Source organism: Carassius carassius, chromosome 20, assembly GCF_963082965.1.
Source record: "Carassius carassius chromosome 20, fCarCar2.1, whole genome shotgun sequence".
NCBI classification, from domain to species: Eukaryota; Metazoa; Chordata; class Actinopteri; order Cypriniformes; family Cyprinidae; genus Carassius; species Carassius carassius.
The window spans coordinates 27806561-27878649 of NC_081774.1; the positions used below are offsets into that span (position 1 = coordinate 27806561).

At 37.9% G+C, this 72089-nt stretch overlaps 1 protein-coding gene across 1 annotated transcript; it reads right to left on the reverse strand.

The window, feature by feature from the left end:
- Positions 1–11565: 11565 nt before the first annotated feature.
- On the reverse strand, positions 11566–44047 carry brinp3b (bone morphogenetic protein/retinoic acid inducible neural-specific 3b). The gene is made up of 8 exons (XM_059502377.1): positions 43626–44047; positions 43266–43542; positions 38034–38224; positions 35912–36105; positions 19389–19494; positions 18852–19088; positions 14380–14602; positions 11566–13348 (listed from the first exon to the last, which is right to left on the reverse strand). Exons 2-8 carry the CDS (start codon positions 43496–43498, stop codon positions 12232–12234), a joined length of 2301 nt encoding a protein of 766 aa, XP_059358360.1. The 5' UTR covers positions 43499–43542; positions 43626–44047; the 3' UTR covers positions 11566–12231.
- Between the last annotated feature and the right edge of the window lie 28042 nt (positions 44048–72089).

Consider the following 72089-nt stretch of genomic DNA (forward strand, 5'->3'; position numbering starts at 1 on the left):
AGTGGTGTTGAATTTGGTTCCGCTAATTTGTTACTTTCTGTAGATCGGAGGCAGTTGGCTGCCGAGCAAAAACAAGATCAGTCGCTCGAATTTTGCTGAGATTCTGCTGTAAATGCAAGCGAAATTGTGAATAAGTCAACTGGTTATTACTTTAAGGATGAAGTATTAATGCGGAAATGGACAGCTTCAGTGTCGGATAATTCAGGTTGGGACACATTGTACCAGATAGTCGTTCCCAAATGTTTTCGAGAACAGGTGTTAAGTGTGGCGCATGATAATGTGGCTGGCCATTTAGGTGTGGCTAAAATGTTTTATCAAGTTTTGCGTCATTTCTTTTGGCCTAGAATTAAGTACGATGTTATAAAATATTGCAGGTCATGTCATGCTTGTCAAACGGTTGGAAAGCATAACCAGGTTATTCCCCCAGCACCTCTAAAGCCGATTCCTGCTATCGGAGAACCATTTGAGCATATAATATTAGATTGTGTCGGGCCTTTACCGAAAACGCAGGTCATACGTACTTGCTTACGCTCATGTGCACAGCAACTCGTTATCCTGAGGCGATACCACTTCGTTCTTTGAGAGCTAAAGCCATTGTGAAAGCTCTAACGGTGTTCTTTTCTACTTTTGGGCTTCCGAGAATTGTTCAGACTGACCAGGGAACAAATTTCATGTCCCGTCTGTTTAACCAAATTTTGTCTCAGTTGCACATTAAACATATCGTTTCCAGTGCCTATCACCCGGAGTCTCAAGGGGCATTGGAACGATTCCATCAAACATTGAAAACCATATTACGCACCTATTGTGTTGATCCAGAAAAGGAATGGGATGAAGGATTACCACTGTTGTTGTTTTCTGTACGTGAGACTGTACAGGAGTCTCTGGGGCTTAGTCCCGCAGAGTTAGTTTTTGGTCATACGGTTCGGGGGCCACTTAAGCTGCTTAAAGAGAATTGGTTGTCTGAAACAAAGCCATCGTGCAATCTGTTAGATTATGTTAGCTTGTTTCGAGAACGTCTGCATAAGCTCGAGATCTGGCTAGGTCAGCTTTATCAAATGCTCAAATAAAGATGAAGGTTTGTTTTGATAAAAAGGCAGTCAGCTGTTCTTTTGTGAAGGGAGACAAAGTTATTGTTTTGTTACCACTGCCTGGCTCTTCATTGCAAGCAAAGTTTTCTGGACTTTATGTCGTGGAGTGAAAACTCAGTGATACTGACGATATTATCTGTACCCACGATCGACAGAGAAAAACCCGCGTGTGCCACATTAATATGTTGAAGCGTTACGTTGTTCGTGATGAACAAATGGAGTTGACCAGCTCTATGAAGATGTTTTAAAGTTACGCAGTATGCCAGTGTCTGATGTCAGATTGAATTTTTCTGAAACTTTGTCAGATCTCAATTCTCACTTATGTCATTTATCGGCGACTCAACGAGATGACATTGTGAGTTTGATTCAGTCTTTTTTAGGACTGTTTTCGGATGTGCCCATTCAGACAAATACACTGTGTATTTTATTTTTACACTTTACATATTTTATTTTATTTTTATTTTATACTTTTGAAGACTATGCAGTGCTATTTTACATTTGATTATTCGGTTTCTGTACCTGGACACCTAAAACCTTTAAAAAACTTAAACATTGTGTAATTAGCACAAATAAATAAATAGAACGAACATGCAAATTAAATTAAACAACTTAAAACAGGGCCCACTGGTATAACCTGCACCGGGGCCCCGCAATCCCCAGCTACGGCCCGGGATGTAATTGCTGCCAGAGGTTATTCAACTAAGTACTGAGTAAAGGGTCTGAATACTTATGTAAATGTGATATTTCAGTTTTTTTCTTTTTAATACATTTACAGACGTTTCTAAAATTGTTTTCACTTTGTCATTATGAGGTACGGATTGAAGTATTTAAACAATTGTAGTATCAGGCTGCGGCATAACAAAATAAAAATAAAAACTGAATGGGGTCTGAACACATTCAATTTCACACTGAATTTACTGTGCGGGTGTGTGTGTGTCTTTGTGTGTGTATATATAAACAGGACATATTAAAAAAATTAAAATGCAGTAGTTTATAGGTTACAATTAACAGTTGGCTTGGTGTTTGAAATAATCATTATTTTGTATCATATATTGTAAATACTATCATCAATTAATAATTATTTAAATACTTTTTATTTAATTACACACACACACACAGACACATACAATAATATAAATTATTTAAAAATTGATTTAATTGTTGGTCATTTTAAGGCATTATTAAAATGAATATACAAAAACTGATGCTCATGCTTTCTATTAGTGTTACAACTCAAACCACCTACTGTTACAACCCACCTAGTAAAGCGACTGTAATAGCAGCACTTTGTATTTGACATTAATTTCCACCATTTATGGATCTAGAGATTACGTTTTTTAATTACTTTAATTTGTAGATAATATGGAAACAACACATACAAGAAAGCTATGGCAAGTCTTACAGATGTAAAAAAAAAAAAAAAAAAAATGTTGTTTCCAATGCGATCAGCAATGGAGCAGTAAATTGTGTGATTATTTATCACCAGGTTTTGAAAGCTATGACTTCTAACGTCTCGGTGGACTGCCCTAATGCTGACGTGGACACTTTTTTACATGTCCCTTAATTGCAAAGCTGTCCCCTTTTGTTTCCTTTAGGTGCAGTTGTGTGGATATCTGATTTATGTAGTGGTGTTTGTGTGTTGTTATTTTTTAATGAGTTTTTCATAAACTAAAATTCCCCGAGGTTACCGCTGGTGAGCATTTGAATCCCCTACAGTTTTACTTTACACTGATAACAGATAACACGCTGCTTCTGTTTTACAATCAAAGATTCCAGTCAAATTATCTTTAATAAGATTATTAAATATTCTCTTCTTGGCTTGCACAGTGCTCAAAAGCAAAGCTCATTTTTTATTCCATTGTAAGTTTGACTTTTATCTTTTGTTGTAGCCAGTGTTATTGTTGAATATAATAAGTGCTCTAGTCAGAGGAAGCTGCATAATTCCTCCAGTGGAGGTTCTAATGGTATGCTGTTTGATGGGGCGTGAGCGTGCATTTGCATAATGCTCTGTTGGTGTGAGTAATGTGTAAATAACATCCTTTTGCTTGGTTTTCGTCATTAATTTCAGTATTGTATCAGTCTGAAGAAGAAAGAAAAGAGACGAGAAAGAATGAAAATCCTGATATTTCATGCTGGGATGAATTCTCTTGAGGGTTTTTCTACAATTGTTCTGAATTCACATGCATGATGGTAAAGCAGCAAAAAGATTTTCAAATAGCAACGACTACCAGTCAATAGCTTGGACAATTTATGAACTCAAAAACCGATAAAAAAACGTGTAATGCCCAGATCAGCTGGAACCTAAACAAGATTTAACTAAGAAAGGCATTGAATTGTGTTTATTGCCTTTGATAAGCAAGTCATCTTCTACTGGCTAAACAACAGCAACTCTTACTTGCACACTTAATGTTGGTGACTAATCCTGATCTTCAAGCATAATATGACCTGCCCAACTCAATCCGAGCAGCGGTGTCTTTAGCCATCTTCAAGAAATGACTAGAAACACATCTCTTCCGTCTTTATTTGACCCTCTAACTCTAGCACTTTCTATTGTATTTTAATTCTACTTTTATCTATTTATCTTCCTTTTTATAAAAAAACAAACAAACAATAAAAACAAACAAAAAACACCAGCTTTCTATTTTTTCTATTCTATCTACTTGTTTTTCTTTGTGTGTGTGTGTGTGTGTGTGTGTGTGTGTGTGTATATATATATATATATATATATATATATATATACCTTGCTATGTGTACTGCTTTAGGCTAACCAAGACTTGTTTTTGCATTTGCACTTACATATTGTTGCTCTTTTGTTACCTTTTTTATTGCTTTCTATTGCCCTCATTTGTAAGTCACTTTGGATAAAAGCATCTGCTAAATTACTAAATGTATGAGTAAATGTGAAAGATTGACATAAATTTTTATTGAATAACATTAGCTCACAAATCTGACTTGTAATGCACACTGTGTTTGTTCAATTAGACCAGTGGAGAACTGGTCCCCCAACCAAGGCCGTCGCTAGTGGGGTGAAATGTGGTGACGATTATAGGGGCCCATTGCTGTGGGGGCCCCCCGGGGATTTCAACCAACTGCCAGAGGCCAGCATGAAAGACACTCAGAACAGTTGACAGGCCACTGCTGCTTATCATTTGCATGAGTTTTTTAACCTTGCCAAAACTCCCAAGAGATTTTAAAGCATTCAAGCACAAGATGTGAAAGAATGAGTGCCGCGTCTCAGAGTGCAAACACCAAATTGTTGCTCTTTTGCATTTTCTTATGATTGCACAAACAAATACACCTCATCAATTTAAACATTCAAGCACAAAAATGTCATGTTAGGATGGCTATTCGTGTGAGTTTCGTGTTAGAAAAGGCCAGGTGAGACAAACTTCAAGACATGCAACTTTATTGCCTAAACTCCCCACTCCCCCACTCTGGGCAGCAGTTAACCATATCACCACATCCCCCTTTCTGAGATCAATTCAATTAATCCACTTTGGCCATTCCTCTGGTTTTGAGAAGTCAAACTTTTGAAATGGATCCATTTTCTCTTGTTACGCAGGTCTCTTCTCGCACGTGATGAACGATCTCTCATCTCTGAATTTTCACATTAAATAGCATGAATAGTATGTACCACTCATGACAAAAAGGCTTTCTATGTCCTACATGCCTATACATGCTTGAGCTTCCGTGACCAAATTTGAATGTTCAGTACGTATGGTTTAATTCTTTGATCTCTTTACGAATGTTTTGGTTGAACATATTTTCAGTGGATTTGATTAAAAAAAATCTTAATTTGTGCTCTGAAGATGAACATTTCATGATTTTAATTTTAGGTTGCACTTACCATTTGACTTTAGAAATTGAATTGTATGCATCTGATATCACTCTAATTAAGTGCAAAAGAAATAAGAAAGACCAATAATGTGATTTTGCAAGTGTGATATTGCTTTAAGAAACTGTTAAACAAGAAAAAAGGTTGTCATATTACCATTTCTTGTCGAAAATTTTGTGGATGAAATCTACATATTTTTTTATAGGAATGCTAAAAGAGGAAGATTGGTCCTCCTTGCAAGAGCACCATCATGTTTGCCTGTCCTTGCCATCAAACAGAACCTGCATTCGACTTGATGATGTATAAAGTAGTTATGATTTATTTTTGATCACTCATTTCGCTTCCATTTGAATTATTCCTTAGTTTTGATGACTAGTATGTGAAATGTTATAATAAAGAGTCAATGAGGTGTCCTGACTTTTGTCTGGCAGAGACATTAAGTCAGTGTTTTTACAGAGGTGTTCTTTAAGAAGTTCCTGCTAATGTGTTTAGTCAAAATCATTCGTGTTTTCCCACTTCAAGGTTGCTGCAGATGAGACCTCTTTTTTTCAGCATCTAAAGTGGGAGCACCTCGTCTGAACGACTGCTTCACTTGCATACAATGCCAGAGGAATGTTCTTTCAAACCTAACAATAGTCCTCGTCTATTTCATTTCAAGGACTCCAAGTCTTTGTCATGATTTTTTGTATTGTGGCCTATTAATGTGGCAGAACTCATTGAATGTGTAGTTCACAGCAAGGGAGCTACTAAAAGACACCAGGTATCACTGCCCGTCTGCTGCATACAGTACGTGTGTGTGTGTGTGTGTGTCTGCTGATTATTATACTTTCTCTCCCCTGTTTGTGTGACAATTGCAGGACATTACTGACATTCCGTTAAGCAATGGTATTATTCAAGGATATGGCAGAATGACTTGAAACCCAGTGGTGAAAATCCAGGCAAGAATTCCTTCCTGTTTTTGCAAAATGTTTTTTTTTATTTATTTATTTAATATATTGATAATTTAGGCTTTTAGCGCTTTTACAGCTCAACTGTTCATTAACACCAGCACAGTTAAAACTGAAATGATTTATACATTTGTATTGCATTGTAGTAGTTATTGTACTTCCATTAATTTATGTGTAACGATATCAACCTTCATATTCATCCGGAAGAAGGAGGCGGGAACCGGCGGACAATCAAAAACATTTTAATAACAAAATAAACACAAAACAGCGCACCAGCCCCTCACGGACGACTGGTGCGCATAAAATAAAAACCAAAACACAACTAAAAGCCCAGGCCTGGTCCTCTCTCGTCCTTCACTGTCGTCGCTCCAGTTTTATATCCTTCCATCTCCTCCATGGGCCTCGAGACCGGTGGGACGAACAGGTGTAGTTCATCTCCAATCACTCCCCCGGCCTCGCTCCCATGTCCCTCGGCCCCGCCCCACTCGTCACATACCCCCATCGCCCCTCGCAGGCCGGGGGGTACTCCCGAGACTGCGCTCTACTCCCCCCCCCCCCCCCTCCCTCCGGGGGGGCCGCTCCCGGGGACCTGCGGGAACCTGGGGGTAGGACAGGCGAGGCGAGAGAAAAGGAGATGGAAGGAGGAGCGACAGAGACGAGAGAGGGGAGAGAGGAGAAAAAAAAAAAAAAAAAAAAAATTCCGGTTCCCAGACGCACCGCTGCTCGGCCCTCCACCAGCTGGGTGATCTCCTCCGCGGTGCCTGGCGGTGGCACTGGACGGCCCTCGGCGGACGGCACGACACTCCTCCGCCGCCCGGTGGACGGCGACGGCTCCTCCGGTTTTGGGCAGCCGGCAGGAGTCCCCCGTTCCCTGCTCCTCCCCGTTCCGGCGGAGGCAGCAGGCTCCGGCCACCTGGCGAACGGCGCCGACTCCTCCGCTCCCTCACGGACGGCAGCCGTCTCTCCACATCGTGGGCGGCCGGTAGCGAGCTCGCCCGTCCCCGGCAACTCGCTCCAGTCCACCGCCTCGAGCGTCCATGGCGGCACACTCCTCGCCAGCTCGATGGCACCGCGGATTCACCACAGCGGCGAGGGATCTTCAGCAGCGCGTCCCTCCTTCTCCCGGGTTTCGGCACCACTGTAACGATATCAACCTTCATATTCATCCGGAAGAAGGAGGCGGGAACCGGCGGACAATCAAAAACATTTTAATAACAAAATAAACACAAAACAGCGCACCAGCCCCTCACGGACGACTGGTGCGCATAAAATAAAAACCAAAACACAACTAAAAGCCCAGGCCTGGTCCTCTCTCGTCCTTCACTGTCGTCGCTCCAGTTTTATATCCTTCCATCTCCTCCATGGGCCTCGAGACCGGTGGGACGAACAGGTGTAGTTCATCTCCAATCACTCCCCCGGCCTCGCTCCCATGTCCCTCGGCCCCGCCCCACTCGTCACATTATGCTTTTAATTTTAATAAAAAAAAAAAATAATAATAATATGAACTTTAATTATAAACACTCATCCAACACAGTTTCTAAGTTTAACGCACACTTGAATGAATCAAGAGTTGTGCCATTTGTCATGAATATGAGTATCTGTGAGCCCTGTTTGTCAGTCTGCAAATGTCGTCAGAGGTTTTCTCTCTGATTGCTATGCATATTTAATTACGTTGTGATATTAGCATAATGTTAGGACTGTTTTGAAGTCTTTCATCTTTATAACTAATTGGTGCTTGCTTGTTATTTTCTCGGTACATTTTCAGAACAGTCCCCATAGTCTCCATCATATTATTCTGTGGGTTTTGTTGGTGTTGTTATTCAGCAGAACCTGTGTCCGTCTGTACTGTACTGTCAATGTGGATTTGAGAAAATGAGAAGAACAGATGTCAGTAAAGGTCTGCATGTTTATATTTAGATATATATAGGCCTAATATTTCAAACAGGTTTTTTCTCAATATTCTATAATGCCAAATTTCCATTGAGCGTTTGGTCAGTGGTTCTGAAAGGAGCAGCTGCATCACTTGGAGTTGGAACTCTGCCCACAAGAATATGGCTGCATGCAAATATTTATACTTACATAGTTGTTGATAAACTGTATGTCTGAATTTATAGTATTCACAAAACAGTAGGGAAAAAAGTACTCAATCTACAATGTCCGGTATGAGGCCACGGGAGGGGATTTGTGAATGCCAGTGAAGCTGATGTTGGTAGATCACGACAATTCATACTATAGCATACACATACACGCTTTTTAAAGGTTGCAAAGTACCTACTCTGAGAGTATGCAGAATTTAGATGGAGCCAGTGATGGTTTATGGTTTTGAAAAACTATTTATCTGGTGTAATCATATGATTTTTATTTACAACAAGGAATAATAAATACTGTAGCAAATGTCTTGCTCATTGTTAGTTAGTGTTGATTAATACATTAAATATTGTCACTGTTTTAAAGTATACTGTTTTAAGGAAGCCATGCCACCTGTACTAACCTTGATTTTTCATAAATAAGTTAATTTAACTTAAGTTAGGATGAAACACAAGTAGTGACAGATCTTTTTTTTTAATGTACATCCAAGTATTTTTCATGGCAAGGTTCAGTAATGGCATTTTGATGACAAGGTCGAAAAACAAAGAAATGAACCATATGCATGGATGAATGGTTCTCAATGAGATCTATTGCATGCATTTAGAAAATAGATACATTTTCATTCCATGCTGTCTTTCAGAGATGAATTGACCTTGATGCACACTGAACTTGACTTTTTGAAATTTGGTGACTTTCAAATATTAATAAGCAGTGATGAAGTTTTATTAAAAATATTTGTTTCTAGAAAATAATAAAAGCTCGTGCTTAACTCCATCAAAGAATTTCATCCTTTTAATTAGACTTTTGTCTTCATTGAGTTCAAGTTTATTATATTGCCCTAAAAAGAAATATTTTTTAATTGGATTTTAAATTAAAAACATGTCCATTCTATATTCAAGTCAAATCATTGCATGAATTGAATTTTAATGCATTTTTTAATAGATTGTTCATTGAGTGTCACATTGTTGACCCTTATGTTATGCAAAAATACTATGGTAACACTGTATTTAAAGTCTTTATATAAAAGTAGTTTTAATGCATTAATTATGCCTTGAAATGCACCTTATAATACATCTCATGAATAAGAGTAACCACAGTTATAATACATTATACACTTAGCTATGCAACCTGTCCTCCAACCAATACGCTCGTATAGGTCGTTTGTCCAAATCCCTGAATTACGACCCATCAGAGCGTATACTACAATTGCGCCCCTATCGGAAAAAGGTCGTTTTCATATTAATGTTTTGTACTCTTTTATTTGCCCTCTGATTTGCGTTTCGTGTAGCTCAGTTGGTAGATTATTGCGCTATACATTGATAGGTAATCATGCTATCATGGGTTCGGTCCCAGGGAACGGACATGCATGAAAATGTATATGCTCAATAAATCATAATTTAGCATGATTTCTGTGAGGGTTAGGCTTAGGGGTGGGGTTAGGTGTAGTCATTCGAACGAATAAGCCACCTAGTAAAATATGTAGGAAATACTGTGAGATCGGTGTAAAAAGCCCAAACATTGAATTTAAATAAACGTGCGTCTTGATTGGTAATGACGTTATACCTCATTTCATGACGACAGACGCAACGCGATACTGTCATTATTTTTACGCCCTCTAGAGGGTGCTTAACTTTAAAACGTAAGTATAGGTCGTAATATGGTCCTATATGGTCGTTTTTTGTTGGAGGACAAGCTCATTTTAACGTTAGTTACAATTATTTATGAAAAGATATTATGCATTACAGCATACATTTTGAATACCTTTATAATAAAGGCTTTAATAGTGTTACCAATAATAATAATAAGCCTCCCAAAACATAATGTAGCAAAAGCTATGTTTATCCTTGTAGCAAGTGGAGTCTTCTTTAATATATTCAGGCTTATAATTGTCTTTTACCTTATGTTGTGGGGCAATGTACACAAGACTGTTATCAACTAAAAACTAAAAACTTTTTTATGTATTTTGGCCTTTTGTATATATGCTAACAGCATTTTTGGGGCCTGAAGATGCAAGCTTCTGAAAATGTTTTTTATAGTGTTGTCATGTAAACGTGGTTTTTAATAATGAGGACATCACACCAGCCATCCATGCTGACATCAGCCTAATTTGACTATAGCTTCTACCTAATGATAGATGAATGTGTGGCAAAATACCATGGAGCTTGATTGGGTGCATAGCCTTTGACATCAACAAGGAGATATTTAGCATTTTATTATTTGTAGTCGGTTTTCTTTCCCCACTGTCCGTGATCCTCTCCAATCAGACTTGTGGCCCACCATCTCAGACCACTGCACTTTCATGTTTTCTTCCAGCATTTTAGCATGCCATCACTTTTCTGCTTGTACCACAGTGAACTGCACTGACACACTGGAAATCTGGTCACCTTATGTGGCAACACCTCGTGAGTCACGCTTGTCTGCGAGATAGAAACATGAGGAAATTTTACTTCACAATGCTGCTGTCAATCACGACGCAGCAGTCTGGAGCAGCAGATGGTTTTGCAGATCCAAAAACAAATTCATCTGAACCCAAGCAACCGAGGTAAATAGCTCACGCGCTTGGAACAGACTCTTGCCGCCATAGAGAAGGATCTCAGATAATGGGCTCTGTCCAGGGTGCCAGCCTTTCGAGCGCCGCACGTCTCCATCTCCTCAGTGCTCATCCATCACACCGGGAGCGATGACGGAGCTGAGGACTGAGGGAGGTCACTCTCCTCATCGTTATTCGCCTGCCGATAAGTGCCAGCACTCGTCTCTTGAGGACCGTGCATTTAGGGCACTAAATCTGCCACAAAGAAACTAGGAGGAAACCATATGCCGTCCATCTTTAGGGGTTGAGGTGCGATGGAATGTTGAAGGATGAGATGGAGATATATGACATGTGAATCAGGCAGGAAATAATTTTTATTAATGACCATGTGATTGATGCTTCAGAATCAAGTCTGTTTTTGGCATGAAATTTAAAAGGCGTCTTTGAATGTTGCTAAAGACCCATCCTCTCCATTGACAGATCAATATATATTTATGTATTTTAGCAAATTCATTTGAACATCCTGTGTACACCTAATGCTATTTGTAGTTTGTCTGTTTCACATGATGTCTTTATGCGATCCAACCTGATTTCAATTGGGATGACACATTTGAAGAGATAGCAGCACATCTGCTGTCAGTGCCAATGGAAATGTTCAGTGTGGTACTTAAGTATTCTCTTTAAAAATGTCTAGCCATGGATTTAACATGTATTTCCTGCACTCACATATACTATTTTAAAGTAAAAAAAGATTTTGTTTTGGTGTCACTGAAACCAATTAAAAAGGAATGTACATGCATGATGTGAGTGGTAAGGGTGACCAAAACATGTTCAGGCCACATTTCATCCTCAATTAATATCCTATATATATATATATATATATATATATATATATTACTTTAATAAAAAACAGAAACAAAATTATACACAGAACAAATTGGCTCTTATGCAAATCCCCACTGAGAGTAATAATAATAGCTCTTTATATATATATATATATATATATATATATATATATATATATATATATAGTGAAATATTATTACAATCTAAAACAACTCTTTACTATTTGAATATTTTTTTAATCAAATTTACAAATTGTGATGCACAGCTAAATTTACATTCTTTATTGTCACATGATCCTTCAGAAATCATTCTAACAGCATTTTTTTTATATATATAGAAATCGTTTGTGACATTATAAATATCTTTACTGACCAATTTATTTCATCCTTGCTGAATAAAAGACATTCCACCAATTTTTAAATGGTAGTATATAAATATGCATGTATGTACTGTATGTATGTGTGGATGGATGGATTACTTTTATTTTGGGGTGAAATATGACTTTTCTTGAGGAGTTACTTTGGATTCACTTTTTCTAAATAATCAGCTAATGGAAAGTTTTCTGCTTTTTGTAAAACGCATACTTCAAATGTTCCATTGCATGGTTGAGATCCAGCCAACTGCAATCAGTATGCTACAAAAACATAACAAAAAATATTTTTTGCCTATTTTATTTAATTCAAACATGGCAGAATTGATAAAATTGTGCAAAACGTTGTTTCATCTGAACTACCATTTGGACCAAAGACATCAAATATGTAACAGTAATGACTTCATATCAAACAGCAACAACAGTGACCCCCCCCCCCCCCCCCCCCCATAAAATAATTTTCAGTTAAATGAACTTCTCAGCGAGTAAAGCAAAACATCAGTGGCAAAAATAAATTGGTTTGCTTTCTAACTACAAAGTTTTGCAGCTTCGTACTCTTTGTAGAACGGCTGTTTGGCACTAAAAGTTTGCAGTGTGGTGAGTATTCTCTGTACCTCGGAGCTGGAGAGTTTGAGCCTATGTCGAAGTAGGCAGGAGAACAGATCTAATGGCAGTGGTCCAGGAGGAGACAGTCTATTGACCCGATATCGGATCTCCATCAGCTGCAGCAGAGCAGAGTCCTGAGATCCCTGAGTGTACGGATAGTCCAACTGTAGGATCAGATCCTGGATAGCTTCGGGGTCAAAGTGCATGCTGTAACCGAACAGTTGCATGCTGTTGATCTTCATGTATCCAAAGTTTTGAGAGGCATCCGCAGCTTCCAGCGGCTCGAAGTAGACTGTTTCGTTCCCCTGAGAGGACTCGGTCCGAATGCGGCTCCGCAGGTAGAAGTGAACAGTCTCAAAAAAGCTCTTCCACCGGTTGCCCAAAGTCAAGGTCCAGTTGAAGCAATCCAAAGGAATGTCCAGCTTGGTCTTTTCCCAGTCCGGGAAGCCATTCTGATTGATGGGCATTGTCCAGCTTTCCGAATGGCTGCCGCCAAAAGGGTTGACGTAGACAGACAGCGCAGGATCCAGGGTGGAGTTCTTGGTCATGCAGATCTGCAGCGAAATGCCCAGGAGCATATGGACACGGCTGGATTTGAACTTGTTGCTCTTCAGCGTAAGCAGCATCCTCTTTCTCCAAGATGGGTCGAACCAGACATTGAGGCGAACGTCGTTGCTGACAAAGATGGCGTGCGTCGTGATGCGGCTGTCCCGGTGTTGCAGTAGGTAGCGTAGCTCCAGGTCTTGTAGGTCAGTCTCAAAGCCAAGGTAGTGGTCTGTAGGGTTGGGTACAGCATTTTTGCAAACTCCATGACTGAGAACATAACCTGGGTTGCAGCTGGAGCAGCGGGTGCGGTTGTCCACCGAGCACGAGGCACAACGGTGACTGTCACCCACCTCGCACGGGACAACACCCTGGCATGAGGGGCTCTCGTAAGGACAGGCGCAAGTCCGTATTTCCTCTGCATAAAATCCCAGTTGGTTATTCTCACTGCAGTACAGGATGGACAGGGTGAACTGTAGCCAGTGGCTCAGTGGCCTGTGAAAACCAACAATAAAAGATTGAGGAAACATGACAAAATGGGATTTTATAGCTTGTAATGTATGCAAATAATTGCGGAGATTATAAGGCAATGATTCGCAACAAACGGTGACTGTCAATAAACAGCTTTGTTTAAGCAACAGAACTAATTGGTTTCTAACCTTGAGCTCTGCTAATATCTGCCTTGAAACCACAGCTAGGGCAAAAGTAATCCATTAGTGCAGCAATAGCCTCAGAGGCTGTAGTGGGTGGTTAAACAATAGATTAGTCATTAGTCTTTTTTACTCGCCTGGAAATCAGGCTTGGCTAAACAATAGCGCTTTCAAATCAAAACCCAGTAGTTTAATAATCATCGAAGTTTTTCACAATCCCAGAGGACAACTGCATTGCTCAGAGGTAACTTTTTCAAAGCTCAAAAGACTTAATAGAGATTTTAGTTCTATTTAATTTATGTATCATTAACATATTAAATAATAATAGGCACAATTTTTGTTTTTAAAAATTGCCAAGAACAATTTACATTTCTAAAATGTAAAAACAGCTATTTATCTTCATGTATAAAGAAAAAATAAACAATAACGCAATATAAGCCAAATATTGTTTTCAAAGTTAAATAAATGATTTATTTTATTACCATTGTTCTAAAGCCGAAATAAATTATAAAAATAAAGTGACCTTTTAATTTAATCTGGGACAAAAAAAAAAGTCTCAAAATATCACAGAAGAAAATAAGCCATGCAGGTTCATCAGTCATCATTCTCATATTGCTGTGCTTTTAATTTCATCACCATCTAAAAAAAATAACTGAGATATTAAAGGAATCTTATTTGTTACATATCTGTCCTAAGAGATTGAATGGAAACACATACAATTTAAACTCAAATCCCACGAATCTCAAACTTTAATGCACAAGCATTTTTAATTCCTTATAGACTAAAACTTTGCAGATTAATTTGCATAACTTGCATAATTATACAACACCAAATTTGGATTCACTGGGTTTAATGTGTGCCAATAAATATGTTTACCTCTCCCTTAGAGACACTATTTTGGGCTGTGTGTGGCATCTCTTGCTGAGGCTGAAGAGCTTGTTAGCAGTTCGTCGGGTCTTGGAGAGCAGGAGGCTCACGCGACTCTCCAACTGCCGGTAACGTTGCTGTAGAGCACTGTCTGTCCTCCACAATTGCTGGATTCTTGATGAATTTAGAGCGCTCTGTGTTGGTAGTTTACCCATGAAGCTCTGGAACTCATCTGATGAAAAAACTGATCTGATTATCACAGCATTTTTGCAAAGATTTTCAAAAGGTATAGTTGTCAGTAAAATGGAATGGTATGGTATAGTATGGAATACTAGAATTAGGATTAGCATTCATCAAACACAAATGGTTTCAAGGTAGACAAATACTAACTGTTCATGTTAAATAAAGAAAAGAAATACTGTTTTTATGTCCTAACATGGTCTGGACAGGGTGCTTCTTTCAAACATTCTGAAAAAAATACTGTAATAAAGTGATGACACATTATAATAATATAATAAAACATAATATAATATAATATAATATAATATAATATAATATAATATAATATAATATAATATAATATAATATAATATAATATAATATAATTACACTTATGAAAAGCACATACTTTGTGCTCCAAATGAGTAAAGATAATTTCTAAGCACAAACAAATCAAATAAAAAAAAATAAAAAAATAAAAATAATAAAAAAACGCTGAAGCTTGAAGTTGTAATATTCTATACCCAGTACAGTATATTCACAGTTTGTGAAAATGAGAGTATTAATATTACTATTTTTAATTTATCTAACTTTCAATTGTTACTTAAAAAAAATACTTGTGTTGCTATTAACTAAACATTTAGGTCAACTGAGCAATAAATAATATTTTTAATTTAGATATTGCCATTTTTAAGTTACCATTTTTTCAGTGTTTGTTATCATACTGGTTTGCCTTTTGTCTGTGTCTCGTTCTTGTACTATTATATTGTTAGTTTGTACTCTTCAATCGTTGGTATTTTCCCTGCTTTATCTCAACTGTAAAGTGTCCTTGAGCTGTGCGAAGACACCATCTAAATGAAATATTATTATTATTAATATTATCTGTTTTCTATTGGTATTAGTTACTATGAACGATTTTTCACATACTACAAGACAGCAACAAAAAGCAGATCCTAGCCATTGAAGATAACGCAACAAGCCTTAGACTCAGTCCACAAAAATATTTAAAAAAAAAAACGTATGGGTGTCCTCTGTGTTTTGGTCTTGCATTCATATGTTAATGTTATTCCAAAGTGAAGAATTATAAAAAATAAATAAAATCATAATGCATGTGGATATTTGCCAAACTGTACTATTATGAACACAATATTGCACATGGCAACAATTATTTTTAAATACAAAGTGTCTATTTGTACTCAGGTGCAAATAGCATCTCCCACACGGTGCAGCTATTAGCACCCACAGTAATGTGAAACCACAGATATTTAGGACAAAATATCACTTATGCTACACTCCCCACATCTCATTTAACTCTTTTCCTGACTCTTTTCTGTTCCAAATCAATTACAAGCTTGTCCTCCATGTTGTTTGTTGAAATCCTGTATTTGTGAGTTTGTGTGAGAATGTAATTTTGGGATGATAGCTATACGTAATTGCCACACGTAATCTGCAATTAACTGAGGACTATCAAAGTGCACAAGATAATGAGTTTCTGTCTTGTAATGTGTGCTTGGATAATTTGTACATTATTATAGTTTATTACGTGGCTTTCTGGAATACTTGACTTCAGAAGGCTACTACAATATATTGCTTGTCTCGTTGCTACCCTGTAAAAAAATACTTTTCAAAGTTGAAAATCCAACTACAAACCCGATTCCAAAAAAGTTGGAACACTGTACAGATTGTGAATAAAAATCTCATAAACTTTTATTTTATTCACAATAGAATATAGATAACATATCAAATGTTGAAAGTGAGACATTTTGAAATGTCATTCCAAATATTGGGTCATTTTGGATTTTATGAGAGCTACACATTCTAAAAAAGTTGGGACGGGTAGCAATAAGAGGCCGAAAAAATGAAATGTACATATAAGGAACAGCTGGAGGACCAATTTGCAATTTATTAGGTCAATTGGGAACATGATTGGGTATAAAAAGAGCCTCTCAGAATGACAGTGTCTCTCAGAAGTCAAGATGGGCAGAGGATCACCAATTCCCCCAATTCTGCGGTGAAAAATAGTGGAGCAATATCAGAAAGGAGTTTCTCAGAGAAAAATTGCAAAGAGTTTGAAGTTATCAAACATTTGATATGTCATCTATGTTGTATTCTGAATAAAATATTGAAATTTGAAATTTCCACATCATTGCATTCTGTTTTGTACAGTGTCCCAACTTTTTTGGAATCGCGTTTGTATTACTGGAGTAGGTTTTACAAGAAAAAAATTATTAAAATTTTTCACTTATAGATTTCACGTTTAATTAAATGTGTTACTTGCTGTTTTTTGTAATTGTTTGTGAAATTACTGGCAATAACTGAGTAAATTGTTTCTACAATTGTTTATATGTTTATTTATTTTAGTGTAGGCCGATTGTACATTGTAACAAATTAAGTTTTTCCTAGCGAACCTAGAGATAACACAGGCGAAATTTTAAAAACATATATGTATAATTGACAAATAATTCATATAATTATTTACATTTCTAAATAATTCAACTTCAGTAAAAAACAGTACTATTTTAGTATGATTTATATACTATTATTTACCATTAAGTTTCATTTTTAGTCATTTTGTTTTGTGCTGTTGTAATTCTTAACCTGTTTATATTTAGCTTTTCAATTCATTTCACTATATTAATGATTAATTTGTAATTAATTTTCAGTAACTTTTAATCAGCTGCCAAAGCAACATTTCTACTCTTCGTTGAAATTTTTTCCCTCTAATATTTTTGTTATTCTATTATTAAAAATGAAAGATTTTATAATATTTTAGTAGTTAACAATAACAACACTTTTATATGTGTAATAAGCAGAATAATGTACAGTCAGCTAGTCAATGATGCAAAATAAAGCTGAAAACGGGTGAAAAATATCCAACTGTGTCGGATACGGGTGCGGGTCGGGTCGGACACAGGGGAAACACGGGTCTAAACACGGGTTCAAAACAGTCACGTGCAAAGTAAAAATAGGCCTATGTTCCAATTTAAAAAAAATCACAACCGCTCGAACGGCTGCATGAGTCATTAGTTAACAGACGTAAAAGATCAGCCAGCTGTTTCTTTTTCATTGTTTTTTTCCGTATATATATATATATATATATATATATACACAGAATCTGAATTAAAATGTGTTTGATTTAAGCCTATTTCAAAATTTGTGTCATAAAATTATATCGCGCATACAGCTCAACTAACGTGATCGTTATAAAGGTGTTTATATGGGCCTAATCTAGGCTATCCAAGGTTGTTGTTTGTTTTTTTAATTGCATCTGAAAATGACTTTGTGCAGCTCATTCACATGTGCGCTCTGGCGAAGATCCGCCTCTCGCGATGCTCTGCTGTGAACGATTTAAAAATGGCTACTTTCGACTTGAAGCACAACCTCAGACGGTGGTATATGATTCGCGCTTTTTTTTTTGTTCTGTTTTCTTTCAGGACCAAAAATACAACAAATGAAACCGTTTATCTGTATTTACGACTGATGAGAACTATGCATATACATTCATAAATCAGTCAATTTTGTATTTTATTATGAGAAATTTGATTCTAATGTGATCAGTGACTCAAGCACTGATGGACCAAAGAGCACGTATTTCGACATTTGCAGTAAAAACGTGAAATATAAATTCTCAGAAAATGCATTTAATACCAATATATTGAAACGTCTGTTTTTATAGCTACTGCATTAATAAAGGAGTCCAGACATTGGAAAAATATCAGTCCACATGCGTTTTATATTTAATATGAGGGAAATAGACATGCATGCATGCGTGACACAAAAAATATTTAACTTTTAGGTAGCAAAATATTTTTTAGTAATTCTCTCAATTACACTAAGGTTATTACATTGTCTGCTATATATTTGCTTCTTATTTATTAAATACGGGCAATTGATTGATAAAACATTAATCAAAATTAAGATAAAATGTATAAAAAACGAATATCTTTTAAAAAGAGTTTTCCATAAATAAGTTCTGTATGACCTGGCAATAAAATTCGAAAAAAGTGTGTCTAATGTGATTGGCTTAACTGATTTGATTTCGGATGTGGGTCGGGTGTCGGTTCTATTTTAAGCGGGTCGGGTCGGGTGCGGATTTTAATTAGTGCTGATGTCGGAAAACGGGTCGGATGCGGTTTTAAGCACTGCGGGTACGGGCGGGTGCGGATTTACAAAATCGGACCCGTGCAGCTCTCTGCTAGCAGCTACCTAATGTGGATGTTAATGTCCCACGAGAAAAAGAGAAATGCAAGAAGTTTTGGCACCTGAGTCTTGAAATTCCTGGTTCTCCTGCCTCCAGGCCTCCTTCATACGCTCCAGGTAGTTTTCCTGGGAACGGATATCAGCCTCAGGGCAGTTACACTGGGGAAACTCATGAATGCATTGGCACCAGCAGTCATTGTCTTTGCACATAAATTGGCCTTCAGCATTGCAGCCTATGTAGCCTAAGGCAGCCTGAACAAAGTTGCTCCTTAAATAACTAGGCAGAATAGCCTGAAGTCCTGGAAGGAGAAAGACGGAAGTGTGAGGTAGACCACACATGCCTCAATTTTTCCAGTACGGCCTTATTCTTGTCAGTTGCTAAATCTTTTAATCTCATTAGGCAAGCACAGTCAACTATCAACATTCAAGATTTGTGTATAATTAGCAGGCTAATTAGACAACAGAGGCATCAAGGCTTTGATCGTGTAGCTATACCACGGCTCATCACACAAGCACGACCTCTGGAAAACACTTTTGAATCAGCGTCGGGACGAGAGGAAGTGTTTTGAGAGGAAGTGTGGGATTGTGTACTTTTTTACCTTGCAACTGAACTCTGTTCTCGTGGCTGTGAACCAGAACGGAGCTGACAGAGTCGAGGTTGTCATAGTTACTGCAGCCCAAAGGGCCGGTCCTGGTCTCTGTTACCTGGAGAGAGAGACAAAAGCAATTATTGTCTTTCTCTAATAAGTTAATTGAAGTGACTGGTAAATATCAAACACATCTGATCAGTGGGTGATTGCTTTCAATGTAGCCATCTAAATGATCAGCACCAGGGATCCTACACCTTTTGACCAATGAATATCCACAACTTTTTGAAATATAATTTTCTCATAACAAGCTATTTTAATTTGGCGTAGAAACCATTTTCACTCAGAAATTGCTGGTTAACTTTGCAAACAACAAAAGAGCAAATAACACGCTGACTTTTGAAATTAAATTTTCAAGCAGAAAATCATTTAACACTGAAGAAAGGAGTAATGCTGAAAATACTGCTTTGCATGACAGGATTTTTAATATATATATATATATATATATATATATTTATGTTATTATTTTTTTACTTTCTTTTTTTACTTTTTCAGCACTGGAAACTGAATTTTCCCAAATATTTCTTATTTTTTTATATTTCCTTAATAATCTTGCTACACTTGCCTATTTTTAAACATGATCTAAATCACTTTATTTTTAAAAGTTTAGAAAAGAGAAAAATCTATAAACACAAAATCAGCACTTTTTTTTTTACCTTCGCAACAGCAACCACAACTATGCAGGCCTACTTCTGTTTGTGTAATGATGCAAGAGTTGGTTGCATCTGGTCCTAATTTATCATGAAACTAATTAGGTTAACATCACTGTATTTAATTAACATTTTTATTATCTTTACATCTTTGTGCAGCCCAGCGAGCACTGTTCATCTCTGTATTCTGCTGTGGCATAACACTATGGATTTTATACAGCAAAAAATAAATAAATAAATAAACCTTGGTAGTTCATCATTTATGAAAAAAAGCTATAAAAAATATTGAGATGGCATGAAGTCAAGGGCAAGAATCAGCAGAGTGTGAGAGAGACAGAGAGAAAAAATCACAACTTCATTACACCCGCAGCAGGCTCTTACGCTTCTGTTAATGCTGGAAGGAGATTCATTAAATCCTAAATATTGTCTCTGAGGTCTGAGCCAGCTCATTGTCCCTGCAAAGGCCAGAAACACAATCGGCCAGTTGTAGCACTCCACCTCTTATTGTACAACAAGGAACTAATTGAGAAATACAGAATTTTATTCAGGACCTAGTAAACGACAAACATAAGGTTTGTTGTGAACCGTGAATATGGAGGAGGGGGTGATTTTCTCATACAAAGCTTATTGTGTGGCTTCAGAAAACAGTGCAAAAGCTGTACTTTCATCCTTTAAAGGCTTCATATGCTTTTTAATATACACACACACACACACACTGTGTATTTGTATTATGTATATATAAATACAAACCCATGCATGTATATATTTAAGAAAAAAATATTATTTTTTATATATTAAATATATTTCTATATAATATAAAATATAAGATTATAAATATACAAATGTATATACATGTAAATATTTTCTAAATATATACTGTATGCGTGTGTGTTTATATATACATAATAAATATACACAGTACACTTACATATATTATGTAAACAAAAACTTTTATTTTGGAGGTGATTAATCATTTGACAGCACTACTTTTAATATATTACTTTTATATAATATAAATATATTTTATATAATATATTTCATATAAAATTAATATTTCATATGTGAGCATGAATTATTTTTGCTCAGTTTACTTTCTGTTTAAAAACATTATCTAAATCATTATTTTTTTTTTATAAAAATAAACTTCATAAATAAAATAAATTGCTTGCAGTTGTAAATGTTATTAAATTCTGTAAGATACAGGGTCAAATATATCATATATGCAAATTTGTGTGAACTGATCCTTTAAAAGCACTAGATGACAACATATGGCCAGACGCTGGCAAAACAACACCAAAACAAATCTTCCCCGGTGAACTTAGAAACACTTTAGTAGTGAAAACTGATTTCCGCTATCTAAATGATGGCATCCTGTGGTCAAATTTAATTTAGGTGCCAGAAAGAATCATTGTGAGTTCATGTGAAGGCTAATGTACTTTGGCCTTCTCTCTTCTGTTTTACTGAAGAGTAAAAAACTGTGAATAATGCAACTGTGCTTAATGTCTCTCTCCAAACACTCTGGATTTACTGCTTTGATTAATACAAATGCAGAGCGAGTATTTCACCCCCACTTTTACAGTTTGTGTTAAAATGAAAAGCCAATTCAAACAGCATGAAATCTCCACCTGATAAAAGAATCAATGCTCTTAATGAATAGCAAATAACATTATAAAACTATTGTTGCACACAGACAAATCATTATTCTTCTAAACACATTTAAGGCCCTTAATTAGTGTAGAGACAGATAATTGTTCAAAGCACAGATGAAGTCGGTTACTGATGCCATCTGCGACTCTACCGAAGACCCAGCTAAACTAATGAGGCCGAGAGATTCGGCAGCAGTGCATCATAATCAAACCTATAATTTATGCTCTCAAACACCCTTCGAATAGCATCCCCCTTCACCTGCATTGAAGAATCATCCAACTAGCTCCATTTAACACCTCGGCTAACCTTACAATGCATCTTCCATACATCTGTTTTCTTGCCTCAGAGCTCACTTCATGCTAGATGCAACTAATGAGTTGAATTAGTCAATGTAGAAAGGAATGTAAATGGAAGAGCCAGGCTGATCTATCACCGTGATGCATGTTGCGACTAACACCGACAGGCGCTTTGTCCTCATTAATAGCAACTTAGCCCGGCATCCTCTTAGCAAACGGGCTCAGACCCCAAAACGGTTTGCCTGAGTGAGATTGCGAATGACTGAATGTGGCAGGGCTGAGTTCGGATGGAAAACTGCAGCCTGGGATTAAGTCGCTGCTTTTTCAAAGGAAACCTTAGGTCATTCATATCTGAAGCACTTGAGTGGTTTAAGCATGGATTTATTTTTAAAAGGCTGTGCTTGGCACTGGCGCTTTAAACAAAGCCTGAGCAAATGAGATCAGCGTGGAGTCTATCATGAACGCCGCAGGCGTGAGGTTATGCTGCTGATAACTGCGCATTGAATAATGAACTCACCTCTGAGGCGGTAATAATTGTATTCAAGAGGAAGGCTGAACCTAACATAAATTCACATTGAATAGCAATCCTGTTTTTTTTCTGTCTTAAGTTTCAAAAATGGTGATTTGAGACTTGTCTTGGATTCAAGTTTAGAGACTTTCACAGGATTTAAAGAGAAACATTTTCTCTGAATTGCGACACAGTTATGAAGAAACAAGGAAGTATATAAGTATATATACTATAAGTATATAAGTAATAAGTCCAGTTCTGGTTCTTTTATTATTCTTTTGATAAGGATTAATTGATCAATTCAAATGTCAATATGTGACCTTAAATATGTATTAAATAACAATCATAAACAACCAAAATTTGATTCAATTGTAATTTGTTTACTATTGACAAAATCATATTTTGTCATAATAATAATAACATGCCATATGCATAACCAGTCAATAACTTTTTTTTTTTACTATCATTGTAATATTTTGAATAAGAACATTTATTTTTTGTACATATACTTTCTTTTACACTTTATACTTTATACTTAAAAAAAAAAAAACATCCTGTGAAACCTGTCAAAATAAAAGTTTGGTTTCACTTGAAGAAACCGTGACAGAAATATCACTTAATGTAATGATAGTAGTACTACTAATAAAGTTATGAAACTATTATTTGTAAAGCAATATTTACCACAAAAATATTTTTATTTGAGTTTATTTAGCAGAAATATTACACAACACAGTATTTAAAAAAGGAAGAAAGAAAATAATATATATTTAAATAAAATCAATTAATATAAATGTTAAAATGGAATCCAGAAAATTAATGGAAAACAGAATTAGGTAAAAAATACAACTGAATTTGAGAGAGAAAAAAATCATGGGGCTTTACACATTTATTTTTTGTTAAACTTTTAATTAATTTCAATTAATTAGAAATGCATTTTTTGACTAATAAAATGTAATACAACCATTAAAACAGAGTCTAAATAAATGTTATAATATAATCCAGAATAATTAAAAAGGAAAAATAAAATAATTTGGGCCCTATTTTGTGCTTAACAGAAGAAAGAAACTACAGCTTTGGAGCATTTTAAGGGTGAGTAAATCATGACAGAATTTTTGGGTGAACTAACCCTTCATCTTAGCTGTATGTCTTTGATTCACTACAAAAGAACCGACTCATTCTCGTTCGAGGATGTGTGAATTACACTGGATGTGCTGTGTATTTGATTTACTTAAAAGAACCAATTCATAAAAGTCATTTGATCAGGAATCATTGGTTGCACTGTACAGTATGTTTTTGATTTCCCCACAAGAACTGAATCATAGGAGTCCTTCATTTGGAAAACTGACTACAATGTTGGGCTGTGTTTTTGATTCATTTCAAAGAACCAAATTATTAAAATCATTCTTTTGGGAAACAGACATGGTTGCCCTCTTTGCTTTTGATTTACTTCAAAGAACCAACGTTTCCGTTAATCAATCAGGAAAGAGACTAGAATGGCATTTAAATTAAATGAAAATGATTCATAAAAAGACAACACTGTTGGTACTCCATCAGGCTCCTGTTGGCATACCAATGGAACATTCACCATATAAAACGTGCTTGAACTACAGAATCATTCATAATGTTAAATGTAGCTGTAGATATATACTGGTTAAGCATGAGGGAAAACAAATCCCTGTTATCACAGTTATCCATTCATTCACTACAGGGAAAACAAGAAAGATGAGTGGGCATATAGGGAAAGAAAAGCTGTGTCTGAACATTGTTCAGTAGCTTTCATTTTTAATTGCTCCCTAGGATAATGGGTAATGAATAAACTATCCATTTTAAAGTACACAGTATTACGATAAAATGGTCTGTTGATTAAAGTATAACCTCCCAGACTTATGTTATAATAAGAATGATAAGGAAAATTCTGTGAAATAATGTTACCTACACCACAGAGACAGCTATTACTTCAGGATTTGAGTTCTAGTGTGGCCTTTCAACATGGAATTGAACAAGACTTGCGAACATGTCTGGTACCAAATCTCCTTTGCATTCATACAATAATGGGCATTAAATAATGACCCAGATACGTACCAGTAAACTGAATAGCACAAACCTTAGTAAATTACGTTGATTTATTTAAGTGAAGTGAAGTGACATTCAGCCAAGTATGGTGACCCATACTCAGAATTTGTGCTCTGCATTTAACCCATCCGAAATGCACACACACAGAGCAGTGAACACACACACACACTGTGAGCACACACCCGGAGCAGTGGGCAGCCATTTATGCTGCGGCGCCCGGGGAGCAGTTGGGGGTTCGATGCCTTGCTCAAGGGCACCTTAGTCATGGTATTGAAGGTGGAGAGAGAACTGTACATGCACTCCCCCCACCCACAATTCCTGCCGGCCCGGGACTCGAACTCACAACCTTTCGATTGGGAGTCCGACTCTCTAACCATTAGGCCACGACTTCCCACAACTTTAAATACTCTCCTCAGTCTGAAAAGGAAACTCCTACTAATGCAAATGCTATAAAGTCCATGCATTTTCATCACTAATTCCTGACAGTAGTTTTGCCAAAAGTGGGTTTACACTGGTGCAAGCTGTTAGTAAATCTGGCTCATATTTACCTACATCTAAATGCATGATTAGGTTTAATCAAAGCTGCCAAAAAGGCAAGTCCAACACTGATTTGATGTCAAATTAGTCAATCAGTAGCACTAATTAAAATGAAGCTAAATCAGACCCTGTTCCTTTTATATATTTTATAAGATTCATATGATTATGAAAAGATAATTTACTATTAATGTAATGTACTAATGGGGGATTTAAACCCAGGATGATAACCAAATATTTCTCATGTTTCACAAGAGCATGGAAAAATAACTTGTTTGTATTCTTCCAAATTGTATTATTTAATATTATCTGATTAGGATTGTGTGTAATTGATATGCTACTAGGACTGAGCAATATAAGAGATATATCAAATGAAGTATATATATATATATATATATATATATATATATATATATATATATATATATATATATATATATATATATATATATATATATATATATTTTTTTTTTTTTTTTTTTTTTAATTCTACAGGAAGTTGTGGTTGCCAAAGCAAGCACTTTGAAGTACAAAGAAACAAGTGAAGAACAAAGAAATACATATTAAAGAACAAGTATGGTGGCCAAGAAAGCTCAGTGTGCTGTGACTGAAAAAATAAATAAATAATGCAAAAAACTCCCACAAGAAAACACTAGTAATTTAAGAAAACATCTTCATCAATTTGATAGCACATGTGCTGGAAATACTAACAATGCAACCAAAAACAGAAACACACTGAAAACACTTAATGCAACCAAATACAAAAACGTGCTGCAAATACTCATAACACACACACATGAAAACAAAAAGAAAAATGAAAACGAAAAAAAGAAATGCGTTCAAAAACTCAAAATGCAACCACATACAGAAACAAGCTACAAATAATCACAGCGCAACCACATACAAAAACATGCTACATGATGTGTGTTGGTCTTAATGATCATTCGTTCATTCATTTTGTGTTTCTTTAGTTATTTGCAGTGCGTTAACGCCATCTACCGAACACTTGTGGTAACGGCAGGTTTGGTGTACAGTTTCTATTTCCTGTTGTATTCTCGTTTGTATTCTCGTTTGGAACGAGATTAGTGTTCAGTTAGTACACGACTTTTCCAGAGCGAGTTGTGCTCCGTGTTGTGTAAATTCTGCTGTCAAGTTTCTTTAAACCCTGCTCAGTTGTGTTTCCCTCGGGGGCAATGCCAGTGAGTAACACTGTGTGTAATATAAGGCGTTTTATATTAGTCGTTTTCTTAAGATGTGTAAGAAGAAAATTAACGTGTTGCCACGAAGTGTAGATTCCTCTGTTTCCCGTGTAATGGTGGCTCATGCTTAGTAGAAAAAGATGTATGTGTTGCGTTTGGTTTTGGAAATGATTGAAGAAGGCAATTTGAGTTAATAGGTACTTTTATTTGTGTTTACAGTTTTACAGATTGTTTTTGTGTAAAATAAAGGAGAGGAGAAAAATGACCTTGGGACAAAGCATAATCTCTTTTCTTTGTTCACCTCACCTGGCTGTTTATATGCGATGGATAGCTAAATACGCATACGTTTAGTGAGGCCAGTACAGTAAAACGGCAAACCCTCGCCTGTCGAGAAGAAGACAGAACTTCAACTGCTAGAAAAAAAAAAAAACATTGTTGCCCGTCGAGACGACGCCATTAACCTGCTCTCACCAAGCCTGCATGTGACTTGCCCAGATTCCCCTGCTCCATAAGACATGGATTCTCCGACCGAAATGAACTACCCACTGGTGTGACTGATGCAGAAGCTGGTGACTGGGAGGTGAGATCAGAGCTATTTGCATCAAGCTCTGTTTGTGCACCATCTCAACACGGATCAACATGCAGCTCACGAAGGAGCACTGCGCTAGCAACCGCTAAAGCCAGAGCTCAAGTAGCAAGAACCAAAGCAGCCTATTCTGAAAAGGAAAAGGCACTGAAACTTCAGAAAGCTGAAGCAGAACTACGAACTGCCAAAGCAGAGGCTGAATTGGAGGCATTGCGGTGTAGAAAAGAAATGGAGGCTGCAATAGCTGAAGCAGAAGTTCTTCAAGCAGAATTAGATGATGACAACAGCCTCGGGGAACCGGAGTCAGAACTGAACCAAAGGTATTTCACTGCAAACAGCGTGCCACCGCAGAGAGAAATAAAACAAGAATGCTATAATACTCTGCCCAGCCTGCATAGCCACCCGCTTCCACCTGCACGTCCTCCAACGCAGCCAGCCATAAGACCTCCAGTACAGCATCCAGCAACATCGCCTGCAGAGCTACCGACACACCCACCATCAGAGTCCCTGAGACCGACACCAGCCCCAAGACGGCTGCCACCGCTGTCACAGGTACCACTACAGCCACAGCAGCCATCCATGTTACCTGCTAGTCCGTATTACAGCCCACACCAAGCCAGCAACCAAGCAGAGAGGAAAAGACCATGGGCTACCCAGTCCTGCTCCACCCTCCGCCCTACCTCGCCTCGTCACACGTCTGCTCAAGATGGACACAGCTCCACGACTGCTGACCTGGTGAAGTTCAGAAAAGAAACCAGATTGTCTCCACAGGGCTGATGAAGTTCGACGATAAGGCAGAGAATTACTGGGCGTGGAAAGCTTCATTCTGCAATGTCATAGACAATATAGGCTTGTCAGTAGCAGAAGAGACTGACCTTCTGATTAAATGGCTCGGCAAAGAGTCGTCCGAACAAGCACGCAGGCACAGAGCAGCCTACATCAGAGACCCCCAGGGTGGCCTCCGAGCTATCTGGCAGCGCATTGAAGAGTGCTATGGCACCCCCGAAGCTATTGAAGGGGGCGCTATTTGCCAGACTGGAAAGCTTCCCGAGAATCTCCAACAAAGAGCCAGCCAAGCTACGTGACCCAGCCGACCTGCTACAGGAACTGTACGCAGCAAAGCAGGATGGATTCCTTCCAGGACTAACTTACCTTGACACTGCTAGTGGAATAGCCCCAATCATAGAGAAGCTCCCATATAATCTACAGGAGAAGTGGATGTCCTACGGCTCTCAGATAAAGCAACAGCATCAGATTTCCTTTCCCCCATTCGGCGTGTTCGTCGACTTCATCCAGAACCAAGCCAAAGCAAGAAACGATCCCAATTTCAGAGTCACCATGCCACATCTGCCTGCCACAAATAGAGACAAACCCAAAAGCATTCAGAGTAGAGTCAACCAGTCTGTTGCAGTCCACAAGACTCAAGTCGCTGAGTCCAGCCAGAAAGGTGAGCCTGAAGCTGACTCTCTAGATCTCACCAAGCAATGCCCAATCCACAAAAAGCCCCATTCATTAAGAGCATGTAGGGGCTTTAGAGACAAACTGCTAGCTGACCGTAAACAAAATCTCAAAGACAATTCCATCTGCTACCGCAGTTGTGCTTCAACCACACATATTGCAAAGAACTGTGACAAAACCATAACATGTGCAGAATGTCAGAGCATCAAACACTTCTAAGCCCTCCATCCAGGTCCATCACCATGGAAAGCAACGCCACCCCCATCTACGTCAGAGAACGGCAGGGGGGGGCAGTGAGAACCAGCAGCCTCCAGAGACGGTCTCCTCCAAGTGCACTGAGGTATGCGGTGAGGGTATGAGTGCTAAAGGTTGCTCCAAAATATGCTTAGTGTCTACCCACAAGGCCAGAGAGAAGCAACAACTAGAGTGAATGCTATCATTGATGAGCAAAGTAATAAATCCCTTGCGCTTACAGAATTGTTTGAGATATTCAGCGACAATAGCACTCCATCTTCGTACACGCTCAAGACGTGTGCTGGCAGTATAGAAACTTCTTGAAGGAGAGCTTGTGGCTACATGCTGGAGTCACTGGACAAAAAGACCTGTGTCCCTCTTCCCGTCCTTATTGAATGCAATGAACTCCCGAACCTGTAGTCCTCCGTCTTCCACTGCACCGGCAAAGATCACCAACCTGCTCCGTCCATCGATCATCTCAACTTCCTGAGGATCATGGATACTGAGGTTGGTCAAGATAGCACTCAAAACTGGGTCGCACCCCTACCTTTTCGGACCCCAAGAGAACGTCTGCCAAACAACAGAGACTATGCCATGAAAAGACTCAAGTCAGTCTGCGGCACACTAGAGAAGAAACCTGCCATGAAAGAACATTACATGCTGTTCATGCAAAAGATGATTGACAGTCAACATGCAGAGATTGCCCCCGTCCTCCAAGAAGGACAAGAATACAGGGGAGATCGTTGCTGAGAGAGCTGACCATAGAAAACGGTGAGTGAGACGCGCCATTACCTGTACACCTCCAAGCAGAGTGGGTGAGATGGAAGTCCTCCCTTCAATGCCTTCAAGACATGCAGATCCCCCGCTGCTACACATCTCTCTCCACCTCTGCAGCAAGCACGAGGGAGTTGTGTGTGTTTGCGGATGCTTCAACAAAGCAATCGCAGCGGTTACCTACTTGAAGGTGACCGATGAAAATAGATGCTCCGAAGTCGGATTCGTGCTTGGCAAAGCAAAGCAAAGCTGGCACCAGTGAACGAGACTACAATCCCCAGACTCGAACTTTGTGCTGCAGTCCTTGCGGTTGAGATAGCTGAGACTGTTGTGAGTAGCATGGACTCGCACATGAACTCTGTCACATTCTATTCTGACAGCAAAGTTGTGTTAGGTTATATTAACAATGAGCAGAGAAGATTTTATGTTTATGTAAGCAACAAGGTCCAACGCATCAGACAAGCAACGTCACCCCAACAGTGGAAGTATGTCCCCTCAGAGCTCAACCCAGCCGACCATGGCTCCAGATCCGTTACTGCTGCATCATTGAGAGACACCAACTGGCTGACCAGACCCGCCTTCTTGTCTGGTAAGCCTACAGCCTCCATTAGACTCTGAGATCAGACCTCAGGTCGCAATGCTAGTCACTGAAATCACACAGCCCAGCTTAGGAACTGAACGCTTCGAGCGCTTCTCAAAGTGGACTTCTGTGTTAAGAGCACTTGCGGTCTTGATTCACATAGCCCAGTGTTTCAGACAAACGGACAAAGACAACACATGCAGAGGGTGGCATACCTGTAAGAAAGCAATCACGCCAGAGAACCTGGAAAAAGCAAAGAAACTACTGATCAAGAACATGCAGCAAGAAAGATATCCTAGTGAATTCAGTAACATTCAGAGTAAGTCAGACATTCCAAAACAGAGCAACATTGCAAAGCTGTGCCCAGTGGTTGACAGCTTTGGACTTCTCAGAGTGGGTGGATGCATCACTCAGTCTGGCCTTGCGATAAACCACACCAATCCCCTCATCCCAGTTCAGCACCACCTAACGACTCTCCTTGTGCGCCACCATCACAAGCAGGTAAAACACCAGGGCAGACACTTTACAGAGGGGGCCATCAGGGACGCTGGACTGTGGCTGGTGGGTGGAAAGAGATGTATCAGAGGCACTCTGTCCCAATGTTACACCTGCAGGAGACTGCGTGGCAAGCAAGAGCATCAGCTGATGGCAGATCTGCCTGCAAACCGGCTACAAGCTGCCCCACCGTTCACGTACGTCGGCTTGGACGTGTTTGGCCCATGGGAGGTTATCAGCTGTCGGACGAGAGGTGGACAAGCAAACAGCAAAAGGTGGGCAGTAATGTTCACCTGTCTGTGTGTGCGTGCTGTACACATTGAAGTGATAGAGACACTAAGTGCATCTAGTTTCACAAATGCTCTACGGAGATTTTTCTCCATCAGAGGCCCTGCCGCACAGATTAGGTCTGACAGAGGCACTAACTTTACTGGTGCTTCAAAAGAATTGAATCTGGAAGATGACGCAGACATGCAACGTTACCTACAAGACCAACAATGCACATGGATTTTCAACCCCCCGCACGCCTTCCATATGGGAGGGGCCTGGGAGCGACTTATCGGGGTGGCCCGTCGCATCCTAGACTCCATGTTCCTGCAGCAACGCTTCTCTTCATTGACACACAAGGTCCTCGTCACACTCATGGCAGAGGTTTGTGCAATTATGTATGCGAGACCCCTGCTGCCTGTGTCAACTGACCCCGAGAACCCTCTCATACTCACCCCCTCCATGCTTCTGACACAAAAGACAGGAGCCCCATCATCGCCACCGCCTGACTTTGGCAAGACAGAGATCATCCGTCACCCATGGAAGCTGGTACAACATCTCGCAGAGACATTTTGGCACAACTGGCAACGTGAATACCTGAGCACCCTGCAAAGTCGTGCCAGGTGGCAGGACAAAAGGCCTAACTTGCAGCAAGACGTCATCTTGATGAAAGACAATGCAGTGTCAAGGAACCACTGGCCAATGGCAGTGGTCATCAAAACTTTTCCCAGCAGAAATAATGTTGTCAGGACTGTAGATATCAGAGTAATTCGCCACGGCACTCCTAAAGTGTTTAAAAGACCTGTAACTGAACTTGTCTTACTTTTCTCCCCTAAACAGGATGTTACTTGTGTTTAAGTAAAGTGTGTGCATTTAAAAGATATGGTATCTTTAAGATACCAGGCAGGGAGTGTGTTGGTGTGGCGGGGGTGGGGGGGGGGGGTGGGTGGTTTAGCGAAGTCTGCAGCGGGAGAGAGAATCAGGAGACGAGCGGTAAGTGAGTGGTTTGGGCAAAAATTATCATCACCTGTTTCTTGTTCTAGTAAAAGATGTGGTATCTTTAAGATACCAGGCAGGGAGTGTGTTGGTGTGGCGGGGGGGGGGGGGGTGGTTTAGCGAAGTCTGCAGCGGGAGAGAGAATCAGGAGACGAGCGGTAAGTGAGTGGTTTGGGCAAAAATTATCATCACCTGTTTCTTGTTCTAGTAATTGGCGTGGAGAGAGTATAAAAGCCAGGAGAGTCGGAAGCAAGCGAGAGAGAGACGGACTGCTGACCCAAGCCGGAAACGGAAACCGGAAAAAGTGAAACGAAAGTAGTGTTGTCGTGTCAGAATAAGAGTCACTGTTTGGTTGTTTGTAACTTTTTAGTTCTTTTTGTTTATAATAAACCTGTCAGCAGTCCAGCCGACCCCTTTGTCCTATTCCTCCATTCCAACGAACTTTGCTATACTGTTGCCGAAACCCGGGAGATAGTAGGACCGTCGCCGCCGCCGCCACCGCCATGCAAAGTCCGGCCACCACGCCGCTTGCGGATATCATCGCCTCCCTCGCGGTCCTTCACCGCGAACAACACCAGGCCCTGCTGGACCTAAGGACGATTTAATTAACGATTTAATCACACACTTAAATCCATGATCTGTGAGTTCGTTCACGAAGACGCCAAAAATTGGGCTAAGTGGCAAGGACCGTTTGAGGTCGCACGACAGGTCGGAGATCTCGATTATGAGGTAATACGGTCCGATAGGAACGGGTCCCGTCAGATCTACCACCTCAATCTCCTTAAAAAATGGAATGAGGTGGAATCAGTGATGTTGGCAACGGTGATTGGCGGAGAAGATGATCTCGGGCCAGAGGCGAATATCAAACCACAATCCCTCGCCCTGGCTCCAGGTGGAGATCACCTCTCGCCATCCCAACTCACTGATTTAACGAAATTGCAGGCAGAGTTTGCCGACGTCTTCTCGCCCCTACCGGGCCGTACTAACCTGATTCATCACCATATCAAGACCGAGCCGGGCGTGGTAGTTTCAGCCGGCTGTATCGTTTACCTGAGCACAATAAAAAAGTAGTTCAGGCTGAATTAGGCGCTATGCTTGACATGGGGGTAATAGAAGAATCTAATAGTAACTGGGCGAGTCTGATAGTTTTAGTTCCGAAAACGGACGGCTCAGTCCGATTCTGTGTAGATTACCGCAAGGTGAATGCTGTGTCGAAATTCGACGCGTATACAATGTCGCGGGTTGACGAGTTGCTTGATCGGCTAGGCACGGCTCGCTTTTAATCGACATTGGACTTAACAAAGGGCTATTGGCAGATCCCCTTGTCTCCATTGTCCAGAGAAAAGACAGCTTTCACAACGCCGTTTGGATTACACCAATTTGTTACCCTTCCGTTTGGCTTGTTCGGTGCCCCAGCTACCTTTCAGCACCTCATGGACAGGATTCTGCGGCCCCATGCTGCGTATGCGGCTGCCTACCTAGATGATATCATTATATTTAGTAATGATTGGCAGCGGCATATGCAGCATCTGAGGGCTGTCCTGAGGTCGCTGAGGGGAGCGGGGCTCACGGCCAACCCAAAGAAGTGTGCGATTGGGCGTGTGGAAGTAAGCTATCTGGGCTTCCACTTGGGGCATGGGCAGGTGTGTCCCCAAATTGATAAGACAGCCGCTATTGCGAACTGCCCACGTCCCAAGACCAAAAAGGAGGAAGGCAGTTCTTGGGGCTGGCGGGATATTATAGACGGTTTATTCCTAATTATTCTGACCTCACCAGCCATTTGACTGACCTTACTAAAAAGGAGGTGCCAGATACGGTCCAGTGGACGGAGCCGTGTCAGCAGGCCTTTACTCGCGTGGTTTAGCGAAGTCTGCAGCGGGAGAGAGAATCAGGAGACGAGCGGTAAGTGAGTGGTTTGGGCAAAAATTATCATCACCTGTTTCTTGTTCTAGTAATTGGCGTGGAGAGAGTATAAAACGCCAGGAGAGTCGGAAGCAAGCGAGAGAGAGACGGACTGCTGACCCAAGCCGGAAACAGAAACCGGAAAAAGTGAAACGAAAGTGTTGTCGTGTCAGAATAAGAGTCACCGTTTGGGTGTTTGTAACTTTTTTGTTATTTTTGTTTATAATAAACCTGTCAGCAGTCCAGCCGACCCCTTTGTCCTCTTCCTTCCATCCAACGAACTTTGCTACAGTTGGTCTTAATGATCATTCATTCATTCATTTTGTGTTTCTTTAGTTATTTGCAGTGCGTTAACGCCATCTACCGAACACTTGTGGTAACGGCAGGTTTGGTGTACAGTTTCTATTTCCTGTGAAGAAAATGAACGTGTTGCAACGAAGTGTAGATTCCTCTGTTTCCCGTGTAATGGCGCCTCATGCTTAGTATAAAACAATGTATGTGTTGCATTTGGTTTTGGAAATGATTGAAGAAAGCAATTTGAGTTAATAGGTACTTTTATTTGTGTTTACAGTTTTACAGCTTGTTTTTGCACTGCTGTGTGTAAAATAAAGGAGAGGAGAAAAAGGACCTCGGGATAAAGCATCATCTCTTTTCTTTGTTCACCTCACCTGGCTGTTTATACGCGCTGGATAGCTAAATACGTATACGTTTAGTGAGGCCAGTACATGATGTGTGTATTGAGTTTGAGCTCCGTCACGTTATTTTTTATTGACTATTTTTTTATCTTAAAAATTTAACACCCATCATTTATTTTACACACATAATTTCGGTTTCTATAACGTGTGAATATATCCTTTATCGTATTTTACAAAATAAAAACAACCAGAGCACCTTGTTATCACTAGATTTATTTTGATTTCGCAGCAGAACCAGCTGAGAGAGCGGAGAACTGTGCTGGAAACCTCCCGAGCTGATGCTCAAAAGTCCGGGGTAAGTATACAGCGCGCTGCTAACAGTCCCACAACTTCTACTCCATGTGTTTCTCTGCACAGGCCCAGGCCCCGGCTACGACTTTTCCCCCTCCGGTCTTTGAGAACTCCACCCGAAACCGCTTCGCTCCCCTCCGTGAGACGCGACGCGTCGCGTCGCTGTGATCATCAGAGATTCCATCGTCCGACACATCCGTGCTATGTTAGCCGAAGGTAAAGTGCACACTCATTGTTTCCCTGGTGCTCGTGTTCTTGACGTTTCTGCGCAGGTCTGCAGTCGTGCTTCATGACAGGGTTAACGATACCACGCTGCGGCAGACGGAGACGCTGAAGAGGGACTTCAGGAGCCTGATCGAGACGGTTTGCAGCACGACACCCGCGGCGACGATCATCATGTCAGGACCACTGCCCACGTATCGATGAGGACACGAAAGGTTCAGTAGACTTGTTGCTTTAAATGAATGGTTGTTGTCATGGTGTAAAGAACAGAAACTGCTATTTGTTAATAATTGGAATCTTTTCTGGGAGCATCCTAGGCTGTTTCGCGCTGATGGTCTGCACCCTAGCAGAGGTGGAGTGGAGCTGCTCTCTGACAACATCTCCAGGACATTTCACTCCATGTGACTAGTAAGACAATTCTTCATAACTATTATGATGATTTTTGTTCTACGCGCTCAAATGATAAAAGTACTTGTGCTGTACAATCTATTAAGACTGTGTCAGATCCCCAAATAATGAGGTCAAAATATAAATTTAATGTAAGATCTAGAAAAAATCTTATTGTGATTAAACCAGAAACATGTAAAGTAAATAAACAAAAACATTTTTTAAAGTTTGGGCTCATAAACATCTGATCACTCACACCCAAAACAGTTATTGTAAATGAAATGATGACAGATAATAGTTTTGATATACTCTACTTGACTGAAACCTGGCTAAAACCAGATGATTATATTGGTCTAAATGAGTCTACTCCACCAAACTACTGTTATAAACATGAGCCCCGTCAGACTGGTCGTGGGGGGAGGTGTTGCAGCAATATATAGTGATATTCTCAATGTTACCCAGAAAACAGTATACAGGTTTAACTCATTCGAAATACTTCTGCTTAATGTTACATTGTCAGATATGCAAAATAAATCTATTGTATCTCTTGCTCTGGCTACTGTGTATAGACCCCCAATGTATCGCCCAGCCCTCTTTACTACATAGAAGCAAAATAGATTTTTGCATTTATTGACTGCTTTCATCACATTTCAAACCTGGTCGGTAGCATGGGGGTCATACCTTAATGGCGGTGGAGGCGATCTGGAGGTGATGGAGCTTCCGGAGTGTGCTATCTCTGTCGATGAAATAGGATGCTGCCAGTTGGTGCAGGGCTTCGAGGGTCAGTGAACTGGCTGTAGCGTTGGAGGCACCGCCATTCTGCTGACCTCTGCTAAGCTTGCTTTTGTCCACAAAAATGGTCAAGGACTCCTCGCCTGATCGAAAGACAGACAAAAATAATCATCTCAGCTGGAGAAGCTAATCAACCCTAATCAAATACAGCATGAGCTCGCCCCATCTCGGCCCGTCGGGGGCCCACAAAGCCATGCAACTCTTCCCCATCTGACGCGTCAGCTCTCATTACACGCATGGTACAGATGAGAGTATCCTTCATCTCAGAGTGAGAGGAATCCAATGAAAATCAATTGACTCAGCTGGTGGGTTTGTTTGGAGAGAATAAATGACTAAGAAAAAAAATGCTAGCGTCAAAAGGTGTCCTGTGGAGCATTAGCCAGACCTTCAGATGATCTCCACTTTCAGCCTCTGTCATGGTATAAAAGCAGTTTATTTATGGAGCGAGATATTGATGGCTGAGAATGTCTCTTTTGAAGAGGTGTTTACTGTAAACAGTCTCTCAGCAGGCAAGGTATAAAGGACTGTATAGAGAACCGAGAGACAGCTGCTCTCCAATATATCTACAATGAAGATGAGTTCTCAGAGCAGAAAAGCAGCTAAACAAACAGAGATGTACCGGTCCACACTTTTCATCTTGCTTGTGGAAACTGACAAGACAGTCGCAATCCATTTTACTTTCGTATTGACATATTTTTGGGAGTGAAACAGATTATTCAGGGAGAAAAACCAGGAGGGTCTTTATTTTACGGATGAGCAACTGATTGGACAGTGAAAGGTGAAAAAGATTCCTTGATAAGTCAATCAGAACATGAACATAAGCCAAAGCAGAATGGTTCCATGTACACTCAACAATAAAATGCATACAGATCACACTTCACCACATGAAAAAAAATGTGATCAGATCACTGCAAACACACTTTGGGGTTATCTGGATTGGATTTTGACTACATTTAAATGAAGGTGTAAATGCAAATGTATTTTTCATTATCTGTAGCAGTGAAAGCATGTGATGAGGTCGGGCTGCAAAAAATTCTAACTATAAATATATAAGCACAATTATAGTGTCATTTGTTCTTCAATAAAAAGAAAAAGTTATTGATGGAGAAAAAATATCTTGTTTATTTTGCATTTTAATCAAGTTAGATTGTTTTAGTATAATAATAATAATAATAATAATAATAATAATAATAATAATAATGCTTTTCCCACAAAATATTAAATAAAAGCACAACTGTTTTCAGCACTAAGGTTAATAACAAATAACAATATGCAAATAACAAATAACAATATGCGCAGCATGACATATTATTTCTGAAGGATCATGAAACTTCAGCAATAAATTACATTTTAAAATATATAAAAATATTACACAGCATTACTGTTTTTAATGAGGTGTGTTTTTATTTTATTTTTTGTATCAAATAAACACATGTAGTAAAAGATTGTTTAATATCGGTGTGTCAAATAACAGCAAATTAGACCTGAAGACACCCCCCGACAAGTTAGATTGTTGAAGTATATTAATAATATTATTGACAACAATGATAATAATAAGTTTACTTTGCAGTCCCCTTCGATTGGTTGCTGAGGCCCTTCTAGTGGGTCCCGGTCCCCTGTTTACGAAACACTGGCATAGGTGACATGAGTCAAAAAGAAAAGTCATTTCAGAGGCATTTCAGTTTAACAAAACTGCATTCATGAAGAAAGATTACAAAGACAAGACAAGCTGTTTTCTTTGGAATAACATGCACCGATGAAATCTATATTAATAAATGACATGGGTTGAATTTTGAGTTCGTTGTCTGACCTATTAAGTTAATCCAGGAACTGAAGTTATGAGTGTCATATCCATTAGACAACACTAACCCCAGTGTTCAATAATGCATAAAGTCACGTCAGCCTCTACAGAGACTATATAAAGATGTCCTTGCAACTCAGTAACAAAGCAAGAATTAAAACCTGTTTTGCAGGCATAATAACTAGCTCACACATAATATAGTTTTCTTACCTCCCAGAGTGGCAGAGAGCAGGAAATGAGTCCCGTATTTCTTGATGATTGTGTCAGTAATTTTCTGCAGGCTTGGCCTTCTCCCCAGAAGCCTGATGTTATGGATAAAGTCGGGGTCAAAGGGCACGGCCACCCCGTTGCCTTCTTGTCTCTCTGCAGCAAGGCTGTTGACCTTCCATCGTCCGAACTCCCTGTGAGTTCATAATCATTTACGTGAGATTTTGTATGAGCCGATACTGGAGCACAATAATCAGCATAGTCATTAGTCATTACAGTCACATCCATGTCGCCCTCTCCTCCATCTGGCTCTTCTCCACATCTGTCTCTCTCTCCATGTTTGTTTGCTCTATTCCTATTCCAAAAGCTCTTTTGGGCTCAACAGAGCAGCCAGGCCGGTAGGTAGTATTTCATTGTTTAGGCAGGGGCTTGAAGAGCCTCCATAGGGAGCCTGGTGCACAATCTTAGCACATTTCTACAAAGAAATGTGAGGATATAATCCTTTAAAATCTTCCTTTAAACTCTGTGTGGTGCCTGTGCATCTCGAATTGTGCATATTAGTACGTTGAACAAGGTAAAGCTTGTAAACGTCTGTTTAACCACTCTAACCAAACACTGAGGTGGCACAGTGTGTTACAATGTCACTTACATTTCCTTTCAGAACTATTATCTCAATGCACCCTCACACAGAATAACAGCGAACCCTTGCTCGACTAAAGGAAGCATTGTAAACTAAAATGCATACTGTACACCCACTAAACTATGAAACAGGTATCGTGGATGGAGAATTGAATCTAGTTTCTTTCCATTTAAATACATTTGCATCTATTTTTACACCGCAAGAGAGCTCCATTTCAAAGTTTAGTCATCTGATATTCTGTTCTAATCTGGTCTGACAGAATTTGTTGCATTCCCTGAAGCTAAAACTCATATGGTAGATCTTCAAACAAAGCATCCCACTTGTGCATCCCTAAACACTGTAGCACAATTTGAGAGAGAATGTTAAACTTGTTTTTTTTTATTACTTTTTTTCCTTACTTTTTTTGCGTGTGGAAACACACTCATTTTGAGCATCAAATTCCAGCTTCATGATCATATATCTTAAAAATAGAAAATAAATAATAAGAATAATTTCATACAGGCAATTAAGAATAAATGTGATACTCAAGAGAACTTTTTGCCTTTGGGGAAAATATCATAATGTTTACATACAGTTTAATATAATTATTAAGGCTGTTGATTGAATTTTAGTTAATTTGCTTTGATTAATTATGAAAAAAAAGTTTTTTTTTTGTTTGTTTTTTACGTTTACCACAACCTGGCCTGGCCTAGACCTGTATGTCATATTACATTGCATGCAATTGCTTAATGATGAACATGATTCAGAGCAATGCAGTTATAATATATATATATATATATATATATATATATATATATATATATATATATATATATATATATATATATATATATATATATATTATTATAACTGCATTTTCATATGGCTATGAGTCGTTGCTCTGAATCATGTTCATCATTACATGTTATACATAACAGTATAACAGCTTAGCAATATCATTTGAGCAAGAGCAACAATTCATGCATAATTCAATATCAATTCATGCATAATTCAATATATGCAATATATGCTAATATTATTTATTTATTTATTTTTAAATGAACCCATTTATTTAGCAAGGATACATTAAATTGATCAAATGTGATAGTGAAGACTTTTATAATGTTACAAATGGTTTAAATTTCAAATAAATGCTGATTTTGAAGTTTCTATTCATCAAAGAATCCTGACTTAATGTACCACTTTCCACAAAAATATTTAGTAAAGCAGCACAACTGTTTCCAACACTGATAATAATCAAAGATGTTTCCAAAGCAGCAAATCAGTATTTAAAAATTATTTCTGAAGGATCATGAGACATTGAAGACGAAAGTAATGATGCTAAAAATGCAGCGTTGCATCACAGGAATCAATTACATTTTGAAAAAATATTCAAACAGAAAAAAAGTGATCTATATTTGAAATAATATTTCATAATATTACTGTTTTTACTGTATTTTTGATCAAATAAATGCATCCTTGGTGAACATAAGAGATATAAATGTTTAAAAAATCTTCCCGACCCACAACTTCTGAACAGTAGTTCATATCTGTCTTTTCATGCATCGTATACAGTAAAATATAATTTAATATCAGTGTGTCAAATGATAGCAAATTCGATTTGTAGCCAGTACTTTTCGCCTTGTAGGGAAATATCTCATAATTTAGATACAAATCCAGTTATTGGTATCCAGGCAGTGTACAAAATGCATGGCAAGCAAAAAATAAAAAAAAAAAAACCTTCCCTCTTCTTCTCAGGTTCCACAAGATCACACCATTAGACCAATATTTATTATTTTCTTTCATCCTATTTCCCACATTCCCTATCTCCATTACAAGGTTATTAGTCTCCACACCGGAGAAAACACAGGAGTTTCCCCAACCTTGGCTGAAGAAATCTCTCTTTCTAGTGACAGAGTTTAAAACTCATGGGAACCAATCCAATCACTCACATGAAGAGCCCTATCCAGAGAACAATCATGAAGGGAATGGAGGATGTCATTATCACCAATCAGCCCAACGAGGGATGGTGTAAGTATCAGATGAAGAGCTTGATGAGCACTAGCGTTGAGCACCTAAGCCACTGATCACCACCGACAAACCAGAGAGGGCAAAACGCTCCTTTATTGGAGAGCTCTCTGACAGCCTGCGGGGCAGACCTGAGGGCACCATGTAATCAAAAGCCACAAGCTCTTTTGTAATCACAAGCAGAAACCAGAGGCATAAATGAAGTTGAGATCAAAAGGAAAATTACACTAATAATAATCTAGAATTCGGCTGCAAGGCTTCGTGAAGGCTGTGGAGGTGTGTTTATGCATTATTACTTATTGTTTCGGAGAAGGTATTTATTGGTGATTTCTGAGGTGCTATGCTGAGTTTATGATACTTGATGTCTTTTCACCAGGGATGTTATACAGAATTGTGTTATGATTTGTTTGGTTATGGCTAATATATGAGCCCATGAGAACAAATACTCCAGTAAACATTAGGAATGTTTTCACAATCCCACTTGACAAACTGTGTAATAGTGAATGGCGGGTTTTGGTGAGACCCAAAGTCCGCTTGTTGCATAATGAATAAAAACGGCTAGTACTTTCTTGTTCTGGCAAGCTCTAATCTGATTGGCTTGGATTGGATTTTCAGCAGTTGGGTGCATAAAAAGTCATGTTTGGAAGGCATAGGGTTGCTATAATGAGCGAATCACCTTATAATTGCCTAAGTTTGTAAGGCCGTGGGATAAAATCTTTACAAGATATGAGTTTTGTTTAAAAGAACTCACAGTCAAGTAAACTAGAAATTTTTGAATAGTATATTCCACTTTGTTTTCTGAGGAAAAGATAATAATAATAATAATAATAATAATAATAATAATAACTTGGTGTTGATGGTCAGATGAAGAACCTTTATCCTCTATGGAAACTTTCCATTTCAAAGGGTTCTGTATAGTTGAAAAGGTGCCTTAGATTTATTTATTTTTTTAAATGTTCTTCTGGAAGGTTTTTTGGGGAACACGAAATGGTTATTTTATGACATCTCTAAGGAATTCTCCTTTTGGAACATTTACTTTTAAGAGTGATCTTTAAAATGAGTTGCATGTATTAACATTTCTGATTGTAATGTGTACACACATATTTTACATACTATTTGTTTATTAAAGTAATTACATTAATTGGGTAATAACCAGATACTAAAACCTGAATGTACCCTTAAAGCCAACCTTATGTAGTTGCCTTATATTACCCAGTACTTCTCTTGCGTAAGTACACTGTAAGTGCACATACCAAAAAATACAGTGCAACCCACATTTCTGATAAACTCGCCTCTGAACAGCTTGTACAGATGACCTGTGGTTGGTTGCTTTCCATGTCAGTCAGACAGTCTCATGTTGTTTAAGTGGGCAGTTCTGGGCTAGAATATCCTGTGTGGTTTTGTGTGGGGGGAAGCAAATCCCAGTTAGTTAACCATAAATTAAGAAAAATATCCAATAGATATTTTTAGAAAGAAAACACTCCATTAAAAGGAACATGCACAGACATGCACATATTCAGAATTGTAATTGCACCAACACACTTTCAAGAGGAAACGGAGGACCCCATTACTTCACCCATGACAAATCTTTAAAATTTTCAAATTAAATTAATTACAAATCTGTTATTTACTTATTGTGATAATTGACTTTTGGTTTTCCAATTTTATGTGGAAGTCAAAAGTTTTTTTTTTTGTTTGTTTGTTTTTAATTGCTAGAAAAAAAAACATCACCATAAAACCATTTAGCACTGAAGTAATACAACAGGTTTGTTTGAAGAAGAGACCCAGATTTAAGCAATTTTTCAAGTGAAATTTAAAACTCAGAAGTGTCAGGAAGTGTTGTGACACATTGGACATAAGTGCCATCAAATCCATTGGATCTCGCTTGTCTTGCAACGGATTGTAACATGCTAATGTCTGGATGCATCTTTTAAAATGGGAAAGCTTTCAGTGAAACATAATTCAATTTTGTCCTGCTTTTCACACAAACTGTATGCCCTCATAGCACTTGAAATAAGGCATGAGATACTTTTTTATTAAATAATTATATTTATCTTACTGGTATTTCATGCTCATGGCGTTTTCATTTAATTGAGCAAATGCAATAAAAAAAGAGTTTTTCTCTCTATAAAAAGCAATATCTTTTAGAAATATAATGACAGGTTGGAGCCAGCAAGATGTGTTTTCCTCTAAAAATAGGTGGTAATGTGAGCCAATAAGCGAAAGCTATCCGTTATCATTTTCCAGCTTCAGTGCTTGAAGCATGGGTTTCTTTTGGAACTATTTTCATTGGCAGAGAAGAAATACAGGAACCAACTCAAGTTCTCAGCATTCATTATTTATAGGACTGCTGTATGAGAATGTGATAGGAATATGAGCAACTCTTTCTGAACGAAGTCACCTGTAGGCTCGAGCTTAAGGCGAATCGGACATGCTGATATTCACTATTAGCCTACAGCAGCACTCTAGCTCGGGTTAAAGGCAACAAAGACGGTTTAAAGGGCAGAGGTTGCTGGAATCTGACCCTGACCTCACATGAGCCGAAAAGAAAAACACTGTCACATTACTGTTTCTAAGACCTGTCGTACCTGTATATTTTGTATCTGGTTGTAAAGCCGTGCTGGTATCGCTCGGTGAACTCAATGAATTCCCGAGAGCGATGGAAAGGACCTTTATCGGACAGCAGCCATCCGAGCGGTTCCGCGGAGCCCACGTACACAGCCAGAGAGACGAGCACACAAGCCCAGCGGAGACAGATCACCATCCCCTCCCATAAGAGCATCAGGTCAGGCGGTCTAGGACCAACACTCCGAGCCCACATCCTTCAGCCATACATGCTCTCTCCTCGCAGATCCCCGTTGTGTCCTGCAACTCAAAATAATAGGTGTTTTCAAACGGCGATCTCAAGTTATCATCCCCATCACACAGATTTCGGAAAGAGGCACTACCTGACATGAGTTAAACTTCGGCTATCCGAGACACGGAGAAAATGATAAAAGACAATACTCGGAAATCCTCCGCGCAACTGTCCGCCCAGGAAAGCGATCCTTCTCGGAACAGGTCTAAAGTATGTCCATAAATTGTTTTCTCACATCAGGTGAAAGCAGGTGCGCGCGCGCGTTCCCAAATCCACGTTGGCGCGCGCAATGAAAGAAGTTGACGCACATCTGAGAGAGGTGGGAAAAAAATGTTCTACGGGTAGCGCTTTTCGCAGGAATAAAAAGTGAGATTTCTTTAGATCCCTCTGTTTTCTCGGGGGGAGCAGGTTGGATGCTCTCTCGGTCTTTATAGGCTGTAGAATATGCTGGAGCATGAATGCCGGTTTCCCCGAGAGTGCATCTCCTGCATTAACACTTTCACACTGAGCAATACATATAAAGCGTAACTCTCGTGCCCCCACCCTTTCTCTATTTCCCTCACCCTGTATGCCCCTCCTTCTGCGCATTCACTTCTTTTTGTTGGAGAATGTGCCCTGGAAAATGTACTATGATGTGGTTTTATTTCCTCTAAGTAACAGAATTTAAATAAGGTAAGTCACTTGCTGTAAGTTTATTGTACATGATGGTGTTACATTAACATTCATGTTCTGTTGGGGGTCTGAGACACCAGCTGTTTTTATAGCCCAAAATGACTTTTCCTTCCCTTTTTACATACCTTATGAGAAATTAGTATAAACAATACTTAATCAATTTGATAACATACTTTTAAGATCCTGCAAAATTACATAAAATTAAATAAATAAATAAAATGATTTTAATATGTGTAGCCTACAATTGTGATCACACACACACACACACACACACACACACAATGTACAGCTAATATCAACAGAACACGAGAGCTCTCTTTTCTGTGCACTGTGATTATAAATAGTCTCAAAAGTAATTGTCAGAGGTGGAAAGTAACGAATTACATTTACTCGCGTTACTGTAATTGAGTAGCTTTTTTGTGTACTAATACTTTTTAAAGTAATTTTTTTAATCTGTAATTTTACTTTTACTTAAATATATTTTGTTTGAAGTATTGTACTTCGCTACATTTTAAAACACATTAATTACTGAGTAAAAAATAAAATAAATAAATAAATAAATCGCTCCCTGGAAACTACGTCAGTAAATAATGGGCAGGAGGGCAAACTGGCGCTAAAATCAAGGGAAAGATGCAGACGGACAAAACAGGCGTTAGTGGTGCAGACACCGCTGAAAACGAAACCCCGTCATATTCTGAAGTTGAACTCGAAGGAAATGAAGTGAACCCATGGCCATATGTATGCTCTATTATGCAGTGTAAGCTGTAGCCTACTTGCCTAGGAAGACCAAACTAGCAGCTTATAAAATCTCGACAAGATATCAACCCTTCGCAAGAAGAGGTAAGATAAATAATTGCATCGTTGCATTGGTGGTTAAAATGAAGCTTTGACATTTTAACAAGAGGTTTTGCACAAATTAGCTAAAAAGACCGTGGTGAGGAGTGTGCTATTTTTGTTTTAATGATGTGCGCGCGCATTTATAGTGCGTTCTTTCACTGTGTGATTCAGTCTCCTAAAATGCATTTAGAATGATCACAGAATTGAAGATATAGGGGCAGAAAATTCACATATTTATATAATTTCATATATTAAATCAAAATCACACAAAGAATGCCATCTTTTCCTCCAAAAATCATCATGAATATATACATACATATATATAACAGTTCAGTAAACAAGTTAATTAAGAGACTTGCGTTTTAGACACCATATTGCCTTTTTAGCTCTATTTCTACAACAGAAAATAATTCCAAACACAGCCACCAAAGCACAGTTTTGCGTCTCTGAGCAACGTGACAGTGTTTCGTTCCTGAATGAATCAACCGTTTAAATAATTCGGTTCAATCGCAATGACTCACTTATTAACAGTGACTTGCTGACACATACTGGCCATTTTAATTTCACATTTAAAGATTTTTTTTTTATAATTAATTTTTTATCATTTCAAATGAGTATTCAACATTTCATGTCTTGTATATCAAAACATTATTCATGCATTTGTAACTGCAGGTTAAATGCATTCTTGTCCTGCACTAAACAGTGTAATACATCTAAATTCCACTTCCAATGAATCTTCTGCATTTCCTCTGCATTAAAAGATGAGTTTGTTGATAATGATTTGCCTGGTAACAGCCCAAATGTTTTATTATTCTAAATAACTGATTCCTTTAATTAAAAACAACTAGTTTGAGATTAATAGACCTATCCCAGGGGTGTCAAACTCAGTTCCTGGAGGGCCATAGCCCTGCAGAGTTTAGTTCTAACCCTGCTCCAGCACACATATCATGTAGTTTTCAAATAAACCTATATGATTAGATTAGCTGGATCAGGTGTGTTTAATTAAGGTTATATCTAAACTGTGCAGGACTGTGGCCCTCCAGGAACTGAGTTTGACACCCTTGGCCTGTCCCATTTTGACTCCCTCCCACTGTTAAAATGTAACTAAGTAATTTTTACTCTGAGTAAATTTTAAATGAGCTACTTTTTACTTTTACTTGAGTAGATTTTTAGACTGGTACTTTTACTTGTACTTAAGTAAAATTTCATTAATGTAATGGTACTTTTACTTGAGTAGAATATTTTTGTACTCTTTCCACCTCTGGTAATTGTTTACTGATGAAGGAGAAAAAAAAACACCGGAATATTAGGTTTGTGGAAAAAAGAGGAAGCATTAGAGGAGAACTGTTTCATATTCACAAAGAGACTAAATCAATCATGCATGGGATATCTGTAGTGCTGGAATATCATCGTTCCATTTTAGTGCTACTCTGCTGGATTTTTAATTGGAAATGTTTTGACTTCCAAACTTGTGATACATTTTAGATATGGTGTTGCCATATACGGCCTGGAATTATTAGTATTTCAAGTGAGTTCCTGTCAGATAGAGTGGGGTTTAAAAGAGTGAAAACACTTTGGCGCTGATAGCCAAATAAAGCCATTAAAAAAAATCTAAGGCCAATACAATTTTTCTATTTTGCCTATACATTTTTCTTACTAATTGCATGTTATCAGCATATACAACTTAAATAAAAAGCTTAACTGAAAAATGTCAGAAATGGCGTGTTCCCTTTTGTTTCCAAAAAGCATATTGAGCTTCAGTGGAAGCAAGAACTTGTGAGTCACATGATCAATGTCACAGAAAAATCTTATGGAGTTGACATATTTTGCTTTTCACACTTAAATTAAGTAGCAATTTATTTTTGTGATGTTTTAATAAGAGGAATCAATTAAATGTTTTTTTTTTTTTTATTTAAACACTTTAAAATGTAATCTCCACCAACCAGTAATCCATGTCATCAGTGTCACATGAACCTTCAGTAATCATTTTAATATAATGGTTTGGTACTCAAGAAACATTTAATATGTTGTGCTTTATACAGTATACATATTTTCAGAAATAATGGTGGATAGGTGGTTTGGACAGAAAGAGTGAAAATGTGCTTTCATCATTTAAATTAAATAAAGCAAATCCAATCAAATTGTACTTTTCTGTTAATAACAGTCTAGTGATCATCTCTGATTAATTTCACAGTGGAAGATTTGCCATTTAAAAAAATGAACGGCAGGTAAAGTTGTGCGTCGTGATCTGTCCCATGTCTGAAGAATCGGTGAACTATTCGCTGTGTGTGACCTAGAACTCCAAGTGAAACTCCAACCAATTACAAAAGCAATTACAAGATTAATTAAAGTGAAATTAAAAATACTCTGGACATTTAGAAATATTCTCCAGGAAAACTTAAAAAGTGATCTCTGCTCTTGGGAAAGTTGCTCACAGTTAATCTTTACGGGCAATTCATTACCCTCAAGCTTTTGAAGATAATTTCAGATGTAATGAAAGTCTGTCAGCAAAGGCAGAACATCAAATGTTTGCTCTGTGTGTCTCTGACATTATTTCTGTGAAAAGCAGAGTTGAGGAGGGGAAATTAGTTTCCCTTGAGGCTAAAGACTGTTATAGTTTTCAGTGTTCCGGGTCTTTGTTGTCTGTTTACACAGTAATTGAAATGTTCCTAAACCTTTGCCCTGCCTTACTCTTCCCTTTTCCCCTATTTCCCATTCCTTCTCTCTATTCATTTCACTCTCTGTTCCACACTTTACCCTCAACTCCCCATTCCTTCTTGCCTCTTTGTTGGTCTGTTTCTTTCGTTGTTTTCCTCCTGCCGCCTTCAGAGCAGAGGGATTCAGTCACTGTAGTTATTTGTGTGGTAATCATCTCCTGCACCTCAGTAGCTCAGCCGGCATAGATGAACCAGTCGCAGAGGTATGTCCTCCATTATGGAGAAAAGACTTTTTACTTTTTTCAACCAAACCAAAAGAATGTGGAGATGCATGTATCCTTCTATCTCCAGGAAAAGGTTTGATGCTTTGGGTCACTGCCGGACTATGGCTGTGTGCATGACTATAAACTGAGTTCCTGAAGAACCATGGCAAAAACTTGATGCAGCAATATTTAATGTACACACTTAAAGCTCTCTTAAGTCAAATCAGCTTTATTTATATAGCGCTTTTAACAATACAGATTGTGTCAAAGCAGCTTTACAGTATTAAATAAGAATATAGTGTGTCAATAATGCAAAAACGACAATAGTAAACACTCAATTTTCAGATAAAGGCAGTTCATCACTGAATTCAGTGATGTCATCATCCAGCTCAGTTCAAATAGTATCTGTCCAATCAAGTCAATGATTTTGCAAGTGAATTGCAAAATCAATTCACTTGCAAAAAAACAGAGGTGACAGCGGCAAGGAATCAAAACTCCATCGGTGACAGAATGGAAGATATTTTAAATAAAAACGTTGGGAGAAACCAGGCTCAGTCGGGGGCCAGTTCTCATATCTGTAATCAGTGATTTGAATTATTTTGAATAACCACTTTACTTCTGCGAACATAACACTTTAGAATGATTGAATTAAACGTTTGGATAACCTTTATGTCCTTTTTGGACCCCACTGACTTTCACTCTATGAACAAAACAACTGAAACATTCTCCTTTTATGTTTCTCAGAAGAAAGAACATCATTTGGGAAGAATGATGATGGAATGTTCATTTTTTAGGTAGAAAGAAAAAATCTTAATTTAGCTGTCTGTAGCTACTTCATTGCAGCTTAAATAGTTCTCTCTCTCTAGCCTATATATATACACCTTAATTCCTCAAATAAAAGCCGGGGCCTTTATTTACCTGAACTGCAGAAGGTAACAGGCTTTTATTTGAAGCAGGCTTTTATTAGAGGCAGGCCTTTATTTCTAATTCCATCTGTTTGATAAGTAATTGTTTTAAACCCGTTTATATTAAAATAACCTGTTTTAAATTAAAAGCGATAGCATTCCAGTGGACAGAGATCATAACATTAGCACAGAATCAGTTCATAATCAATCACCAAAAGAATCAGTTCGGTTCAGACGCGCTCTGTGTCAGTCTGCTTCACGCTGAATCACGTATGCAAGGCAAGGCAAGGCAAGTTTATTTATATAGCACATTTCGTACACAATGGTAATTCAAAGTGCTTTACATAAAAGAAAGTAAAATAGTAATGAAGAAAAATAATAACAAGAATAAAACAAGCAATTTTAAAACTTTTAAAATTATTAAAACTGTACTTATTTAAAATGAATTTAAAACAGTTAGAAAATGATTTTACGTAAAATTAAATAAATAAAAAACTGTGAAAATATATATATTGCAATCAGTTCGGACATTGCACAGTGCTCATTCTAGAAGTCTAGATTTAAATGTGACCAGTGTTTTAGCACATCTGATCTCTTCTGGAAGCTGATTCCAACTGCGGGCGGCATAGTAACTAAAGGAGGACTCCCCTTGTTTTGTGTGAACCCTTGGTATTTCTAACTGACTCGATCCTAATGATCTGAGTGCTCTGTTAGGTTTATATTCAGTGAGCATATCTGCAATATATTTCGGTCCTAGGTCATTTAGTGACTTATATACGAGTAAAAGTACTTTATAATCAATCCTAAATGTAACTGGAAGCCAGTGTAAGGACCTGAGGACTGGTGTGATATGCTCAGATTTTCTGGTTCTAGTCAGAATCCTGGCAGCAGCGTTCTGGATGAGCTGCAGCTGTCTAATGGTCTTTTTGGGAAGGCCGGTGAGGAGCCCATTACAATAGTCCACCCTGCTGGTGATAAAGGCATGAACAAGTTTCTCCAAGTCTTGGCTGGAAACAAAAGATCTAATTCTTGCAATGTTTTTTAAATGATAGTATGCTGATTTAGTTACAGCTTTGACATGACTATTGAAACTAAGGTCTGTCTCCAGAATCACACCAAGATTCCTGACTTGATTTTTAGTTGTTTGACCCCTAGAGTTAAGGTATGCATTCACCTTGAACACTTCATCTTTGTTTCCAAATGCAATGACTTCAGTTTTTTCCTTGTTTAACTGAAGAAAGTTCTGGCACATCCAACTATTAATTTCATCAATGCTATGGCAGAGGGAGTCAATTGGGCTGTAGTCATTTGGAGATAAGGCTAGGTAAATCTGGGTATCATCAGCATAGCTGTGATAGGCAATTTGGTTCTTTCTCATTATTTGACTTAGGGGAAGCATATACAGGCTAAACAAGAGCGGTGCAAGAATTGACCCTTGTGGGACTCCGCATGTCATGGACGTCCACTTAGACTTATGCTCTCCTAGACTCACATAATAACCTCTCCCTTCTAAGTATGACCTGAACCATCTGAGTACCATCCCAGAAAGCCCGACCCAGTTTTCCAGTCTCTCTAGTAGTATGTTATGATCGACAGTGTCAAACGCAGCACTGAGATCTAGCAATACCAGCACCGATATTTTGCCAGAGTCACAATTTAAGCGAATATCATTTATTATCTTAATGAGTGCTGTCTCTGTGCTGTGATGCGGTCGAAAACCAGATTGAAAATTGTCCAGGTATCCATTTGAGTTTAAGTATTTGTTCAGCTGATTAAAAACTACCTTTTCTATAATTTTACCTATAAAAGGAAGATTAGATATTGGTCTAAAATTGCTCAAAATGGTGTTATCAAGATTGCTCTTTTTCAGGAGGGGCTTAACAACTGCATTTTTTTAAGGAGTTTGGAAATGTCCCAGAAAGAAGTGAGGCGTTCACCACTTCTAAAAGATCTGCTTCTAAGCAGTTAAACACATTTTTGAAAAAAGATCTGGGAAGTGTGTCAAGATAGCAGGTTGACGATTTTAGGTGCTGCACTATGTCTTCCAGAATTTTGCTATCAATTGCTTCAAAAATCGACATAGTATCTTTTTTATATTGTGGCCTAATCTGTCTGACCTCTGCATTACTTGAGGATGTGCTAATCGCCTTCCTGATATTGATGATCTTCTCAGAAAAGAAGGATGCAAACTCATTGCATTTGCTGTCTGAGAGCATTTCACATGGAATCTGACTTGGGGGGTTTGTCAGTCTCTCAACAGTGGCAAAAAGAGTACGAGTGTTATTTAAGTTACTGTTTATAAGGTTTGAGAAGAAATTCTGTCTAGCTGTGGCTAGTTTCACATTAAAAGCATGAAGGCTGTCTTTGTAGATGCTATAGTGAATTTCAAGTTTTGTCTTCCGCCACATCCGCTCTGCTTTTCTGCATTGTCTTTTCATAGTCTGAACTGCTGTTGATCTTCTCCAAACTGATTTCTGTCTGTTTGTTTTCTTACTGATTATTATTGGAGCAATATCATCAATAACATTCTTAACTTTTGAGTTGAATGAATCAAGGAGAGTATCAACAGAGTCTGCAGAAATGCTTGGTGTTAAAGATATAGCCTCCATAAATAGTACACTTGTGTTCTCGTTAATGCATCTCCTTCTGACAGAGACCGATCTAGATTCAGTCGTAGCAGACAACAAAATATCAAAGAAAATACAGAAGTGATCAGATAGTGCTATGTCCTTAATAACAATGGATGAAATGTTTAGACCCCTACTGATGATTAAGTCTAGAGTGTGTCCACCTTTGTGTGTGGGTCCATGCACATGCTGAGTCAAGTCAAAAGTGTTTAGAACCGTTATCATTTCTTTTGTAGTTTTGTTTTCTGAATTATCTATGTGAATATTAAAATCCCCTGCAACAGCAAAACAGTCAAACTCTGAGGAAATCATTGATAACATTTCTGTGATCTCTTCAACAAAGGCTGGAGAGTATTTTGGAGGCCTGTAAATAATAATAAACAGAATGCGTGGAGCACCTTTCAGCACAATCCCTAGATATTCAAAAGACAAGTACTGACCAAATGACACTTGCTTGCATTGATAGACATCTTTAAATATAGCAGCTACACCCCCACCTCTCCTAACAGTCCTGCAGACACTCATGTAAGTGAAGTTAGGAGGGGCTGCTTCATTAAGGACTGTTGCATTGCAGCTGTCTTCAAGCCATGTTTCATTTAGAAACATAAAATCCAGATTGTTTGTGGTTATAAAGTCATTGATTAGAAATTATTTATTTTTTAGTGAGCGAATGTTTAAAGATGCTAACTTGATGGCTGTGCTTTGTGTCTTTACATCAATTTTAGTTTGATGCATAATAGGCCGCAGATTAGATGAGTTTGCCCTTCGGCTTGAGATGGCCTTAGACTTTCTATCACGTGATAAAACTGAAATAGAGAAAGCTACAGGCACACTGGGTTCCCGCTTGTTCAGTAGGCATTTGTGAATGTTGCTGTTATTATAGCGGGGACCCGACACATATCACTGAGAGCTGCTATCAGTTGTTTTTGGTTCACCTTCAGCAGATAGAGGGTTTGGGCCCTGGCGTTGTGGCAGTGGTCGAAGAGCTCTCGCAGGAGCAGGGACCACAGGCTTTGGTGGTTTTGGGGCCTGCCGTTTTTTTTGTGATATCTGCGGGCTTGCAGCAAATGAGTGAGAGAGTTTAGTCCCAGCATACACCAATTCCTCCATTTTCTGTGAGAAGCACAGAAGTGGAGATGCTGGAGAAAGTGATAATGTGTCTGGTGAGATGGGCTGTGTCTCTGGTGTTTCTGGTGGCTGTGATATGTTGTCCTGGGTTCCCTGGCTGTTTTCCAGAAAGTCATCCCTGGGTGCTGAATCTTGTAGCTGTTTTGATACGTCACAGTCAGTCTGTGAGGAGCTCTGTGGGCAGGGCTCAGCCGGGATAGTGTCCATGAGCAGTGCTGGTTTTGGCTGCGTGGTGTTATCAGTGTCCTTGTGGGATATATCAACCACATGATGACTCGGACCCGGTGTGTGTGTGCTGAATGGATTGACACACTCTGCTGAAGGATGACAGAGCGAAAAGTAGATATTGTCCTTAAACACTCTAGCACCAAGTTTGTTTGGGTGGAGGCCATCTGGTTTAAACAATTGTCTATGGCCCCAGAAAAGATTGAAGTTGTCAATGAAATTCACTCCTTTTATATTACAAGATCTTTGTAGCCATTTGTTCAGCCCAAGCAACCGTGAAAACATATTTGTTCCCCTTGCTGGGAGTGGTCCACTGATGAACGACTGAACTTTGAGTCTTCGAAGTGTTTCAAAGAGTTCACTGAAGTCCTTCTTAAGGATTTCTGACTGCTCTTTGCGAATATCATTCTTCCCCACATGGATGATGATTCGATTTGCAGTCTTGTGCTTCATCAGAATGTTCTGAAGTTCCTTGTTCACATCAGAGACCGTTGCTTAAGGAAGGCAGCATGTTGTTGTAGTCCTGCTATGGATGTTTCTGATAACAGAGTCACCCACTATCAGAGTCCTTGGCTCGACTGCGCTCTGAGCTGAAAGCCGCTGTCTGCTCGTCCTTGAGCGCCTGTTCGTAGCGATGTTAGCTGCTGGCTGATCAGATCCATCTTTAAATACATTTGGGGATTCCTTACCCACATTCATTAATGCTTCAAATTTGTTCTCAAGATGTATAGGGGGTGGTTGAATGCCAGTATTCACAAGCCTTGTCATAGTCGAATCTGGGGTAGAGGAAGCTACGGCAGCAATACGAGAAACTCGGGACAATCTGATATTTCGTGTTCCTTTGGGTCTCGCTCCCTGTTTGTGCCATCGATTAGTGTGGCGATCAGTTTCGGCTTGTTCCTCTACACTTGGTATAAACTGTTGAGATTCATAAGACTCGTGGGACTCACCGGCTGTATGCTGAGAAGGTCCATAGCGACGATCTGCTAAGTGTTCCGTCTGTTTTGGAATTCCAGCAAGTAACTTTGTTTCAAGAATCACAATCCTTTGTAGAAGTTTGCAGCAGTTCATGCAACAAGTAGATCCAACAGGAGGCATTTTTTCTCTCTTCTGTTTGAATGTAGGCAGTTGTTTTCCACTCTCTGGAATGTAAGCTGCTGGCAGTGGGAGGCAAAGTTTTCTTTTTGTAGTATTATTCCAGTCCCAAAGAGTTTTTAGTTTTAGCGTTTGTGCCAAAAAATCTGTTTTTTGAGCACTGTGCTGATCTGCTGATGTAGAAATCTTAGAAAAATCAGAGAAAAGTAAAGAAATAAGAAGCAAAGCGCAGAGCAGTAAGCTAGAACTTCCGAACGGTAGCAAAGCCGGAAGCAAAGAGGTAGCATGCGCAGTATCATCAGCTCCTCGGTTCTCGAATCGGACGCGTCCGACAGAAACGGTTCTCGGTTCAGTGTACTGGTGATCCGAAAACTGATGCAACCGGTTCTTGATTCGAGAATGAGAAACGCTCCGGCAGTGGGCGTGTAACTTCATTATCTGGCTCTGCTGCACAAATTTCCCCAAATATATTTATATATATTTTTTTTCCTGATGACTTAACTTTCATTTCTTTTCTTTTTTAATACAATCCTACTCCGCACAGGCTAGAGATTTTGCACTAAAAAGCATTGTTTATTAAAATTTCTTAAAAGTTTCTTTATTGGGATGGTTCTATGAAGAACCTTTTTTAGAACAATATTTAGTGTAATGAAATGTGTTTATGTGGTTAAGGTTAAAAAAAACAGTACTGTACATTATAATTTCTTCTCTATGCCCTGCTTTTCTGAAACGCGCCGATTTTTACAAAGCTTATCGGTCTAAAAAGCGAGGTGTGCTCTGATTGGCCAGCTATCCAGTGCGTTGTGATTGGCCGAATACCTAGTGACGGAAATGTGACACCCCTTACCATACAGTGATGCCCTGTCCCATTGCAACGAGACAAAACCAATACAATCCATTACAAACAAGGCATTTGTAGCATCCAGTGAGGACATAATGTCACAGTGTCTGGGTTGTGTTCCCTGGGTTTCCACTAGGTGTCCTCCTTTCTCACGGTGTCTGTCCCTGTTCCCTCATTATCCTTCTGTGTATTTATACCCAGTCTGTCTGAGTCTGTGTGACGGAGTCCTTGTTTAATGTTGATGTTAATTCATGTCCGTCGCTTCTTGCCTTGCCTTACCTTGTCTTCGTGTCTTGTTTATGTTATGTTTGGATATTCTGGTTTTGACCCTGCCTGGACTGTTTACCCCTTTGGATTACCCCTTAAATAAAGGACTTACCTGCAATTGGTTCCCTCTCCTGTGTTTCCTGTATCACCGAACGTGACAGACTGGGTATAAATACACAGAAGGATAATGAGGGAACAGGAGACAGGTGGGGAACAATCAATTACTAAACAGGAGGAAGGTGACCAAATAAGGGAACAGGAAGTGATAAGGAGACAGACACCGTGAGAAAGGAGGACACCTAGTGGAAACCCAGGGAACACAACCCAGACACTGTGACACATAATTACTGATTATAATGACTTACTGTATAATGTCTTTTTATGCACTGCATTGTGTATTGCACCGCGTAAACCTAAAACCATGTCTGCATTTGTGATCGAAGATGCTTTAGAGGAAATAAGACTTACATTTATATAAATATATAAATATATATATAAATATATATATATATATATATATATATATATATATATATATATATATATATATATATATATATATATATAAATGTAAGTCTTATTTCCTCTCTCTCTCTCTCTCTCTATATATATATATATATATATATATTAATAAATAGTGTGTAAAATATTGTTTTATTCAATTCTAAATATTCAAGTAGACTGTCCAAAAGCAAGAGCAGTGGACAAAAGTTCAGAATGTTTTTTTGTTGTTGTTTCCTTGGAGAAACGAGAGATCACTAGAGTTACCAGAGATCAGACAGTGGCTCCATGTACTTTTACTAATGGTTCAAAAAGAGGGTAATTTTTAACAATAATAATTGAACAGCAGTTAAGTACAAATAAAGAACAATTCCATCTCAATGGACATGACATTTTGCAGTGAAAATGTTAAATGTAACTTCACTGAGAAAGAAATCACTAGTATGTGGAACTATTATTATGCATTATATACTGAACCCCCTGCAGGTGCAGTCCAGATGTCAATCTAGACAAGTTTCCCTCCACTTTAAACCACTTACATTATGGATTTGATAAAGGATAATGGACATGACTTTTTGAGAGATGACACACTTTAGGGAGTCCGTGATTTGAAATGCACAGTTTAGAAACAGTAATAGCCACATAGAAGACACAGCCCTCTGAACATATAATGTTAAAACATTTTTGTAGTTGTTCTGATATTAAAGAAAAAAACAACAACAACAACCCTAAAGCAATCAATGCATTTTTGCAAGAAACAATATACAGATTCAACACAAAATATTCACAGTAATGAAGTTTGCACTAACAGCTGTACACAGAAGCAGCTCCGGGAGGATATCGTATGAGGTCAGCGTTGTGCATTGGCCAATGAGTCTCGTGAAAACCAACGTTTATTAACAGGAGCAAAGGAAGCAAAGTTTCCTTACTTTAGCAAAGGAAAACCAGTCTCCTCTTGGCTTATATTGAAATCCTCTGATATTCTTCTTTACAAATCCTCAGTTTGTACTTCTAATTAGTGACCGTTGTTTTGATCTCTCCCATTCTGAGCTGTTTTTAACTTTCCATTAAGCATACCACATTGATATAAAAAAGCAAAATATATTCTTTATATATATTCTATTTTTTTTTCTTTGTGAATATAATCAAAGCTGAATGGTGTGACACACAGTAGCATTGTTAAGGGAAATTTAAAAGAGGAAAAATTAGAATTAAGGAGAATCAATAAATTATGAGTAATTTACTGCCATTGTGTGAATAACACGTAATCATGCAATCCATAAAAAGTAACTGTAATATGATTATGAGCATTTTATAACATAATACTCTAACTACAAGTACTTTATTTTTGGAATCTGATTACGTAATCCAGATTGTTAAACATGTAAACATGTAATCAGTCACTATCAATGAACTTCATGCTAGCTTGCTAATTGCGGTAAAGAGCCTGATCTTATGCTAAGAAGAAGCTATTTTCCACAGGTTTTAAACTGTAATTCCAGCCACACAAGTTTGCAATGCTGTTTGCGAATGTTCTTTGGAACTATTTTGGTAATGATAATGACGTAACTTGGGGGTACAGTTGGCTAACAATGTTTTTCAGAAACACATCAATGGCTGCTGAAACATTTGTTTAATTTGGCTGGATTTTAGTGTGTGAACATCTCTCTCCATTCATCAAAAACTCTCCCCCTTTTCCGCTTGAGCTTTGTCCTCATAAACGCTGGACAATCAAACGCAGAGGAAATCATTTTCCAGCCCTTTGTCTTGACATGGCTCATTAGCGGTACTGAGTGGAAACAGCACATTGTGTATCACAGCTCTGACACAGCACTGTTTCTGCAGCACATGTCTACATGCCCTTTGTGTCTTGAGTCACATTTCCACAGTAAAGGACTGACCTAGAACATTTTACAGTTGGCAGAGGAGCAAAACACAAGAGCACTCAAGAGCACTCAAGATCACCTCATTTCTGTTATATCACTTGACACAAGTTCTTTAATTTCAATGTGCCGCATTCAGAACGGACATGAATGCACAGAACACCCTTTGTAGTGGAGTCTGATCCAGTGTGATATGAGATCTGATGCAATCCTTTCAGGTCGACATATTAGGCTTGCAGTATTCATGAAGTACACTACTGTATGGTCTTTTTGGTATTTTAATGCATTTGGTCGTTTACCTTCAATAGTTGTCTCCAGATTCTTTAAAAACTTACAGCGGTACAGCAAATTAAACCCCAGACCACCAGTGTTAGAGAGTAACTAGTTACATGTAACGGCGTTACGTAATTTAATTACAAAATTTACTACGAAAAAATGAGTAATTAAATTACAGTTACTTATGAGATTTTTTACGATTACAAAGGGGATTACATTTGAATATTAACACACATCCACATACAGATTTAACTGATTTCTTTCCCAAATTGCACTGACTATTCTGAGAAATACCGCCCTAATTCCGGGATGCGGAAATACAGTCTGTAGAATCCAGTCATAAAAACGAAATGCCTAACGCGGACGGAATATACCACATTTTGGATGACTAAATCAAAAGTAGGTCAGTACACTTGAATCAAAACATGACATCGACTAGTGTCTGTGAATATAAAGCCCCAAAAATGCAATATATGACTTGCACATTCTGCCTGTCTGTGGAAATCAGGCGCGGACTGGACACCGGGAGAACCGGGACAATTCCCGGTGTCCTGGCAGCCGATTTTGACCCACTATTTAATATCATTATTGTATAATTGCCTGCCGAATGTACTAAAGCGATCATTTGCGAATCCGCCATTTGATAATTAAATCTCTAATAAGTCATGAAGTGTTAGTCATGACTCGCGCGCTCTCCGCGCCTCCGCCAAACGGTTTGGATCAGACTCAGAGAGAGATAGAGTGGACTGTGGAAGCGCACAGCTGGAGCAGAGAAGCAGAACTACTGTTCAGGGTTTCAGGTCAGTTTCATCTGTAAAGATGCTTTTATGTCTTTGTTTTTTTATTTATTTAATCAAGCAGCAGCACGTTGCTCATCAGTCATCACTCAAAATACTATATAAAGGACATCATTATTATCAGTTGTAATGTTACAGTAGTAATTTAGCTGAAAAAAAATTCAGATTTTTTTTTATAGGTTTAGGGGGAGCTACGACAGACAAAAACACAACCCTTACGAAAATTAACATTTTAATATTTAACTATAAATCCAGAGAAAATGGTTACTATTGTTTAACTGTGATAACCAAAAATGTAAAATTATTTTGCAAATGTATTTATTTACAAAATAAATAAATACAAATCAATTTGCCAAAAAACAAAAACAAAAACAAAACAAGGTTTTTTTACTTTTATATAGGCTAATAAAAGCATGGTAATTTTTTGTAAGGGAAAAACATAACTCGTGTACAGTATTAGGATTTTTCTATAAAGATATTGTAGTATTGTAGAGTATTGTATTGTAAAGTATAGTTTTGTTCAATCTTGAGTATTAAAGTCATGAGAGAGATGGATAACAGGGCAAAATAAAGAGACTGTGGAAGTGAAGGTGCAGTTCAGGAGAGAACTTTTAATTATTTTGCATGTCCCCAAATTAAATATTTAAACCTTTTTTATGTCAGGTCCATACAAAAAATAGTTTTGTCCATGAATTTGTTTGTATGAGTTTGAATTTTCCAGTCTGATTTTTTTCCCAGTCCGCCCCTCCTGTAAATTAATGGCAAAGACATGGTTTCATTTACTACACATAGGCCTACTGAAGCTCGCAGTGTTTTCAACCTCTGCCATCTCAATATAGGAGTACACGAGCACATAAACATAATTTCTAGAACTGCTCTGTGTCACTTCATGTGCATTTTACTTATTTTGAGAAAACTATCATCATATACAGAGACAGCAGTTTCAAAAAAACACCAATGTTTCAGGAGTTTATTATACAGAATACGTCACATGCTTATTAGATAACTGTATTTGAGTTGATGTATATGCTATTATTTATTATTCTTTAATTTTCACAAAATTAGAAAAGTAATCAAAAAGTACTCAAAAGTAATTAGTTACTTTACTTTAATAAAGTAATTGAAAAAGTTACACTACTATTACATTTTAAACAGTGTAACTTGTAACCTGTAACCTATTACATTTCCAAAGTAACCTTCCCAACACTGCAGACCACATGCTGGGCTACCATATCGATTTGCTTACTCAGCCTCCGTTTGGGGGCGAATTAAACACAGCGAAGCTTGGAGGAAAAAAGAAAGTATTAAAAAGTAATACCTTGAAATAGAATTATCCTTGTGGAGTACAACGGATTTTGATCAAATTCTGTGTGTTGTCTGCCACACATGAAATTACTGGCGACTCTGATCTCTGAGGTGAGGAGCGCAATCTTATTGAATGAGACATGTCATTTTACACATAGTCCTGTATTACAAAGCAATCCCATCAAAATGAACAGTGCCTCTGGCTGTATTGAGTAACAGGGCCATGCAGAAGGTCAGCTATTGTCATTGCATGTTAGGATACATATCATGAGTCTGCACTACTTGGCATTAATGACAAAATATTTAGAAAGCATTACTAAAGCAGTTACCATAGGCTGCTTGTGGGTCAGCGTTCAGCCATGGTGTTTAATCATGCCTTGTGGCAATATGAGTCAGTCACCCACACCTACTGTATGCTAATGTATGAACTGCTTATTATAATTCAGCTGAATACAAACTAAAATATAGGGGATGCCAAGGCTACACTTTTTATTCCAATTAATATTTTTCAAAGTAGTTTTTTTAAATTATTATTTTAAGGATTTCTGTATATACTGTACATTCTTTTAAAGTAATTATTTAGGAAAAATGATACAGTTACCGGGTAAATCTGAGTCAGAAAAAAAGCCAACTAAAAACATATGATAACAATGTATTGTAAACATTTTTGATTGTATTTATTGTCTATTCTTATATTCTTATTTTATAAACAAAATATTTATTTATTATTTAAATATTCTTTTGTAAAAAAATACAATAAAGAAGTAAATTTATAAATGAAACATAAGAAAAAACGTATATTTTTAACTTGTATGGAATATTCAGAAATGAAAAAGGTGGCTTCTTATCAGTTCAAGGTGACACACAGGAAGAAAAATGTACAATTATGAAGAACGGAATTTAACACAGGTTAAAATCATTCACTATTTCTGTTTAAAGCCTATAAACATTCAAATGTCAGAACTTTTTAACCCATTCGGAAACTATGTCCATTATAATGGACATCACATGTCCGCCTTTTTTTTTTTTTTTTTTACTTCTGGAGCATTTCACCTAGTTTAAAGCCTGCAGTCCATGAGATTGGACGTTTGTCTTCCAATCAATTGGTAGTAAAGCTCTGCATGTGGAAATTAAAAAAAAACATTACAAGCATGGCAGCACCGAAGCAAGAAGCATTTTCTATGGTTTTATTTAAAAAAAAAAATTGATATGTTTTCCAGTATTTCATAGTTTGTATGTAAAATAGAAGGACTGAACTTATTATTTAAAGTTTAAAATCCTTTACAGGATTGATATCAAGTCCCGCAAATGGCCACTGCGCATGATTACTTATGCTTTTGATGTTGCTGTAGTGAACAACTGGCTTGAGTTTCGCAGGGACAATGAATACAAAGGAACTCACCACAGAAAATCATGGATCTCCTTGAATTCAAAATAAATGTGGCCGAAGTGCTTGTGCGTTCTGGGAAGCCACAGGGTTAAAAAAAAAAAAAAAAACGAGAGAGGCCAAACAATTCTAATGCAGCCAGTACCTCTCAAACTCCACATGATGAAGCTGGACAAAAGAGAGGGGCAAGGGAATGCTGACCAGTTCTTGAAGTTCAAAAAGATATGGTGGACGACCTGCCAAATTATAATACAAAAAAAGAAGCAACAAGATGCAAATTGGAAGGTTGTTCTGGGAAAACACACGTCTTCTGTGATAAGTGCAAGGTGGACTACTGCTTTGTGTCACAAAATAATTGTTTCAAAGATGCACACAGGAAATGACTCTAACGAGACTTGATTTATTCCTAGGCTCATTTTGTAATGAATAAACAAATGTGCAATCTATAAACCAAAAACCTTACAATTAAAGTTGAAATGTTATAATGTTCAAGTTTTTGATAAAAAAAAGAAAGATGCACACAGAAAATGACTCTAAAATGACCATATTGATTGATTCTACGATATTTTGTTTGTTACAAACAATGTGCAATGCAATCTGTAAAACAAAAACCTCCAAATTAAGGTTGAAATGTTATACTGAAATGTTATTCTAGTTTTTGACCCTGAGATGAAGCTTAAAGTATAGACCAACATTTTTTATGTTTATTATTGTATTTCATAATGGTACATTTTTGTGAGGTACCACTGTTTTGATCTGACGTCCATTGAAATGGACAAAAAAAAAATAGAATTAAAGAGTATTGAAATTTGTAATATTTGTATTCGGTCTCATTTATAGAAGCCTCGTGAGCTGGGAAAATGTACTTTTATATTTTTCAGAAACTTGAAACATAATTCAGGTCTGAAGGGGTTAAACCATTTTTTTTCTAAATCATTCAGTTAAATGAAATGCTAACTCTAGAACAGTAGGCAATTTTGATTTAATTCTAAACGGAACCGTTTTATTATTAAAAAAGATAGATTTTATTCTTAAAAACATACAGCTTATCCCCGGATTTCACAGAAAAGGCTTAAGCCTAGTCTTTCTAAGGCACGATTATAAAAATTACTTATATATCCTAACTGAACTATGGCCTTATCTTGGCCCTGTCTGTGAAACCAGGCCTATATGTATTTTTCAGCTTATGTGTCCATGAGCAATCGTTGAAAATAATATTTAGCTCATATACCCAATGGTTTTAACAAGGAATCTGATATAAATCCAACGTAGCGTTAATCTATTTTCTTAAGAGGAACCTGTAATTTCACAATGTGTGATTTGAATTAATTCACAGCCCATATGCTGCATTGCTTAGTATTCAACACACATACAGCCATATTCTTCTTCATATCAGTGATGACCACATTGTAGAACGGCCGCTGACTTTCCCAAGGGACTTGTCTTTCTGAAGATAACAACTTCATGTAAATGCAGTTATGTCAAAATAGAGGTCAATATGTAACACGAGAATGATTTACAACTCAATGTCACTAGAGGAAATAGTCATCTGAAGTTCTCAAGGCTATAGCTCTTGGAAAAGCTTACAGTCTATGTTAACCTCTACTGCGAAATGAAGAAGAAGAAAAAGTTCCCCCCTTTCTTGATTTACAGTAGACTATGTTTTGCTTAGCAAAAATCTTAGAATACAGACAGTTTGACGACCATCATCATTTTGTTTTTGCCTTAGGCTGTTTCTAAAATAATTTGCACTACATGCTGGATAATTATTGGTAATAGTAGTTTTCTCTTCAGGTTCATAATGTTTTCACTGGAATACTGCCAAGTCCCAGTTCTTTAATTATAACCTATGTAGTTCCATGGGTTGTTATTAACCTTCGGTAGGGCAAGCATCACTGCCGCAGCGTGTGCATGACTGAAAATGAATTCTTCACTATTATTGTCTCCCAAGGTCCATAGTCTGCTTTTGGATAGACATATAAGGAATTTCTTATATTCATTATTTTTATTCTTTTCACATGCACTATTCTAATGATACAGCAGCAGATTGAACACTGCCATTCATTTCAGTGATGAATGGTCTTTGGAGGTGAATAGGAATTAAATAAAAAGGCATGCTGAGCCCGAAATCCAAATATATCAGTTACTTGATTATTTAGAATAAATTTTTTTTTTTTTTTTTTTTTCAGAGCAACATACTGTAGAGTGATTGATAGACCAGTCCCCTGGAGCACGCTGAAGGCCACTGTGTATTTTGTCCTGTGCACATCTTAATACTTTTATTTCCAACTAATTAACTGAATTCGACTGCTAGTGATCGCCCAGCATTTTCATTTATGGAAAACAGCAGAACTTTTCAAAGCCCATATGCTCCACACCAGGTGTACTTGAAATAAACTGTCCAGTGTGTGCATAAAGGTATTTTTGAGGTTGTTAAAAATACCTTTATGCACTCACTGGACAGTTTATTTTAAGTACACCTGTTTGCCTGTTAATGCAAATGTCTTATCAGTTAATCACATGGGAGCAACTCAATGCATTTAGGCATGTAGTTATGGTCAGGATGATCTGCTGAAGTTCAGAATGGTGAAGAAAGGTGATTTAATGACTTTTAACGTGGCATGGCTTTTGCTGCCAGACTGGCTAGTCTTAGTATTTTAGAAAAAGGGTGAAATACGGACATTTTCACACACAACCAGGGCTTACAGAGAATGGTCCGAAAAAGAGATTATAGTCGGTGAGCGGCAGTTGTGTGGGCGAAAATGCTTTGTTGATGCCAGAGGTCAGAGGAGAATGGCCAGATTGGTTTGCGCTGAGAGAAAGGCAACAGTAACTGAAACTCGTTATTACCGAGACATGCAGAAGAGCATCTCTGAAGGCACAGCACATCAAACCTAGAAGCAGATGAGCTACAGCAGCAGAAAAGCTCACCAGGTGCCATGAAGAACATGAAACTGAGGCTACAATTCACACATGCCCGCCAAAATGTAACAATAGAAGACAGGAAAAAAGGTCACCTGATGTGATGAGTCTCGGATTCTGTTGCAGCATTTAGAAACAACATGAAAACGTGAATCCATCCTACCTCGTATCAACGGTGCAGGCTGGTGGTGTAATGGTATGGGGAATATTTTCAGGCCCCATTCAGTGAAAGTAATTTTCACAGAGAGCTAAGAATTAATATGTCGTAAAATTGTGGGCTTATTTACAGAGGCCCCACAAGACATGGACAAAAATGTGTTTATTGTGGCTAAAAATTAAGAATTTGTTCCCCATTTAAGAAAATAGTGATCACGTTGCACTAATTTTTTCCCATATTTTACTTAAAATGAGGTAAAAAAAAAGAAAAAGAGAAAGAAATAAAAGTAGTACAACGTGGCAATGCCTTACTAAACCAAGGGAACAAATTAAAAACTTCTAGGCATGAATATCCACAGCATATATGTTTTACCCGCATGTCATGTGTGGGACTCTGTACTTATTCCCCCAGGTACCCATGTGTAACTCCACCTATAAGTAATATATTATAGCTTAAAAACTGTGATATTCAGTAAAATGACAACTAACTTCAAACCATAACCATGTTTTAATAAAAATGCATTGTAAAAATGGAAAATAAAAATAGGAACTCATATAAAGGTGGTCAGCCTTATCTGTTGACTGACTTTAAAGGGGTTTGGAGGACTTTTAAGGCTGCCCAACCAAACACCACTTTGACATCATCTTGAACCAGCTGAGACCAGCTTAAGGTTTCTTGGAGCAGAGAAACTCTAGTGTCAAAATAAAGTGTGTTCTGATTGATCTGTCATGTACTAACCTCAACTGTGAATCAATCAGTAAAGTAAAAAAAAAAAAAATGTGTGCTGACCCAGTAATCTTCATAAAAGCAAGCTGGGCCAAGTTTAATCAGGTTCACAGTTGACAACGAGGCACATCTGACTGTAACAGGAGGAATATACTGATTTGCTAAGTAATGAAAAAAGCATTATTGCTGGTTTTCAAAGATAATTACTTTAAAGGGATAGTTCACTCAGAAATGTAAATTCTGTCATTAAGTTGCTGACTATGGCGGGTCAGAAAGCTATCAGATTTCATAAAAAGAAATCTTAATTTGTGTTCCGAAGATAACGTTCTTAAGGGGTTTGAACAACATGTGGGTGAGAAATTAATGACAGAATTTTCATCCCTTTAACACATTTGTGACCCTGGAGCACAAAACCTGAATCTTAAATTGCTGGGGTATATTTGTAGCAATAGCCAAAAATACATTGTATGGGTTAAAATGATAGATTTTTCTTTTATGCCAAAAATCATTATGATATTAAGTAAAGATCATGTTGCATGAAGATATTTTGTAAATTTTCCACCATAAATATATTAATTTTTTTGATTATTAATATGCATTGCTAAGAATTCATTTGAACAGCTTTAAAGGCAATTTTCTCAATATTGGTATTTTTTGCACCCTCAGATTCCAGATTTTCAAATAGTTGTATCTCGGCCAAATATTTTCCAATCATAACAAACCATATGTAACGGAGGCCAGCGAGTAGGTGCTGTGCAGGTAAACCTCACTCCCCGATCTCAAGAGACGTAAAAGCGTACTAGACGCACTGGCTGCAGTCATTTAGCCTCCTTGTTAGTGCGTCCGCCCCCCCATGCCAGAGACCCAGGTACGAGGCCCACTCATCGCCAATGCGAGGGTTTACACATACATCAATGGAAAGCTTATCATTAGCTTTATCCAGATTTCAGGTGATGTGTAGATCTTAACTTTGAAAAATGTACCCTTATGCCTGATTTTGTGGTCCAGGGTCACATTTGTGCTGAGAAAAACCCAATTGTGAAACCTAAGCATTGTTTGGAGGGCATTGTGTATTTATGGTAAATTTTCATAAAATAAAAGTAGGCTTTTAGGGATTTTCAGCATGTATTTGTGTAAAAAAAATTTTTTACTTAGAAATGAGGTTTGAATCACAAAATTTACACCTGTATTTACTGGTGCACTGATCGTATCACAACGCATGTTATTGCCAGGTGTAAAAGGGCTTTGTGTTAGCAAACCAGATGCCTAACCATTAAGCCACCACATGCCATTTGTATTTCAATGGGTTCCCGAACAAACCCCCTCTAGCAAATTGACATGTGCGGCTTTGATTTCCCTCCATTTGTTTGAGGCGTTGTTATAAATGAGAGCGGTTTATCTTTGCTTTCATTTATTTATCATGGGTGGGACAGTTTTAAATACATGGCAGAGGATCCATTGAGTCCCATTTGATAATGGACTAAGTAGGATTTTTCACTGCTAATGCATTTTTAATGGAAGCAAATTTAAGAATGGGTGGAGAGGTTAGCTAGCACAGCCTAGCCTGAACCTTTCAAAGCTGGTGAATCAGTGGTGCTAAATGACAGAAGAGAGTTTGCATATGCAAATCATCTTTGCTGTTGTTCTGGCACTTTAGGCTCCACGTCCAGTAGAATAATAATCATTTTGTGAATGAAAGAATTCACAGATGTTGTTTTATCACAGATTTTACAAATGATGGAACACAAAACTGTGCTTATTTAATTAATTATTCTTTATTATATCTTATTTACTTACGTTTGTTTAGGGGATTTTCCCATTATTAGTTAATGGTTGTTCAGGAATATAATGCTGTAAATTAGTTTGTGAATTCAATCTTATTTCCATTTTATCCTGTAATGCCTGCAATAATTCTGCAGAGGCACCTATATGCCATTTTAAGGTCGGTAGGGTTTTTTTTTTATCACCTTCATGCATGTTACTGTTCTTTTGCTTTGAATTATTTATCAGTGCATTATTATTATATTTTGTACCTTGTAAACTTTAATTTAAATCATCAAAACTTGTTCTTACTTTGATATTAATAATTTATCTTTGTTGACGTAGTTAAAGCCATGCTGCATTTGAGCATTTTGATTGCACGAGCGGTCGTTATTATAGTTCAAAAGGGCAAACAGTCGAAGTTATTATGCGACTTAACTCGAGTCAGAATGTACATGTGCACAGTCGTTACCGTGACATCAAGCGGACTTTTGAAGCTGAAATAATGAGCGGATTAAGCTCGGACTTGAAATAACGAGAGGAATAACATGGATAACTTTCTTGTCAGAGGATTTTAATGCATCACAGACAGTCAGGTACAAGGAAGAGAAACTACGGCTCCTTAAATTAGGTTAGAAAAAAAGTTGTTTTTTTGCAAAAGGTTTATTGACTTGTAATAGTAATTTAAGGTGGAATATGTGACAATCGGGTCCAGTCGGGTCTGTCTCTTCCCGGCGGGTTCGGGTCCAGCTTCAAATAATAGACTGGTCCGAGTCGGGTCCGGGTAGGCATTTCTTGGATCTACACGGGTCCGGGTCCAGCTTTTGAAATAATAGACGGGTCCGGGTCGGTTCGCTGTAGTACATTACGGGTCTCTTTCGGGTTCGGGCACGAATTTTTGGACCCGTGAAGACCTCTAATTTGAGCCAATCACATTCATACCAGTGTGCAACACCCACTTTTCACAATCTAGTCAAAAATAATCAAATCAAATTAAGTCCCATTCTATTTTCTGCTTTTCAAGAGCCATTTCAATCAGATATGGGTAATGATATCTTAATAAAGTTAATTGTAACTTTATTTTCAAGCCTGTGTTAATGTGGGTGAACTGTGCTTTAATTAATGCACATTAACACATTAACAGTGCCAAAATTTGTGTTGGATTTACTTTGTAAACTATTTTCACACAGAAATGTAGTAAATTTCACAAATAATTACAAAGTAACAGCAATTTCTTGTAAAATGTACTCCAATAACCATGTTTTTGCTTAAAAAATTAAGTGTAAACTAAAAATTTGTTCATGAAAAATAATTTTTAAAGTGTACACTTGCTTACATTTTTTGGCCAAAACAACGCTGATCAGAACAATTGGGAAATGTTTGGCAAGCCGCATGGACTTCTTTTCTGATGCCCTTAAGTGTTAAATTAACCTTTTAAGTAAAAAACAATGCACTGCCACAGTACTGAATTCACCAAACCAGATTTTCATATAGGAAATTTGGAAACATTTCATCTTTTTATCTGAGGTTTTGGACTCTGGCCATTTTAGTCAAGGCTTGCATGGCCACTTTTCATTGAAACATCTTCAGGACCTGTGTTTATGCACTCACCAAATAAATTAATGCACTTTCACCGAATGACTGAAACACCCACAGAGCTGGAAGAAAGAACATACAAAGGCTTGAAAAACAGCCCAGCATCGCCGAAAATCCAGCTAGGCTTATTTAGAAACTCATGGATCTTTTCTCAGCAGGTGGGTCTCTTTGAGTAGTAGATACGAGGGGACTGGTCCTAATACCACGCTGTGCTAGGAACAGTTTAGTCTCTGCTGGATTTAGATTACAGAATGTTTGACTATAGTCTTTGCCAGCAAGACCACTGCAGTGCTGTGGAAACACACCTAATAATAAGATTACTGTGCAAAAAAACCTGCAAATACAGTTTTATAATTACAGCCAAGGTAAAAGTTTCTTGTAACATGACGTCATAAAAGCTCTCAGTTCATTTAATTGCAGGCATGTTCTCACTTGTCAAGCCTGCAGATTTGAAGGACATGTCAAAACAGTGATATATCAATGAGTGATTTGTTCCCCAAGGCATTTGATATATTAGAGAGATCACAAAACTCTATGAAACTTTAAGTGGTATCAGCAAATTAGTAGGTTGAATAAGCTTAAAGGAATAGCTCACTGTAAAATGAAAATTCCTCATGTAATTTTGATCTTCTATGACTATCTTATCTGAAGAGTGTACTTTTGGTCTTTTCCATGCATTTATCATGAATGGGGACTCAGTAGTGAAAGTATTATAAAAGCAGAGAACAGCATCAAAGTATCATGAAAGTACAGTATGAGAAATGTAATCTGTTTGACTTGTGATCTACTGTATACGCAGTGTTGGGAAGGTTACTTTGGAAATGTAACAGGTTACAGATTACAAGTTACCCTACTTAAAATCTAATAAGTAGTGTAACTTCTTAATTACTTTATTAATGTAACTGACTACATTAGATTACTTTTTGATTACTTTTCTAAGTCTCTAAATGTTTTCAACTGTTAATCATTTTCAAACATGTAAACCAACACTCAACACTGATTACTGTCAGACTTTCAAAATCGTTCACCTAAATATTTAAGGAGACACTGGATGCAAAATTCACTTTTACATGGTGTTTGCATATAAATGTATCTTAGCAGTGTGTGGACACAACCAAACTACAATGATAAAAATCTATTCACTCCTTTTTTTTAATCCCCCAAAAACCTAAACAGTCTCAATTATAAAGCCATTTAGATTTTCTAAGCGGTATGATGTCAGGCGTTTTTGCTCAGCATATTTTCGCCCTCAGCCAGTTGTAAGAAGTCCATCATTTTCTCTGGGCTCGAACAGCTGTAGCAACAAAATCTTATAAGCAATACAGGTGTTTTGTATTTTACTGATGTAGTAGAATATTATAGAATCTTATTTTTCTCCCGACATCAGAGCCACTGAGGACACAGTGCATTCATTTGTTTTTTATTGGTAATGTGCCTCAGAATACACCTTACTTTGTTTATGTCTGTGCAAATCATTTTACTCCAGACTGCTTTCTGAACAAGGAAAAATTCAAGGCAGGTTTTGTTAAAAAGTTATAACTCAAGGATTGATCATTACCTATTGTTTGTGATGCAAGTCTCACACTTTATATTTTTTATGATTATTTGGAAATCACCTTTGCTCTTCCATGGAAGAGAGGGGTGGGGTGAGTAGAGCTCAGCTCATTAGCATTTAAAGAGATGTGCACCGAAATGAGTTGCTGTGTTGTTGAAATCGGTCAGGTGCTGTTTTATACAATCAGGGAGGAATTTTAACCAAAGTATGTTGCAGACATTTTATGAAGGCCCTAAAGAATCATGCCAGCTTGTGGAAAATAAGCATCCGATATCCCCTTTGAAGCACAGCCACCACAAATTCAGACTTGCTTTGAGATCATTCTGAGGTTAAATACATATTTTAAATCATAACAAGAAATACTATAATAGCTATGATACTCTTTTTTTTTTTAATCAAATCTTTGCATAGATATGACAGGAAATACTGGAATCTAACAATGTCTTGGAAAAAAAATCTTTAAAATATGAAGTATAGCTATATTCATAAACCCATATAGGAAATAAAAGAGCTATCGAATAAGCATGTTCTAAACTCCTGAAACATTGGTGTTTCATGTTTTAGAGCAGTGACTGCAATTTATGAAATAAATAAATTAAATCTGTATGTGGAAGAGTGTGTGAAAAAATCTGGTTAAACTCCTTTTCTAATCCTTTAACATTTTCATAAGTAACTTTAATTAAATTACAGTTTTTTTTCTCAATAACTGTAACTGATTACAGTTACTTTTATTTCGTAATTAATTCCTTTATATGTAACTGGTTACTTCCCAAAACTGTGTATATGACAAGTCTTCCGAAGCCATGATACACTTTGTGAAGAACAGAAAGAAAAGTAAGTTAAGGCCCAGACACAATAAACTGACCTCAAAGAACTGTGGCAACGAAAGCTGACTACGGTGTTGCCAGCATCTGGGCCAAAATATTGCACTTAAATGCTGCAAAGACTACAGTCAATGGCAAACTAGCAAATGTGAGAGGAAAAAATAGCTGCAAGCAATGGTAACTGGTATTTAAGCGCTTTATGGCATTTATGACATGAATGCTGTTGTGGTATAGGCCAACCTGAAATGTATGGCTGAAACTAAAACATATCCATGATGGAGAATACACTCACACACACAAACACTCACAAATTAAATAGTTAAACCTTTATATTAATACTCATTAAGCATGCTTACGAACACACACACACACACACATGCACACACATTTTGTTACAGATATAAATCTATATAATAAATGACAAACAAAATCCTTATATTAAGTCTTCTATTTTTTATAGTTCTTTTTCAGGTTTCAGTGTAATCTTAATGTGGCATAATGTAATGTCTGTTTTGGGTTTTGGTTTATGTTCTTGTTTTCATGTCTTTTATTTTGTAATTTGATTTATGCTGTTGGTGTCATGCTTCCCTTGTCCTCATGTTATCTTGCCATGTATGTGTCATGTCCTTACTAGTTAGTTTAGTCATGTATTCCCCTTGGTTTGCCCTGTGTAACCTGTTTGTTGCTAAAGTTTCCCTCGTGTGTTGCCATAGGCACTGATTGGCTCCGCCTCCTTGTTACCTCATTAAGTCCTGTGTATATCAAGCCACCATTTTGATGTTGGTTTCATTCTTTCTCCCCCCTCCCCCACCTTCTTCTTCTAGCTTTGATGTTGGTCTAGTCTAATCTAGTCTAGTCTAGTCTAGTTTGTTTGGATTATGTTTTATGTCTTTGCTGTAAGTAAACTGCACTTGGGTTCTTCGGCTTGCATTAAGTGGACTATTTTGCACATAATTGTAAAATCAGATTTTTTTTATGGAGATGAAGCGTTAAACTTTGACAAAATGTGATTTTTAAGTGTTATATCAGTGTTTCTTTTTAATGTGTAAATATGAATCCAAAAGCAAATCCTGTGAGAGGTACTGTCTTGGTTGAATGAATCTGTGGTGCATGTGTCACATGTCACATGAAGTTCTGGGTTTTTCATTTAAAAATAACATGCTTTTAGGCACACTTGGCCATGGCCATTTTCCAAACGACTGTGTTATAGTTTTGCAAGTGCTAGAGAACTGTACTGCAGTGGTTTTTGCAGTAATTTATGTAATCTTGAATAATTAGCAAATAATGCAACACGTCTTAATTTTTTTTTTTTTTTTTTTTTTTTTGATGAACAGTTGTGGCTTTTGGG

What these genes read in the sequence shown, in the direction of transcription:
- brinp3b (XM_059502377.1), bottom strand. Translation starts at nt 43,498, where the DNA reads ATGTGGGCTCGGAGTGTTGGTCCTAGACCGCCTGACCTGATGCTCTTA. An exon ending in GAACAGAGTTCAGTTGCAAG is followed by an intron (nt 19,089 to 19,388) that starts GTAAAAAAGTAC and finishes TTCTCCTTCCAG; the next exon opens with GACTTCAGGCTATTCTGCCT. An exon ending in ATAGTGTCTCTAAGGGAGAG is followed by an intron (nt 13,349 to 14,379) that starts GTAAACATATTT and finishes TGGTTTTCACAG; the next exon opens with GCCACTGAGCCACTGGCTAC.